The sequence below is a fragment of the Bidens hawaiensis genome, unplaced genomic scaffold (assembly GCF_021521415.1).
Source record: "Bidens hawaiensis isolate Kalapana, Puna unplaced genomic scaffold, B.hawaiensis_p1.1 tig00017340_1, whole genome shotgun sequence".
NCBI lineage: Eukaryota > Viridiplantae > Streptophyta > Magnoliopsida > Asterales > Asteraceae > Bidens > Bidens hawaiensis.
In genome coordinates, this window is record NW_027492621.1 from 17,626 (window position 1) to 89,714 (window position 72,089).

Below are 72,089 nucleotides of genomic sequence, written 5' to 3' on the forward strand. Positions count from 1 at the left end.
ACTCTTACAATAAACAGATGAAACAAAAACAGTCCAGAAAAATATAACTTGTTATCCTCCAAAATATACACGTGCAACTAGTCGTAATAAACTTTATCTGGCCCTTCTTGTGTGAGTTATGTGTTACCGGGTTATCGTTTTTTGGCGAGAGCAACAAGTCAATCACTCAAACTAGCTTAGCAATGTTAAAATTATATATCAATGTACTCATCTTAGTGTTTGATTATTTATTTTGATATGTACTAATTTACTTAAGGGCTATTTGTTTACATCTGAATGGAACAATTCAGATGGAAACATCTAATTCATTCAGACTTTAAACTGTTTGGTTCCAAACGGAATAGCATCTGACTAGTTAAAATTGGGTCTGAACTCTGAATCATTCAGACTTATGTTGTTGCTGAATGGGACAGAGGCTAATGCAGATCTGGCTCATTCAGATTTGAATGAACCAAACAGCCCCTTAGATTGCTTATTTTTTTGTTACTTCTTGTAATATAAAATAAAAAGTGGAACATGCAAATTAAGTTTAATAAATAAATATATAAATATCATTTTCAAAGTAAGGATATAATTATGCTTTTACACTGCTGAATATTCATGATAAAATTGCTTAAACTAGTACTTTGCAACTGTTTATAAGGACCCAAAAAACCTAAGTCCCAACATATGACTCCAGATAGCCAAAAACTAACCAAACAAAATCTCATAAAGATGGGTCTCACAAGTCACAACTAAATAATTACCAAGAGCACAATCCCAAAATCATGCTCTTTCAATTGTTGGCTTATCATCAAAATTAACAAAAAATAATAATAATAATAATATAAACCAACCATAAAGCCCAATAAACATTCCAACAGCCCAAGCCCCAAAAACCTCTACATCACTAATCACTAATCACAATAAGCCCAAAATATAAAAGGCCCAAATATGGATCTGATTCAACCGTAAGCCCACAAAACAAGAAGCACACCAATTGACAACTCCATATTATTTCTATTGCTATGATCAACATCCATAATTAAAATAGTAGCAGATGGAATTGAACCTTCAATCGCCCGATTAGAAGCCGTTTCTAGTTCGGTAGCGTGTGCCATAGAAACACCGATACTATCACCATCCGATTCGACCTCCTAAATAAGCATATTATGAATGTCACATTGCTTATAATAGACAACTTTAGCTTATCTTTACAACTATCAATGACATTTTGCTAGACGAATTCTCGAAAATCAATTTACTCAAGAACTTCATCTTTCCCATCTTTTACAAGACTCGTCTTCATCAAAATCAGCCGAAGATCCTACACATCATCATCATACATTTGCCCACCCAATTTGAATATCTTGCCAGACCGGGACCAAGATCGTTAACTTGACTGGACTGGACTGGGAGAGAAGGGGGTTGGCAGTGGCGGATCTAGAACATAATTCTAGGGGTAGCACAAAATTTTTTTTGATCATACATTACCAGAAATCTTTTTACTCTTTTGCGCTTATTGGTAGCCGGTTTCGCGTTTTGCGTGTATAGGGCCCGGTAATGCGTTTCGCACTTCCCCAGCCTGGTTACGCGCTGCATGTACCGGCGTTAAATTACCTGTTTCGTGTGTACTGGCGCCCAGCTACCAGTTTCGGGGGTTTGGTAATGCATTTCGAGTGTACTGGCGCCCGGTAACGTGTTTCACTCATACAACCACCTTGTTATGCGTTTTTCATACATCCCGGGCCTAGTTTAGCAGTACGCGCGTCTCCACGCCCGGTCACCCGTTTCATGCCTACCTTCACCCGATTATTTAAGTTAGGCTTTTAAGTTTTAATTAAATGGTAGGCTTTTAATCATCTTGCGCTTTTAAAACTTTAAAAGGTAAAGTTTTGGGCTTTTCAAAATTTTTGAGGGGTAGCGTAATATAATTTTCAGGGGTAACGAATGCATAAAACGTAAAAATTTCCACTTCGCCGGAAAAGTTGAGGGGTAGCGGGTGCTACCCCTCCTTATAAGCTAGGTCCGCCTTTGGGGGTTGGTCTCGAGTCTAATGTGGGTTTGGTCGGACTGTTTTATGATCAACTTGATTTTATGCTGGATTCATATAAACTTAATGCCAACTTATGCCACTTTGAGACGGCTTTAGCAAAAAATGCATAACTAATATTAATATTTTTCACCAAAGTTCATTAGTTTTGCAAGTAAACCTCGGGTTATGATCCAAAATCAATTTCAATGATATTTATAACCATTTTTGTCAACCGGTGATGACTATAATACAACTCAAAATTTTGTCAACCGGTGTTGATGGGTTGACCCAACCCGTCTTGATCCTCACACAAGATAACCTGTTTCAATCCAAAAACTTATTTGACCCATTACTCAACCTGACCATTTTCAACTACTAACACGGTTTCGAGTTATGAATTTAACCAATAAAATTAACTGTTTTCATTTGTTCCTTTTTTCAGGGGAGGTTTGGAAGCCAATCAAATCTTGCGTGCACGGTATTCAGCTGCCGTGTCATCTGCACTCGACGACACAAGCGTTGCAAGCAAAAACTTACTTTCATCAATCGACCGTAAGTATTTCTTATTTAACTTTGCATGCGAATTGAGTAGATTTAACCTTATCGCTTTAATAAACTAACCGACTCTTTTGTTCATGTTCGTTCCTATGAAAACATCTAATAAATTAAGTGACCATATTTGAAAAACTATACATACTTATTAAGAAAGCCTATTATAAAAAATATTGAGTTGCTTCATGTTTGTTTGTTTAAGTATAAATAGTACTAAAACTGTTTCATGCATAAAGAAAACATGAGTAGTAAACGAACTTAAATAGTGTTTGTTTGTTTATTTGATAGATGAACAAATTTCCCGGCAAACGATTATTCAAAAGCACAAAAAAGGAACTAAAAAATTACTTCGACCACAATTTAGGTTTGGGATGACATATTTAACTAGTTTAATAAGCGGGTTGTGTTCGGGTTGACCTGCGTTCAATTAAACAAGTCAACTCGCCAAGCTGTTTATGGCCAGTTTAACCCATTTTATACAACCCGTTTGACACATTTAGATATATTGGTTAAACGATAAATGTTCAAAGCGTGAGTGTGTGGGATAAGGTTGATGTTTCTGATACGAATTAAGCTGTGGAATGTTTTGGGGTTGAAGAATTCAACCCGGTTGACACTGCATGATTATAAAATGAATATATTTAAAAGTACTCTAGCATTTCTTTTTTCTAATTTTTTAATATTATTTTTATTGTGCTAATAAAAGGTTGATGAACCTTCATGTTCAACACCTAAAAAAGAGGGCATTTAATCTATTAACAAAATTTCCTAGTTGGGTAGGGGATTCTTCATTTGATTGTTTAACCCGGCTAGCATTACGTGGTTGTAGAAGATGTACATGTTTACCAACACTTGGACATCTACCTTCACTTCAAAAGTTGTTTGTTAAAAGCATGGATGGGATAAAGAGTCTGGGTTGCCATAAGGACTTGGTGGGTTGACGGGTCTACAAACTCTATCCAAAGTCATTATTGGAGGATCTGGTGAGTGTAGATTATCCGACCTGAAGGACCTAGTGCATCTTCGGGGTCTGCTTTCCATTGAAGGGCTGCACAATGTGAAAGATGCATTCCACGCAAAGGAGGCGAACTTACAACTAAAGAAGGGAATTTGTGATTTGAAGATGGAATGGAGTGATGTCTTTGATGATTCTCGGAGTGGAAAAAATGAATATGAAGTGCTTGAAGGCTTAAGGCCTTTCGAAAAGTTGAGAAGCCTCAAGATTAAGTACTATATGGGAACAAAATTTCCTAGTTGGTAGAAACACTAGGTGAACCCGGCCGATTACGGATAATCTGGGGGTTAACTAGCTGTTTCCCACGAGGGTTATGTCCGGCAAAGATGGTTCTTCTGATGACCTGCAAAACAGACACCGTGAGCTTGTCACTGAGAAGGGGGGGGGGGTTCCTCCTTGTGACCACCATCCGGCGTGAGAATCAGACTAGATTGCTCTTGAATATAAGTGTATATTAAGAGAATGACTAGAGCAGATATCAGGTAATATAAGATAAGATAGGATAAGATAAGATAATACCATTTGGGGTATTTATAGCCGAATGTAGGTTTCCAAGCAGGTACAGCCAGCTGTCCTTTTCTACCAACCGTGGGCTACGTGCCATGCTGGTTGGTGGGTAGGTAGCGGCTGATAGTGACAAGGCCGGCTATGTACTATTCCTTTTCCACCAACTGCAGGCTATGCACGTGCCACGATGAGAGTTGGCAGCGGCTGATAGTGACATTTCGTACTAGAGGGTGCTCCTCCTAGTACTATTGTCAGTGAGCTGTCACCCTGTGATTGGTTCATGGGCTGCTTTGGTCAGATCTTGTCTATTTTGTCCATACCTTGGCAGGTATAGACAAAATAGACAAGATCTTCCAGAAGTATACAGACTGACTCATTTTGGGCGGGAGTATTCCCCCTCCCGCCTTGCTCATTCCTTCTTCAGGTGACAACTGAATTATTAAAGAGTTAGTGCCTTGTGCGTGTAGCCTTGCTGTTAGTGCGGGTAGCCTTCCCTGATGGCTAGTATCCGCAGCTGCGGGAACAGGCGGAGTACTTCGACCATTGGGAGGCTTTTCCTGCGGGAACAGCTTGCGTACTGCGCGTAAGGACGTCATCTCTCTGAGCGTGGTGGGTCCTGCGGATCCAGTTGGTCTTTGCGCAGACGTCCCTGTAAGGAGTCTTGCGCGTACAACTGCGCAGACGTTCCTCTTCGAGGTGAGTCTTGCGGGTCCAACTGGGCTCTGCTGGGACCTACCTCTTCAGTCTTCAAGGTAACCAAGAATGCTTAGTAATATTTTGCTGATAAGTGACATTATAGCGGGCGGTGATGATTAGAAATAACCAATGGATATGATGAATTGTAAATGCAATTCGGTCTGGTTTTGGGATAAAACCGAACTAAAGACCAAAGCTTTGATTTTTGAATTCTTGAAGGTTTTTCCGTTTTCGGTTTTCGGTTTTGGTGCTTGAGTTTGAAATTTTTGGGCCGAAAAAGAACTTGGCTCAAAATAATGAGTATAGGCCTAAATCATTTTGTTTATTAATAACTAATTAATTACTATACATTTGGTTAAAACTAATACCAAACCGTAAGTTCAGTTTTTACAAAAACCTAAATTGTCGGTTTATGTTTTAGCTTGTTTTTTTCGGTTTCATGCAACCCCTAATTCTTGCATACATGTTAGAAATCACTCAGAGGAACCATTAAATAATTCTCAGTTTGCATGAAAGTGACAGCAAAAGACATATCTGAAAATATGACAATTAATAGATTCTATAGTTTGTATTAAATAATTCTCATTTCTGTATGGACGCTTAGATCCATGCTTGTTTGGCTTTTGTCGGTGCTTTTGTTTGCGTATAGACTTTAGGTGTCTTCTTGTATAATAAACAACAAATTAGTTAAGTGTTGTAAACCATGTATTAAATCCGAAATAACTATGATCAAAGCTTCCAGTCATAGGTTCCAACACCACAAAAGCAGGTATGTTTTCATTCCATCCGCTTTTTGTTACGCATACTCTTTTTATCCTTTAACTATGTTATCTGTATAGTTCTACTACTTCATACATGTTATCCTCTTGCTTACTATAAGACTTGAATCCAATTGTTTGTCAACATATCACAACTGCTGCTAACAAAATATAATCAAATTCCACCACAAATTCAAATATAGAGCCAAATTACACACCAAAATATGTAATTGATTAATATGATTAGAACACCTAATACTAAAAGCTTAAACAAATACTAAATTCAAAACTCTAAAACGACTATAAACGAAAAATAAACAAAACGCAAAAAAACCACTAGGGGTGCAAATGAATTGGGGTGCTCATGAATTACTCCAGATCGTAGAAATAAAAAGCTCTAAATTAGTGATAAATCTTGCATTCCATAACACATATGCTAGTTAACTTCAAGTCACTGCTACATGTTCCGTAATTTAATAAATAGAATGATTTGAATACTGGTGACTTAGTTTCAATTCATTTTCTACTTGTAAATGTATTATAATTGTAACATCACGGATTGAACTATATTTATCCATAATCTTGTATCAAGTGTCCGGTATCTATTTTGTCTATTAATAAGGAGTACATAATGCACTGGCTATATGATGTCAATTGCTTTCTATGAATAATGTACGCAGTTACCTAAACTAACCATTTTTACTATTTCACACTTACTACCTGTTTCTACAATAAATTAAACTTATTACTTGATGATTCGTATATTTGTTTTGATGGTTGATTATTGCTATCTTACTACCTTTAATAGGTCAAAATTAAAAACTAACTTTCTTCTCTCTCTATTTATTTCTTTTTTTTCCCCTTGCTTCACCCGACTTAAACCAACATCGTAAAAGAACCATTTTAAGTGTCTTACCCTTACTACCGCCTTTTAAAATAAATGTAACTTACCAGTTCGTGATTCAGCAATGCAGCATCTTAAGGTAGCTCATAGTGTAAGCCATAATGTAAGCAAATTTGGTGCAAGATAATAGACAATTGCATATTAAGTTTAATACTTTTGCCTTTTTGATGGATTGTAATTGGGTTTTTTTAATAGAGATTTCGATTAATATTTTTAAAGGATAAAGATTTGGATGCGTAGGTGAAAGCTTAACTTGAACGAAGCTGCAGCAACGCGCGGGCATGCGATTATTGGCTCAAGGCACTTTATGATAACTAAAGACGATAACAAAAGGTTCCTAGAACAAAATTCTTATAAATTCATACTTAATACAAAAAACTAAAGAGCTAAATAACCATGTAACCCTATTGATACTAGACAAATGAAAATAAACGTATATATAACATAATAAAAGATATAAACTATTAAAATAAAAGATTCCAATTAAATGTAATGCTTTTGTATCAATTTATATAAATGATTTAATGAAGGTAGGTCTTCTATCAAGAACACACCATTGAAACATAGTGAAATTTTATTGATTTTGTCAAGAACAAGGGAGTGATATCCTTGTTTACGAGTTCATTCACAACGAAAATCTCAAAGAACTATGGTAGCCTTTTGATAGTATTATCTATATAAAGTTGAATTATTGTTTTATATCTTTTAATGAGAAAAGGGTGGTACATTTAGAAAATTGAACATAGACTCAATTGGATTAAACGAAACGGTTTGATATCGCTGAAGAGTTTGCCATAGGTACGTGCAACCATTTTCTTACAAATTTCCACCATCATGCTTCATATCTAATATTAAATATTATAATTATAATGGGATTGTGATTGTTTTAGGAATCGAGTACCTAAAACTTGTTGTCTCCCTTCTATTATTCGCAAACTTCAAAACAGACAACATTGTTATCAACAACATGAAAGCCAGAGTTTCATATTTTGGCCTCTCAATACTCGTGGTTGATGGAGTTTTGCACATGCCATGTATAGTTTAAGGGCATTGTCGACTAGATTGATCACAACTAAGTCATTGTTTGACACCTTTTTTTCTCATATTAACAACTAATGTGAAGCTAATTTTGCAAATATTATATATCCAATCATTTGAACAAAAAAAAAGATATCTAGAGTTTTGGATCATCTTATTCAATTGATATCTGGTAAAGAAGCAATTTCAAACGATTTGGTATAAATTGTGTAACATCGACCTATGGGTACGTCTGGTTAGGCCGGGCGGGCCTAATGTGTTTCCTTTTTAAGGGCGACAAGTTTTGATCGTTGGGCGTGTGCCTGTTTTTTTTTTTTTTGTTTTTTTTTCGAAATTGCATATAAAGAGTGGAGGCATTCAAGGGATAATTGATCTGGCTTTATGAGACAAGTAACATATTTGGTCAAATGGTAAATGTGGAATTTGTTACCAGCATCATAAAATAATCAGAAAAGTTTATTTAGTGTTAAATTTCTTTGGAATTGAATTTGACATGCACAAGGAAATTATGAATACATGTACTAATTATGAATAATAGTAACTATTTATCGGTCGCAGCAAGTTTGCCATCAAGACTCTAAACTAAAAACCACATTTATAGATCTAAGCCCTGCTCCCGGATTGAAGGTATGTCATTTTGCTTACTTGAAGGTAACCCATATACCTACTTTGTTAACAAATATTTCACAAAACACGATGTATACAATATATATGCTACGTTAATATTTTTGTGCCCAAACCCCCTCGCCCCCCAAAAAAACATCCAACAAGCCATATCCACATAAATCGGCGCGCTGACACTGATAAACCATTACACATCACACCAAATGCTACAAATTAATACGAGGAGATAACGTGCGCGTACCCGCAGCAACGCACGGACACTTTTCCTAGTTAGAATAAATGTGGGAGATTTACAAGTTACAACTTTCTTTTTAGCTACTCTTTGCAAAATGGAGACAATTCTATATACAGTAGTCCCTAATCAAAATGGTCAATTAGTATCTATTTACAGCAAACATTATGACCACTCCTCTTTTTTTAGTTTGTACAAAGTTCTAAGGTATTCCAAAAAGGTTTCCATATATTCCAAGAAGCTCTCTATAATCTTTAGTCTTTCTCAAAGAATCCTTAATCTTTAAAAATTTTGTTGAATGTGTAATCCGGATTAACTTGATGAAAATTATGGTCCATCTATAGTGTATCCTTTCTAATACCACGTCCATCACATAATCACGGAATATTTTAAAACCAAATTTTGTACCCAAATACTAGCCCTGAATGCTTCGACTTGAGAGTCCGCCCACTAAGTTTAGGTTCATTTGACATTCCAATTAAAAGTTAAGAGTATACATAATATATATGAACTTGGAAACTATACCTGATAATCATGATCCAGTTGTCCATAAATGAATTGATTTGGTCAAAAAAAAATGTATATGAGCTATTTTAATTTACTTAAATTACGCAATTAGTCATTTACATCAACTCAATTAAGTTAAATAACGAGTCATTTGTATCCCAGTGTTAATTTAAAACGTGTCCATACAGTGAGCAACACACGTGACCATTGGTTGTCATCACCACCTATCGATTGTCATCGCCAAATCTCTTCCGCCGCCGCCGCCACAACCATCGATGGTAGGGATTCTCATGGTTGGTTTTAACTGAAAAAAAATTAATATTTTACGTAGGGATGCTCATGGTCAGTTTTAACGGTCATATCATATGTTAAACATGTGGGCCTAGCTGTTAGTACAACATCTTTTTGACATTGAAAACCAAAAAGTGAAACCAAATACCTGCATAATTGTCACGTGATTACCAGAACATATAAAATTGGTATCTGTGTTCAAATACCCGCCGTATCGCGCAGATAAAATTTGTACTTTGTATATGACAAAACTCACCCCAAACTTTGATTATTAGCACTTTATGGTCACAAAGTCTCAAATAAGCAAAGCAACGAAACACGCAACTAGCACCGTGGATTCCGTTATCTTCCACCTCATCACCGTCGTTAACCGTCATAAACATCGGTCAACTAACACCGTCGATTCGTTAACTCTTCATCGCTCATCTGAAAACGTTAACGGAGATGGCGATGACAGTTGAAGGTTAGCCACTTTTAATTCATTATTATTATTATTATTATTATCATTATTATTATTATTATTATTCTGTTAATTAGACCTACAATTGGTGCCTGTTATTAATAAGCTATTGCTGTTAACTGCTGTAGCTGATCTAGGGCTAGTTTTCAACATGATGTTGGAATTTACTTGTTAGGCTAATTTTGACCTAGAATTTGATGATGCTGTTATCGAGAAGCTATGCGGTTGACTATCCGAAGCTAAGTTTCAGCTCAGTATCATGATGATGCTTGTTAGAGCTTACTTATTTGACTAATTTTGACCTGGCATTTGATGATGATGTTATCAAGAGGCTGTGCCCTCAGTTAATTTGCTAATATGCTTTATTCTATGTGAATGATTAATTAAACAAATATACATATATGATACATAAGTTAAACACATACTTAAGCTAGCTTTTTAGCTCTTATCACTCTTGACTTCAACATAATTTTAACGTCTCTCTATTTTTTGGTGCATGTCTACTACCCTTCTCTTGGATCGTGGCCTACAGTGTAAGCTAAAAATAATAATTATTGCTTTTTCTTAATTTCTTTCCGCTTGACAAAAATTTATAAAAACATCGTTGTTTTCAGGCTTGCTGGACTTGCCCTTATGTTTTCATCCAGTCTCCTCTTACAAATCCTGGTATGTTTGATGTGAATTACATCAATCAATCAATCAATCATGCCCAGTAAAATCCCACCGACAGCAAAGCTATAAGTAGGGTCTGGGGAGGGTGGGATGTAGGCACACCGTACCTCCATCCAAAGGAATGAAGAGGTGGCTTCCAGAGAGACCCTCGGCTCTAAGTACATGTGTATGAAGCAAAATAAAGGAAATCAAAGTTTAACAGTTATATACAAACTACTACTAATTATAATAATATTAATAAAAATATCATTAAAAAACACGAATGTACCCACAGTTTTTGTGTCTTATTTCTGTTACAAACAGGCTTGTGCAATTTACAGCAACTGGTGGCCAATGTTATCAGGTATTATTACAATATAGCAATTTTGCATATTTTATTTAAGTTGATGTGAAAATAAAATAATTAATTACTAAATGATCCCTTTGCAGCACAGCAATTTTGCATATTTTATTTAAGTTGATGTGAAAATAAAATAATAAATTACTAAATGATCCCTTTGCAGCACTCATGTATGTTTTGGTCCCAATGCCTTGCATGTTCTTTGGTGGTGGATCCACTGAATATTTACTCTCTCGGGATGGTGGCGGGTAAGTATTTGTAGTTTTTTTAGTTTTTACCTTAAGTGTTTGTAAATATTTACTCTCCCGCAACCCGTTTAGCCGTCCTAATTTTGATCCGTTTTGTACGACAGATGGATAGATGCTGTCAAATTCTTGACGGGTGCTTCAGCGGTAGGGAGCATAGCAATTCCCATAATCTTAAGGCATGCACATTTAATCAGCACGGGAGCTATGTTAATCGAGTTTATGTCATTCTTCATATTCGTGGGCACGGTTATGTGCTTTCATCTTGCTAATCTTGAAGATGAATGGTGAGTCATCCGTCACAAGTTTAACATGGTGAATTGAAGAAGCGAGAGCTATCAAGTAATTTTTGTTTTATATAAAAGAAACGAGTAAAGCTAAACAAGGTTTGACTTAATTGTGTTGATTTACGTTTGTGATGAAGTTGTATTTTCTCGGGTTGTTCATCCGTATATAAGTAGACAAGGCTCGGTTTTCGTTTTGAAAGATGGTGTTGTGGTTGTGGTTTTGATTGGTTTTGTCACTCTTGTGACCGAATAACTATCGACAAATATAACCATCAACTGCCAAATGAAATGTTGTGATGATTCCCCAATTATAAAAGGACGCTCTTTGGTCTGATAACTGCACACATTGTTATCGTAGCGTAATGCATATTCGCTTTTATACTTCTCTTTGAATTATTTGATTGCGTTTTCGTGAGTACCAACGAAATATTTTTTAATCTAAAAGTGATATTAACACAAATTTAGATAGATTGTAACTCAAGATTGAATCAGTTTTCTTAAGTATCTACGAAATCTCATAATCTAAAAGCTTGTTTATTAAACGATCTTCGATCTTAAACTTGATTCGATTTAAGTCACTCAAGATTACTAACCTCGGGTATTAACCGTCGATGGATGTGATTGATGGTTGGTTATTTGGGACAATAATAAGACTGATATATTTGACAACCAAAAGTACAAAACAACATTGAACTTATACAAGAAAAAAGTATTTAAAAAAAAACAAGTGGTTTCATATTGCAGCCAATTGAACAGACTTTTGAAGGGCCGCTAGAAGACTTTTCATGATTCTAGGTTCTCCAGGAGGTGACTTGTCTTTCATGGGCCCGTCTCTTATAGCCCTAAAAATGGGTGGTGAACCAGCAGTCGCCGGAAAAACCAAACAGTCAATGTACACTGGAGTCTCCGTCACTCCGTCCCCGATTGTAATGAAGCCTAGCCTTACTCCTCCTTTAACTTTGTCCACCTGTTTCATGTTAAAGTTGAAAGTCATTCACCTCAAAGTTGTAAATCAGTAGGTGATAATTAAATAAAACGTCAGTAAACTGTTCAACAAGAAGTTCGTTTAATTATTGAAAGGAAAGTTTCATCTAATACTAATCAAGTTTATTAATTGTTCCACTAAAGTTCAATATGTTCGGTTAAGTTTGATGAACGAACATCAGGGCCGGCTGGGGGGTGGTGCTGGTCGGACCGTCAGCTGGGACAAGTAATTTTTGGGGGCCATAATTTTTTTAAGGGAAAACTCCCCCAAAATAGACCATTTGAAGAGAGAGAGAAAATGAAAAATGACCCACTAATCTTCAATAATCCCAAAATTGACCAAGAAATGTGGGCCGGGGCGACACTTTGGGTAACGTTTCGACGAGATTTCTCGGCAAATTAAAATCTGACACGTGTATAGAATCTAACAACTCCGGCCAAAAAGTTTAAAAAGTTGAGGGAGCCGTTCATATTATTTCTTTAATCTTCTTATCAAAAGCAGTCTTTCCAGACAGTATTATTATGTTTTCTACCTGGTCCATACAAATTCTTAAGATTTTGAAAAATGTGCCTTTTGAATTCCATCTGCCAAGACGCATTTAAGAAACATTTGTTCCAAGGAGACGGGATTGTTAGTTCGGTTAAGTTCAATTACATTACATCACTAACCTTTAGAGGCATAGGAAGTGGTATTTGTGCACCTTGATTCATACTATTTGCCCACTGCCAACAAACACATTTCCAATATCACAACTTTATTTTTTTAATCCACAAAATCAATATTAATTCAAGACACAAATATTCTCAACACATTACCTGAAACAATAACGTTTCAAACCGATCAAGATCAGTATTAACCGGAAGTTTCATCGTCCCCAACGACACTCCTTCGTCATCATCTCCAGCCGGAGTAATGCTGCTGTTCCCTGAAGTTGCTTTAACAACAACACTGCCAATAAACTGACCATTAGAAACTAGTTTTGAACCCGGTTTTTTTAAACTTTTAGATGAATGAATTTGATGAGTGACTGGATTAGATGAAACTTGCGGTTTCGGACCGGCGGATTCTCGTGTATGTGGGAAGAGTTGCCTACTACATAGAGTAGCCATGGCTTGTGAATTGGATATGGTTTTTGGGGTGGTTGTGTGTTTTCAAAAGGTTGTTGATAATATATGTTGTTTAAAACAAAAATAGCTATCAACTATATACTATTTCAACCCCTTGTTTTCATTTTCTTTTTTTTAGTATTATTAATTTTTCACTAACGCTTAAATTACATTATTATCACCACTAGGCCAAAGACACTTTGATGTAGTGATCACAATAAAACCTGAACCCGATGGGAAGACCTAAAACCCGACATAATTTGGACGGGTAATACCCGATCCATTAGGGTTTGGGGCGGGTTTGAAATTTTTCATGGGTTTGGGACGGGTTTGGGAATTGCAACATACCTGATTACCCGATAGTATTGACCCATTTACCCGATTATATACTCGATGTACCCGACATAACTTTTTCTATATTTATATATAGTATACTTAAAATATTGTAAATATATAATTTATTGAAATTTGTTTGTGACAATTATTTGGGACATTTTATTTTTATGGTAATCATTATTTGTAATCGATTAGTTATATTATGTCAAAACCGATAGAAACCCGACGGGTTTTGGTTTTGGGATACCCAATGGGTTTGACAAAACCTTATTAGAAACCCGAAACCCGATGGAAAAACCCTAAACCCGACGAGTAATTACCTGATTAAAACCCGACGGTTTGGAACAAACTTTCATAATCAGTTATGGGTTTGAGAATATCTAAACCCAACCCATTGACATCCCTACGTTGATGTGTATTGATACCCAATATTAATTTTTGAGCGTTGAATCTAGGGGTGTAAACGAGCGAAGCCACTTGTGGGCTACTCGAGAGCAGATTGATAAAAAAAAGTCAAAACGAGTCGAGCTTTTTTGAGCTCGAGCCGAGCCCAAGCCTCAAATAAAGGCCGTTTAGTTATCGAGTTCGAGCCTTGTATGGGAAGCTTGTTTAGGGTCGTCGAGCCTTAACGAGCCTGGTATGTTTGTAAGGTTTACCCCCCTTTGGACTTCTATGTATTAATTTCACATTGCACAACCAAGCTCGAGATAAGCTTTGGCTCATTTAGGGTACTACATAAGCTTGAGATGAGCTTAGGCTCGTTTAAGGTTTTCTCAAAACGGTAAAAATAATTAAAACATATATAAAATAACTACTATTACTAATAATAACAAATGTGAACTTTGGTGTCTCAAAGCCGCCATTAGGCCACTTTGCAGCACCATATTGGTTCTTGAAATTTGCTTCTTCTTTTTTTATTTTATTTTTTTGCTTTTTTAGTCTCAGTATCGTAACGAGCGTAACAAAAACCAACCGGATGTCAATTTTTTTTGTTTTAGTTCGCGTAGACTTTTTGCCCTTCGTTTTAATATGGTTACCGTAACGAAGGTAACGAAAACCGACTGAATGCCAATTTTGTGTTTGATTCTTTTCTTTTTAGTTCCGGCACCGTAACAAAAGTGTCTCAATCCAACCGAATTTGCATAGTTTCACTGCCTCAATGGTGGGGATTGACAAAGCTCAGGTTTTACCAACGTTCGAGTTTTACCGACGAATGTTACCTCATTAGTCCACTCAATTTTACTATTTTTTTTGTTTTATTTATGGTTTTAGTTCCGACACCATAACGCTTGTAACCGATACCAACCAAATTCGCGTCGACTTACCGCCTCAATGCGCAAGACTGACAATGTTTGGGTTTTACCATCCACAAGTTTACCAACTAGCCCCCACACAACACGCCGGGTAAAACTCTAGTTAATATATAATAAACAAGCCGAGCCCGGGTTTGAAAAAACGTCTCGCGAGCCAAGCTTGGGTCAGCTTCTTGACACCCCTAAATGAAACACTTGTTACTTAAGATGGGTAACTTCAGTCCTTGAAACGTGCAATCAATTCTCATTATTTTCTTTTGAAAACCATTTGTTTTTATGGTTCTCGTAGCATGCAGTGGATCAACAAGAACTCGTGTATTGTTTCGTAAGACTGAATCCATCTCTCGACGATCGCCTTCAACAGCATATGCTTGAAAACAAAGTCCAAAGGTTCTTTACCTTCGCTAATGCTTGTTAGATAGACACACAATATACACACTTGCACGTCTTAAAACGTGTTGGATACTAAACAGAACGAAAATACATGAAATGAAACATGTTATGAGACAGAGAGCGAGTCAAGTTTAGGAATAAGACTTCGCCAAGCATCCGCAATAGCATGGGCTAAACGGGCTTGGCCCTTTGCAAATTCATGAAAAGCCCGCCTCATATCTTGTGTTTTTTGATCTTGGAACCGCACAATTTCTTCGTTCATTAACTGTGCGATTGCCTCAAATCTTCTGGTTGCTTCTTGACCTTCAGCTTTCAACTGCATTCCAGTTACAAAAGAACGAAAAAAGGTTATGCATATAGACATGTCTTCGGGTGGAAAATGGGTAGGGGTGTGCACGAAAACCAAATAACCGACTCCCTACCGAAATAACTGCGTGACCGAACCCAACCCAACCCAAAACAGATCATTTGGTATTTTGGTTTATGTTTTTTTCAAAAACCGAATTTCTGGTTGGGTCGGTTTTGCTTGTACTGAAAACTTAAAAAAAACCCTGTAAAAACCGAAAAACCCAACTTTCGTCACTAAATTTTGTGAATTAAAATTTTTATTTTTGATTGTCAAGTGATTTGTAAAAAATTAATAAACGCCGTAGCTCAAAAATTTTAGGCCCAAAGTTTCAGGTCCAAATTCATTATATTGGGACACTTTTCAGACCAAAAATATCAAGCCCGGTTGGCAAACCGACAAAAACCCAAAACCAAACCCATTGTGAAAACCGAAAACCAAAAAAAATGAAACCAGAAGACAAAAAGAAGCTTGAATTGGTGGGTTCTGCTGGCAAAATCTAGTCTTTTTTCAGATTTTTTTTTGGGCAAAATTTGCTTACATATTGTTTATGGTATAAATCAATAAAAAAGAAAAGAAAATAATATCCATATTATGGGAGTATTAATTCAGGAGTTTGCACTCCTATTATATACTCTTTAAATTATAGAAATTGTTGTAGAGAAAATATAAATAAGAATACACACCTCCTCATATTCATGCTCTGCATCTAACATCCTCTCTGAACGAAGGATCCTTAATTTGTTGCTGAAATAAACAAAATATAAAACAATTATGTTACATTAATACGAAAAAATATTATATCTATTGCATAAAACCTCCTAAATTATATTATTCATGATACTAGATAATAATTAAAGTTATACAGACTTTGTTTTCATAATTAACACATGAATTATTTAACAAAAACTGATAATAAAAACATAAAATAATGCAAATATATTATATAAACATGGAAATCATACAGATCAATTTCCTTCAGTTTTATTTGTTCAGCCAGTTCACACTGATGTCTGAACGCATTGGCCCGCTCCGCTATTGTACCCTGTTTTACAAATCAGAAGTGAGAAAATGATGGCTTTTATAAAATTATGTCGGGTCACCATATTGTTCAATGTCGGTTTACGGGAGTTAAAAGATTGATTACCTTGATGGATTGTACTGCACGCACGTAATCTTTCAAAGGTTCCTCAAAATTCATCAGGAGATGGTGAGCCTTCACAATACAAAACATAAAAACAAAACATGAGATACAAAAACTACAAAATAAAAATAAAATAGGTAAAATTAAGAAACGGGTCAAATAGGTCAAAGGTAAAATTACAATCAATAAATAAACAGCTTAAGAAACGGGTCAAATGGATTTAAGGTTCAACATATACTTTTAATGTATAGAATTTCTAAATCATTTAATTCAAAATGTAGAATGTCATGGAGATAATACAAATTTACAATATTTGTAATCTTATCTGAGACACTAATTACTATATACAAAATTAAAGTGTTTCACGTCCATCCACTCGGACTCTACAAAGTTGTAATTTTGACAAGTTCAAATTTCTGTTTCAGAATTTAAAAATTGATGCATGTTGGGATAATCCTAATTGAGATAAACAAGAGGAAAAGATAAATCAAGTCAGTTGAAGTTGTTTAACTGATTGAGGGGTGCCTGGTGGTTTTACGTTATTAATAAAAATAGTGTCGAACTTGTTTGTTCAATCAATATAAACATAAAACATCTAAAAGATTAAAAAAATAAATATAAACAGAAACTAACTTCTCTTTGCAGCTTAACTGAGAGCATCTCTGATTTAGCTCCAAGCTCAGTAAATGCAGTCCCGAGATCATCTTTTTCACAAGCACCAAGAAGTTTAATTGCCTTACCAAAATCAGCAAGAGATTGCCCCAATTCTGCAACAATAATTAAACAAACTGTGATTACAAAAGATCTATTATTTAAGCAATAATCTTATTTTTTAATAAGACCTATCTGGCCTGTTTCCTTTAAAGATAGGACATAAGCTAATACCTCTGTGTCTCTTTACTAGACGATATGCGTGTTTTTGGGCTTCGGCTACGTGGTCTTCAAGCTCAAATATATAACGTTTTAATTTCTCGTATTCAGGATTTGATTCTTCAGCTGGCTTTTCTTTCCCCATAACTACATCGGTCACTTTAGATTGAACATCCTGTCACATTCATAACATTATTATATTAAAATATTAAGTTAGCTCAAAAACACCAATTTTTCCAAGACTTGTATATTTTACCCTGAAAATCTGCATCAAATCAGACGGTTTCTTCTTGAAGATTCCAGTATCTTGTGACCTAGCTCTTTCCATTGTCTGCAAAATACAAAAGAATGTAGAATAAAATTAATTATTTAACTACTGGAACGAACAATTGGCATGTTTGGCATCCAACAAAACTGTAAATTACTGACTAGATTGTGCATAAAAAGAAAACAGAACAAGAAAAGTGAGTGAATCTTTTAATATAAATTGCATAAAAAGGTAACTGAATCTAGTCCAATTTCTGTTTAAAATAATCAAGTTTACTTGCATCATAAAAGTCTTAACATGTCAAAGGTAGTCACGCATCATCATTTTGACCTGCTAACCGGTACAAATCACCTTAAACAAAAATGTTGAAAGTTTAAGGGTTCATATCAATATATTTTAGCATTTAAAATACTTTGGATCAGCTAGCTGAAAGCTTGAATCGAGTGGAGCTTAAACAAGCTCGAGCCCGAGCTCTTTTAAAGAAGTGAGTTCAAGCTTCACATATCAAGCTTTGACTAGGCTTGTGAGCTTAAATGAGCCTACACAAGCTTATTATTTATATAACTTTTATTTAATATATTAAATGCACATTTGCATAATAGTTAATAGTTAATATTATACTTAAAATTACAATAAAAATAATTAAGTTGTATATATTATGTTATATATAAAAATTACAATTATATACCAAAATAATTATAGATATGTAGACAAAACAAAATAATTAAGTAAATAATAAACGATCCGAGCCCAAGTCGAGCTTGAAAAACTACTCATGAGCCGAGCTCGAGCTCTCTTAAGTTAAACGAATCGAACTCAAGCTTAGAAGAGGTCAGCGTGAACATGATCCAATAACTTAATCATGTCAAAAGATTGAAGCCCAACTCAGACCTGTGTAACCAGATTATTTAAATGGGTTGACAGGTTAAATGCGTTGTAAACGGGTTGATCAGGCCAATGAATTGTAATCAGATTGAATTAATACTCCACAAATCTTTAGTTCTAGTTTTAACTTTTAAGGCGTGTTGGAAACAGGCTGGTCAGGTCAACCAAATCTGACCCCTTAACCAAATAGGTTAGTCGGGTCAACTCATTTACAAAACGCCTGTAACCTGTTTACCCTCAACCGTAAAGGTTACCTGTTCATCAGCCTCTAAAAAGATTCTAAGGTCATCACTTTGTTGTAGTTGATGATGTGATGCAACCCTATTAACAAATGTATCCAATGCTTGGCGCCGCATTTCAATAAACTCAGCACTGAATCTAAACTTTTCTGCATTAATGATGTCATAATCAGTCATAAAAGGCGATCTAAATAAAAAATAAACATTAAAAAAACAAACAGAGTGATTAATAAATTGATATCATACCTACAGTGTTCTTCTCTGGAAGTGGAGGAATGAAGATACCCTTGTATTTCTCAAACAGACGATCGTACAACCAAACGAAATCAGAATACCGTCGTATCACAATCTTCTCCGGGCCCTGATATTCTGGGAAATTTGTCTGCAAAACAAGCATTTTAATGAAATTCAAGTGGTATTTACGGCTGATCAAAAAGCTCACGACTCGCTCAAAAAAAGCACGTTTGTAAAGAGCAAAGTTAGCTCGGTTTGGTCTATAAACAAACCAAGCCTGAGCAAAAAGCCGGCTAATTTAAATTAAAGCACACAATCACACACACACAAAGTGATTTAACCTGCGAGGCGAAGAGCGAAAACGACATGGTGGCAGTTTGGCAATTACACGCATAGCGTAATTACACTACAACACAATACATAATTAGCGTAATAAAATTACGCTATAGTATTTACAACTAGCGTAATTTTATAACGCTGCAGTTTAATAAGTAGCATACTAATATTACGACATTTTTTAATAAAAAATATTGAAAGTTCTCTTGATATAAATAATAAATTATGAATTCTGTAGTATATAAACTAGAGTGTATGTATATTACAAACACATTTCATGTTTTTGCGTACATAACAAAATACAACATTTTAAAACCGAGCCAGCTCAACAAGCCACGAGTTGGCTCGACCTTCTGACGATCCGATCCAATCCGATCCTAAGCATAACATTTCAGCTCGTTAAACTTACCAGACGCATTAAATAATTTAAATCCGAACACGAAAATACGAAAGCATCACTTACCTAAACACTAACATGTTTAATAAACAAGTTACACGACACAACGTCATGACCTACATTGCATCTAGGTTTTATTTAATTTCAGGAGCTTAATCAGTTTATAAAATCATAATACATTTAATTAAATTATCATTATTATTATTACCTTCTAGCTAATCGATCAATAATAACATTATCGAAACATGAGTTCATGAATTGTGAAATTAATCAATTATTAATATTAATATGAATATACCTTGGTGATGACCTTATATGAGATGTAAGCTTGCACACCGTTGCCCATTTTAGCTGGATCCGTAACCGAAACCGATAGAAACAACGGAGATCCATCGTTAGGGTTTACTGGCTGCATGTTATAGTTATTGCAAGTTAGTTAGGTTTTAATTAATCGAATTGGATAGCAATAATAATAATAGTTAGAGATTGGCGTGATTACCGTTGTCGTCATGAGATTGATTGTTGCTGGAATTGGATCGATTTGATTCAAGCTTCGGGATGATCGATCAACATTTGGTGGTGTTTAACTGTTTACTCCCGAACTAAACTAACGGAACTTAACTTCCTTTGATTAAAACGGTTTGAGTTGAAACGAGTTCGGTTTGATCATGATCGGTTTCGGTTTGGATTTGGTTGGTTTCGGTTCAGTTAACTGGTTTTGGTGGATAATATTACAAATTGGTTTCAAAGTTCAAACCTACTGTTTCAATCGGTTTCCAAACGGGTTTCTACATAATCGGTTCCAAAGCGGTTCATTTACCGGGTTAAGATCAGTTCTGGTTCGGGTTTTGATTGGTTTTGATTCGGGTTTTGTCTAGTTTTGGTTCGATTAATGGTCTGGAACCGGTGTTGGTGGAGAAACTGCAAACCGATTCCAAACATACGGTTTTAATCGGTTTCGGTTTCTACATATTTGCCCTCCTGTAGTTAGTAATAGTATATTGTGGACATAGCATTTAATTTTAGTATGATTTGAAAAATAAAAATTGTAGGTCCGACACCACCACTTCATCTTTCTTTTCAAAAAAAAAGCTAGCCATGTTACCATTATCATCACCCTCAAACCTCTCCCCCGTGTTTTTCTAATCACCATCACACCGCCAAACAAGCAATCTTATACATACAGTTACTCCTTTTCATTTATTTCACTCCCCTTTCAACTTCTCAATTAGCAAGTATTATCTTTTCATGCCAAAAGACAACACAAAATGCATTCGTTTTGACAACTTTAGGAAGAGAATACGATAGAAATTTAATACAAGGAATACATAAATTACATTGCAAAACATATGAGTAAGTTTAATATGATATATACCAAAATGGTATGAAGTTATAAAAATGACCAATAAAATAGTATGCAAATCATAGCCCAGTGGGCCCCAAATCATACCACCGTCTAGGCGTCCACTTGCCACACTATTCGTTATTGATATCATATATTAATCTATTAAACAAATTTAAACGGTCATAAATGACGCGTGGTATCAGAAAAGATTTTGACAAAACATGCATCCATATGCTTGTTACACGTTGAGGACGTATAAATATATAAAGTGTACACTGCGCAATAGGTGATCACCACTAAATCTTGTACAAACTAGAAAGAATAAAACGGTTACGAAAGAGGACCATTTAGCTGACGTGCCCGAAAAGAGGGAATAAGAAGAAATCACCACCAATAGAAGAAGAGAGATCGTTATCAAAGCTGTTGAAAGGGGTTCCACCAAATATTCTTTCCCGTATTATATACCCATTAGATTATATGGGTGTATAGAATATGTATACGAATGTCTAACATGGTTTGAAAAGTAAAGTGAACTAGTCTAATATAAAGAGTACATTCAATAGGAGGTTTGAAAGATAAAACAACTAGCAAGTTCCTTTTACCTCACCACTCCCTTTTTTATTGGTTGCACCCTTTCGTTCTTTAATACAAAAAGAAAAAACTAAAATGCCCTTGCTTTATATGTTCAAGAATGCTTCTTTTTCCTTTGCTTTGAAATTTAATACTTTTAACAGTAAGTCCTTTTCAATAGGGTAGAGAAGATAGGGTAGAGAAGGGACGAGTAAATTCAGTATTAGTATCGATTGATACAGGTATCGATTCGATACCGAATCGGTATCAAAGTTTTGAGTTTTGGGATCGGTATGGTACTGGTACGGTACCGGTATTTCTTAATTTTTTGCCTTCAATACCGATACCTTACCGTACCGGTACCAAGAATTTGTGATTTTCGGGTTTTGGATTTTCAGTACCGGTACGGTACCGAGCTTATCTCTAATGTGTAGTAGTAGCAAAAACTAGAAAGGCCGGGTTCTTTAATGGAGACCTAGGTTTAATTCCAATAGACAACACTTCGGCAAGGACATGAGTGACTCAATGAAAGAAAACCAGGATCTTTGTAATATCGGGTTCGATCCCAAGAGCGTCCGGATTTTACCACAGTGAGTTTTCGAACGAAGTGTTTTACCCAGTGTTTTGAAACCCGGCCCGGCCTGACCGGGACCCGGTCCCTATACCGCCCGGACCCGTCGATCCGGCAGGTAAACCGATAAAACCCACTTTTTTCATTAAATGCAAGCGCATACCGGGATTCGAACTTGGGTCATTTCCAAGATAGAAGCTTTAATAATTAGCTATGAGCTAACTAACCAAACTTCATTAATATCTTTATTAATCAAACATAAATCATATATATTTAAATAACAATGTATAAAACATAAATAAAAATTAAAGTTTGTTATTATTATTATTGGTTATCATTTTTTATATGTATATGAATTATATATATATATAAAAATATAAATTTAAATTATTTATGATGTCATCCGGGTTAAATATTGGTCCGTCCTCCCAAATCGGTTTGACTTTTGACCCGATAAAAGCGTCCAGATCGACGTTTGGATTGGGTCTAAAAACCCGTCCTCCCAATCAGTCCGACTTTTGACCCGATAAAAACAATGGTTTTACCATCATCCTTTGCCATTAAACCAACTTGAACGAATTACCTTAAAAAAACATTTTAATGAAAAACAATTATGCATTAAACATATCCAAAGTGGGCCCCAACACTCTGATAACTCCACCGTCTCGGCGTCTACACGCCACGTCATCTCATAACGATAATCACAACCCACCGAAAAACCAATACATCACCACGGTCCCACCAAACCCCAATCTCAACCGTCCATCAAAACAACCATACCGAAATCACCGATAGTCTGTTCGCACCGGATAATTACCCCTCACCAACAATAAATCTCATACACACCATCACAGTAATAAATAAATAATAATAATATTAATAATAACAATCCAGTGTAGACAGTACACCAATCTCCGATGGACTCTAACGCCGTCGCTAGCTACCATCACCGCCGTTCACCATCGTCCGACCGCTTCCTCGCCGTCTTCTCGCCGGCGTCTTCCTCCGGCGTCATTTCCGTCGCCGGCGATGATTTCAGTGAAGATGACGTGTTCTGGACCGGCGATTTCGCCGAACATAAACGGCAGTCGTTAGATCCGGTTAAACATAACGGTAACGGTAACTTAAACGGAAACAGTCAGTTCCGGCAGCAGGACAAGTACGGCTACGGCATCCTGGCAGCATTACCGGAAGATAACGGCGTTAACGGCGATAACAGCCTAAAACCTAACCGCTCCGTGATGAACCGTCGAATTCCGTCAAACACGCGTTTGATTCCGTCGATTCCACGGCCGAATAAGCACGAGAAGGATGTGTTGATGTCCCCGTTGAAGTTTCAGCAATCGGCGCCGGTGAACGTGCCGGTGTTTGCTCGGAAGATTGTGACCGGACGAGAGCTTGCTGACGTGGACGTGGAGGATGATGATGATGAAGAGGAGATGGCACGAGATTGTGGCCCGAGGCTCGTCGAAGTCGCCGCATACGACGTTTTCGGTTCTCGAAGGCACGGGAAGGACATTGAAAGGGAGAGATCTAAGGCTGGTTCGGAATGCAGTGTGGCGGAAGACAGGTTTTCTCGACTGATCTTTGATTATTGTTATTAATAGAATTAGAATTAGAATTATAATAATGATGATGATAATTATTATTGTTGTTAGTTTTTGGTGAGTTTTGCAGTTTGGACTGAGAAGTTGAGGTTTTTTAGTTGAGCTTTTACAGTCTGGAATATAAGATTAAGATATATATAAGTTAGGGCATGTGTTTGATGTTGAATCTGCTCTGAATTGTGTAACTTTTGCTGGTTTTAAAGTGCATAAAGCTTGAGCAATGATTCTTGCTGTTTTTTAATGTGTTTGGATTATAATATGTGGTTTATACTTTATGTTATAAATTATATATACTCGATTCAGTTTCAGTTTTCGGTTACGTTTTTGTCAAATTTTTACTTAAATTGATGATTTTAGATTCTGAACTTAATGTGCGGGAATACTGATGTTTGCTGCGTGTATGATCTCTTGAACATTTTATCATGAATTTCGATTATTATTATTATTATTATTAGTCTGTTGCGCTTGGCATTTGGACTGAGAGATTGAAGATTCACAGTTAAGCTTTTACCGTCTGCAATATATAAATATGTAAATTAGGGCAGGCATATGTTTTTTTTTTCAGTAATCAATGTAGTTTGATAGTTGTTGATAGCGAGCACTATAGCGCATAGCGTAGCGAAGCCCTAATTCATCGCTATCCGATTTTGGCGTCTCCATAGCGTAAATAGCAGGATTTCAGGTTTTTTTTATTTCTTTTATATTTTTTTTGTTTTGATATGACTAGCGATAAACCTTGGACTGAGAAGTTGAAGATTCACAGTTAAGCTTTTACCGTCTGCAATGTATAATATGTAAATTAGGGCAGGCATGTTTTTTTTTTCAGTAATCAATGGAGTTTGACAGCTGTTAATAGCGAATAGCGTAGCGAAGCCCTGATTCATCGCTCTCTGATTTTGGCATCTCCTAGCGAGTAAATAGCGGGATTTCAGGTTTTTTTTATTTCTTTTATTTTTTTGTTTTGATATAAATATAACTAGCGATAAATATTATGTATGTAAACACTATGTTGGGATATAATATGCATATAAGTATTTTTAAAATTTCCTTTGTGTATTGCTAAACATAAAATAGCGCCCGCTATTTACGTAGTGTATAGGTAGCTTGTCGCTATCGTCTGCTATTCGCTATTAATGAATCTGCTTCAGTACTCAGTAGTAAGGATTTATAGTTCTCACTTCTCAGTTGTGTAATTTATGCTGGTTTAATGTGCATAAAGCTTGACTTATAACTTGATCAAGAACTTGAACCTGCGGTTGTGATTGAAGTTACAGTATCTGGACCATATATACTGGATTCACTTTCAGTTTTCGGTTGATGATTTTGGATTCTGAACTTAATGTGCATAGAGTTTGGGCACACTGATGCTTGCCGCACAAAATCTTAATCATCTTATTTATTGATGATTTTAACATGTTATAATTTTCCGTCTTTGGGTCCTGGAGATCTAATGCTTAAATGGGATTGATATGAACTCTGGTCAAGTGTTTTACTTTCATTTGTTGTTCATTTCGAGTGTATAAGCGGCTCTCGTGTGTGTTTGGAAGTTATACAAGTTCAAGGTTGTTCGGTTTGCAAGATTTGTTCCAACTGGAATTGGAGTTAACCCCAATCCACAACGTGTTAGGTTGGTTAAAGATGGAACTTGAATTTAAAAGCGTTGCCCAACCTTTACTTCACGTCAGCTTCCTTGTCCATGAGTACCTGGTTTTAACCTTCTACCCGGTTATCTTCACTCGGTTTCACTTTCTACCAACCACCAAGAGTATTAACGACCATAACATCTACTGCTTCCCAAATCTCCCCACACTCATCTCACCTTCATCATTGCCAGCCACATCCTCGTTTTTTCAGTGAACTCGCATTTTGAGCAGGGTTGTCCAAGTTGGTTTCAGAGTCACGAGAGCATGGTTACGAAACATTGAAGGTTAAATGAGGTGATTGATTCTTGTTTCGTCTAACCTTTATCATCACTGCGTCCTTTTTTCAATGAGTTTACATACTTTGAGCAGGATAGTCTATGTTCGTTTCAAAGTCATGAGATCATAGTTACAAAATGGTGAAGGTTAAACATGGTAATTGATTCTTGTTTTGACAGAAAAAGAAGGTTTTCTAAAAAAGAAAATGTGGTAATTTTATAGTTTGTTCTTAGTTTTGTCATCTAAAACAAAATGTGGCTTATAAGTTGCTTATTAAACTTTGTTTTTCTTTTAAACAAACAGCATGCAGAACTTTGAAATTGCCATAAATATTTTTTTTTCATACATATGCATCAAATGGACCCTTGGAGACTCAGAAATTTTCTTTTAGAGAGGCTTAACTAAATATTTTGTGGGATGCTTAGTTTGATTTATCAATTTCTAGGTTGATGATGTTATCAAGGTAGGCATACAACATAATAATCAAATGATGTTATCTAAAAAGACATAATATTGAAAATGGCCTCTTAACCAAAATTTTGTTGGATGCTTAGTTTGATTTATCAATTTCTAGATTGTAGATGTCATCAAGGTATGCATACAACATAATAATCAAATGACGTTATCTAAAAAGACATAATAATGAAAATGGCTTTTTAAGGGTTAAAAGTAATAACCCATACATTCGATAAAAATGTAGAACTAAAAATAGGTGCGTATTTAGGGGGGAATAAATAGGGATGTTCTTCGGGTTTCGGATTTTTTGGGTCAGGTTCTTCGGGTTTCAAAGTTTAAATCTTAACCCGAAACCCAACCTAAATCTCTCACAGGTTTTTCAGGTTCGGGTTTTTTTGGGTTGGATTAATCAGGTTTCAAGTTTCCTAGAAAATAAAACAAAAAATAATAAAAAAATAACTTCAATGCTAAAATTAAAACACGTTCCTCTATACATGTAACGCAAATAATGAAATAACAAACAGGGTTAGAAAAAAGTACTAAAATTACATGATTTAAAAAAGTAAGGTAGTCATTGGAAATAAATTCAAAATCAGTACTAAAGGTGGGTAATCAAACTAACCGCATATGCTAAAATGACTAATAACTCTAATTTTATTGTGTTATATTTGGATTTAATTCTGGTGCAATGACACATGTCACCAAAACCGATGGAATTAGCGCCGAATTATTCGCTCAACACTTGGATTTTACCATCGTACAAGCTTTACTGACCCGCCGGGTAAAAATTAGTTATGTAATAATTAAAAGATGGCTTCACGCTTTCTAGTTTCTACCACAGCGCCTGAAGAGGTAGGTCCCAGCAGAGCCCAGTTGGACCCGTAAGACTCACCTCAAAGAGACGTCTGCGCAGTTGGACCCGCAAGACTCACCTCAAAGAGGGACGTCTGCGCAAAGGCTAAACTCGCAAGACTCACCTTGAAGAGAGACGTTTGCGCAGAAACCAACTGGATCCGCAGGACCCACCATGCTCAGAGACGTGACGTCCTTACGCGCAGTACGCAAGCTGTTCCCGCAGGAAACGCCTCCCAATGGTTTCCAAGTACTCCGCCTGTTCCCGCAGTTACGGATACCAGCCATCAGAGAAGGCTACCCGCGCAGCAAGGCTACACGCACAAGGCTTAACACATAATAATTCAGTAGTCACCTGAAGGAATGAGCAAAGCCGGGAACAATCCCGCACAAAGGCGGGAGGGGGAATACTCCCGCCCAAATGAGCCAGTTCGTACGATACTGGAAGATCTTTTGTACTGTACCTGACGAGGTATGGGCAAAAGATCTGACCAAAGATACGACAGCTCATTGACAACAGTATGGCGAGCAGCATGCTCTTGTACTGTATGTCACTATTAGCCGCTGCCTACTCACCAACTCCTGTCATACCACGTGCATAGCCGGCAGTTGGTGGAAAAGGAATAGTACACAGCAGGCCTGGTCACTGTCAGCCGCTGCCTACCCACCAACTACCAGCATGGCACGTGCGTAGGCCACAGTTGGTAGAACAGGAATACTATTCAGCCGGCTACACCTTCTTGGAAACCTACCTTCGGCTATAAATACCCCAAATGGTATGATCATCATATACTATCTCGTATTACATATTATACCTGATATCCGCTCTAGCAATCTCTTAATATACATTTATATTTAAGAGCAATCTAGTCTGATTCTCACGCCGGAGGGTGGTCACAAGGAGGAACCCCCCCCCCATTCTCAGTGACGAGCTCACGGTGTCTGTTTTGCAGGTTATCAGAAGAACCATCTTTGCCGGGTCTAACCCCTCGTGGGAAACATCTATCTAACCCCCAGGTTACCCGTAATCTGACTGGGGTCGGTTAGTGTTTCTTCATTGGCGCCATCCGTGCATAGAAGCTAGAACTTCATTTCTTTTCAGTTTTTTCAAACTTCTGGAAAGATGGTTAAAGAAACTCCGGTAACCACAACCCCAGCTACTGGGGGGAATACCGGCGACTACACAGTATTTACGAACACTACCTCGGTTACCCAAACCGGGGCAAGTGCAGTAAATTTTACGAACACTACCCCAGTTACCCAAGCTGGGGCAAGTGCAGTAAACAACCATCCCCTGGGATTCAGTAATACCCAGGCGGAAGGACAACATACGAGACTCCCCCGCCAAACACTTGAACAAGTTAAAGCGTGGGCGGAGGCACGTCAGAAGGAATTCCAAGCTGAGTTTGACGAACGCTTGCGTTCCGTCCAACAGGCTGACGAATTTGGAAGCACTCGACAACAGCTCAACATGAGCAGTGAGTGCGAGTCCTCGGACGATGATCGGGAGGAATCCGACACCGACGCAAACCCTCGCCTTAGGGCGAAAGGGAAGCGTAAGGAAACGGACTTCCAAACGAGAAGGAATTTCGGAGAAACCTTCAAACAAAGGAACGCGGGGGGAAACCCACGTGACTTCTCCAAAACCTTCAGACCAACTGCTGCAAACGAGGGAACATCCAAGTTTGCAAGGGACATTGCGAAAGCAATCGCCCCGAAAAGTGCCAAGCAGATGCCCAACATCGGCACTTATGATGGTATATCTGACCCAGATGATCACCTGAACAGATTCATAGCGGGGGCAACCGTCAGCAACTGGACGGAACCCACGTGGTGTTATATGTTCCAGATGACACTGGTTGGAGCGGCTAGAGCGTGGTTTGACCGTTTACCGGTCCACCACATCTATGATTGGGCGGACTTCCAACACAAGTTCAGCCAACACTTCAGTCAACAGAGGAAATATATTGAAGAACAGTGGACGATCCTCAACTGCGTTAGAGATAAGGATGAACCTTTACTAGACTTCATCACTCGCTTTAACTCGAAAAAGCTGAGTCTGGGCGTTATAAGCGAAGACCTTGTTCGCGCCGCTTTCATCCAGGGCGCCGAATACCCAGAGCTTATCCGCACGTTGACGGGTAAAGATGGCATGCCATCCACATGGGATGCCATCATGACGGCAGCCAAGCGCTTTGCCGAAACAGAGAAGCAACTAGGTGGGAATCTGCCCCAGACTACAAACTTCTACACGCAGAGGACTAGAGAAAACAACGTCCAGACCGCCCGGCAAAACAAAAGAAGGAAGCTAAGCATGTGGCAGTCAAGGGTAAACTTTGACACCTCATCCAGCTCTCGCTCCCTAGTAGGCGAAAGGGGTAATACACACCCATCAAGCCGACACCCCAGGTGGACGCCGCTCACCAAAAGCCGACACCCCAGGCGGAAGGGGTAATACAAATCCCGTTATTACTTACTGAAACACCACGGTTATGCAACCCACTTCCATGCTTAGTTACCACTACACACGAAGTTTCAATAACATATAAAAACAATAAGATTATTTAAAAATAATTAAGTTAACGGCAAGTCAGTATATCAATAAGCGTTTATGGTTGTAACTCATCAAGGAGTAGTAACTCCTTTCCCATATCAAAATTTTCACATCATTCTTGCCTTCAAAAAAAAAAATAAAAATAAAAAATAATAATAATATAATTAAATAATGTTTACTGTAAGAACAACCAAGACATACAAACCCACCTAAAACCCAAACCCTCATAACAATCTGCAACACCAAAGGCATTAACAGACCATTACAAAAGCAATAGATTCATCAAACAGTGAGTAATCACCTCCACAATCATATTCCTACAGTACAATAAAGCTTCTCGTAAGGATAACCCTAACGAAAAGCCCTAAAATTGGTTTAATTTAGCTCGAAACGCTTCCATTTGGACAATTGGAAGGCGATCTTAAGGGCCACGCGTGAACAGATTTAAATTGGACAGTAATTGATTGATTAATGAAACCCTAGGGTTTGAGTGAAAGAGATGAAGTGACGGGTTTATTGTTATCGTAATGAGTTAGGGTTTTATAGAGAGGTTTGGGTTAGGTTCATTAGAGGCCCATGGGAATAAGTGGGCTTTGAAGGGTTATTGTAATGGGTTGAATGGATTGAACCGCTTGAAGTTGGAATAATAGTTTCGGGCCTAAAGTTATCTGGGCCCAGCTAAGAAGAATTACTATTTACTATTATTACTAACACAGGGTTAGGTTATAATAAGAAGTATAGTTTTTGTAGGAAGTAATCTTGTCCATTGATTTTGGACATGGAGGGTTGAGATTAGTTTAGGGGAAAATCAAATGTGAACATAAGGGAAAGAGTATAAAAGGAATAACACATTTGTTGACTTTCTCTCTCCACATGCAAGGCATATGTCAAATTCTCCCATCATTTTTAAATGTCCATAACTTTTTTTTACTACGTTTTTATTGAAAAACAAATTCACTATAATAACGAGTGTCTTTTTATCTTTTATATGAGTACCATATTGTTATATAAAAATTGAAAAAAAATAAGTGGGTTTTTACAAATTGTGTTTTACCAAAATTGTGTTTTATAAAATTATGTTATACAGTAGTATTTTTCATTATGTTTTTTCCATTGTGTTTTTTATATTGTGTCATACAATTGTGTTTTTTATTGTGTTTTTATCATTGTGTTTTTTATAGTGTTTTTTTCCATTGTGTTTTTTATAGTGTTTTCCATTGTGTTTTTTCGAACTTTTCCGGCCAGGTGGTGGCGGTGGGTGACGGTTGTGGTGGCGGTGGGCGGTGGAGTGGTGGTGGTTGTAGGAAATAAGTGAAGATGTAATTGGGTTTTTGAAATTAATGTAAGTGGGTTTTGAGATTAAAGTAAGTGGGTTTTTATATTAAAGTGTTAGACTAAAATACACTCCTTCCTAGCCTTCTTAGGAAAATCAAACTTCTTATTTGAACCTAACCCTACTAATATATAGTAATAATATATACAAATTAGAACTTTTATTGGGTTACTTGGTGACACCTTAGTGGTTGAATGCATTTTATTTTTTTCTTTATTTTTGGTACCGTTACGAACATAACGAAAGCTGGCGGAATGCAAATTGTGTTTTTTTTTGTTTTAGTTCTGATACTGTAACAAACGTGATGTAAACCGACAGAATTTGCGTAGACTCACTGCATTTTGATTTAGTTATGGTAACGTAACGAACGGTAAATGAACGAATGACGAATTTGCTTTTGTTTTTGTTTTAGTTCCCGTAAAGTAACAAATGTAACGGAGACCGACTGAATTTGTCTATATTAACCGCCTCAACTCCCGGAATCGACAACGCTCAGGTTTCACCAACACCCGAATTTTACCGACCGACACCACCCCATCGGTCCACCTCAATTTTTATATTTTTTTTCGTTTTATATTTTGTTTTAGTTCAAATACCATTAACCTAAAAACCCGAATTCACATCAACTTACAGTCTCAACACCCAGGATCGACGACGCTCGAGATTTACTGCCAGCCGGGTTTTAGCAGTATGCCTCGGCGCAATGCGCCAAGTGAAAAACTAGTTATAAGTAAATGTTGAGGTGAAAAAGGGCCTGAACTCGAGAAAAAAAAACCCGGAATCAGGTTTTTTATACCCGGGTTTTTACTTATCAAACCAGTACCTAACCCTACCCTAGGGTACGGATAGGGTATGCATTTAAGTATCAAAACCGTACCCATAACTGGACCCGATTTGATCCTGGTAACACCCGAAAACCGAAACCGGTTCCATACCTGGAACTAGGTTTTTCCAATACTCGAAATCGGGTTTTTCAAATATCTGATCTATACCTGAAATTGTCCGACAAATAACCCAAAAAAGAGCATTCTCTTAAAAAACCCAGTCTATACTCAAAAAAACCCAAAAATAGGGAAAATTTTCAATGCCCGGTTTTTAATACCCGATTCTATACCCAACCTAAACCCCATGCATAGCGTATGTTTTCTAGAGACAATACTCAGACCCAAACCCGACTCAGGTATGACCACTATCCGATTTTTAAATATCCGAGTATTAGAAAAACTTGATTTGTATACCTTATAAGTAAATGTAGTGTCATGCTCCAATGGTATATTTAAATTTGTGATGAAAATGACAGTTCTTGAGATGTCATACTGAGCACGTTTGCTATTTTCATTTCTTGAAATGTAATATAAGTTAAATATTGAATCCTACTACCAACGCAGTTTGTTAGAGCATGTTTGGGATTGAGTTTGAAAAATGCTTATTGGCTTTTTTAAAAGCGATTTTGAAAAGCCAGGATTTGTGGCTTTTAAAAAACTCTTGTAACCCTTTAATAAGAAAGATTTTTGTGTTTGTCAAACACATTTTAATTTATTGGCTTTTTGAAAACACCAATAAGCCAATAAACATTTTTCAAACTCAATCCAAAACATGCTCTTAATGTCGCATTTCACATCGACTCGCATATATATTGAATCATATTTTGACAGATAAACGTCTAACATGTTTGATGAATCTTGTTACTCTTGCATTTGTTGCAAAGCGAATGTCTTTTTATTGCAAATCCAGACAATAAGTTACTTTTTTCCAGTAAGGTTCGGCTCCACCAACATTTATGTGCTGCCCAATGCATTCGCACAAGTATTAAAAGAGGTGCGCCTTTTTGTTTTCATCAGTACTGTTTTCAAAAACACTATGATATTCATTTCATACTTGGATGATCTGTTTGACATTATCTATATTTGGTTAGTTGCTAAAAAAATCACAAGATAACAAACTCGTAATAAATAAGTAGTTACAGTTTTAAAAACCATAAATATAGTTGTAATTGTTCGACATGTAACCAACTCGATATCTAAAGTCATCACATATATAAAACAGTCTGCTTGGAGGTCATGAAACATTTATAATGCTTTCTCACACTATTTTTAGTATTGTCGCATGTCATCTTATCGTAAATATATTTTTAAACGTATTTTAGACGTATCAGCATTCACATTAAATGTTGAATTCCCACCAAACATAAATGGACAACATGGTTTTCTTTTGTGGTCCCTCGGGGGCAAGACGACATCTAACACTAAACCTTCTAGTTGGCTCATGTACGATCGTTTTTATTTTTTTTATTAACTTTTATCGGAATAAGAAATTATTATAATTGTAAACATCATCAACATTATTATTATTATTATATAATAATAATACTATTGTTATTGATTCTTTTGACGACATGTCACTCTCTACCCTTAACACCAAATTACACATTTTATGATGAGCATATAATGTGTTAATTTATAATTTGTAATGATTTTTTTTATAGGATAGACCGACGACGGAGAATATGTAGAGGAGAGAACTTAAATTAAGGTTTGATAATAAAAGAGTTTCACAAATAAATAAGATGGTATAACTCGTTTATGGGCTATCCGGGTTTGATAAGACCCATGATCCATGAAAATTATTGTTTGGTGATTAATGGGTTATTTCACAAATAAATTAGATGTTATAACTCGTTTAAGGGATATCCGGGTTTTGTGAGATCTATGACCCGCAAAAATTATTGTTTGATTATCAAAAGGTTTCACAAGTAAATGAGATTTTATAACCCATTTAAGGACTATCCGGGTTTGTTGAGACCCATACATATGAATTTGGGTCAAACATGAGAAGTCTTAAATAAAAAATCAAGCAATCTGATAGCTTGAGAAGGGTGAGGAGCAACCAGAGAGAGAAACATAAGATTTTTTGGTAGACAATTATATAGATATACTTGTTTTATCCCCCGTATTATAAGGGTTGTTTTATATTTTTTGTTTATAATATTACGAATGTATTTTTTTGAATTTTAATTTTATTTATTGTAAATAAATTAATAATATACTTGAACATATTTTGATATATTTATGTTTGGTCTTCACTTTTGTATGAAACATTGAATGAATCGTTACTTAATTTTTTTATTTGTTCGTTCATGTTTATTTGTTATAATTTGAATATTATTTTGTGAAACGTTTCATTAAAGTTATATTAAAAGAAAAAGAATCACTACTTTAATAAATCCATATTGAGAAATTATACTAGGGTTTGATGATTAAAAGGTTTCACAAATAAATGAGATGTTATAACCCGTTTAAAAGTTATCTGGGTTTGATGAGACCTATGACCCGCTTATTATTTTGCTATAAATTATTTCTTAATTATAAATAATATACATTTAAAAAAAATGGATATTAATTTTAGTTGGGACTAATCTATAGAATAATAACTAAGTTTTAAAATTGTTCCAATTAGGTCACTTATAAAATATTTGTTCCAATCAGGTCACTAAAGTTTCATTTTTGTTCCAGTCCTAAATATTTTTAACTAGATAACAGGATATCTAGGTTTTTTTTAAATAGTTTGACATTGCAATTTAAAAAAAAATAGTAAAAATTGAGAAAAATAATTTTTAAATTGCGAAAAATGGCAAAAAAAAGAAGAAAATTTAAGTTACTTTTTCTATAAGAAACCACTATTGTTTAGAAAAATTTCAAAAAGATAGTTAGGTGATATTAAAATATTTAATAATAGAATTATTACTGCTTTCGATACAAAAAAAAATTGTATTTTTCGCAATTTTTCAGAACACTTTTTGGCATATGTTCAGTTTGTTTTTCGCAATTTAAAAATTATATTTCTCAATTTTTATTCTAATTTTTTAGTTTTTAAAAAAATATTATGCAATGTCAAACTATTAAAAAAAAACTAGATAACATGCTATACAGGTAAAATATATAGAATTGAAACAAAAAGAAAACTTTAATTAATGACCTGATTGGAGCAATTTCAAAACTTGTTACTATTCTATAGAGTAATCATTGAATTTTAATATATCCAAACCCTATTTTATAGGATTTGCATATCAAATCTTTATTAAGATTAATTTTTAATTTAATTTGATGTTATAACTTGTTTAAGGCTATTTAGGTTTTGTGAGACACGTACCCATGATTTCGATTCAAACGTATGAGAGAACACCATTTACAAATGAAACAATCTCATGACTTGAGGGGGGGGGGCAGAGAGTTTTTTGAGATTTTGTTTATAAATGATGGTGATGATGATGATGACACCTCAAATCTAAAAGAAATTATTTAAATAAATTATATAATATACTACACGAAAGAACTGGTAAACGGATGTGATGGTTTCTGGTAAACGGGGGGTCAAATTTTTGGTCAAAAACAAATAAATTTACACTACATATAAAATTTTTGGGACGAAAACGAAAATTTACACTTCCGCGTAAAAAACAAAGGGAGGTCAGGGCTACCCCTGACCCTCATTATACTTCGCTCCAGGTCAAACTTAAGGCCCTTTTAGCCAAACTTTTCTTTCCTTTTTTTTATTTACCCTAAGCCTAGGCACCATGGTTGTTTCGGCACAAATAGAAAAGTAAAATGCTTATGAAATACTTTAAAATAATGTGCCCACAAATCAACAGATAACTTACTGGTGCTCGAAGGCACGGAAATTACGCTCTCTTTCTCTCTCACATGCATATATACATATATAATTATAATATTTTTTAAAAGGATTTGTACGTGAAGGTTTATTGTTTTAGAAAAAGTACAGGTTTTAAGAAAAGTTTATAATATGAGTACCTTTTTTTTTTCTTTTTTCAAATTCCCCCACTTTATTATTATTATTATTATTATTTTTAATTTCTTTTAACTGTTTCATACATTAGTAACTTTTTTGAAAAAGAAATTACATCATAAGATCAAACACTTGTTTCTATTTTAATTTGAATAGTAATTAATGCTATGTTATATTTATTTATTTGTAATAACTTATACGAAATTATGATGTTTTAGCTTATAATTTGAGAGCTTCGGAAAGTAAGGGTCTAAAGCACCCATTGGATAAACAACATAACCTAATTGAAGCGGGGCTCATCTACAAATTAATAGTAATTAAATTTTGAAGGGAGAACACAAATTCATTAAGTTAAAATGGTATATTAAAAATGAAAATTTCAAATTAGGGTTAGGGTTCCTAAATTTGTATCTACAAATTAAGGAAATGGTCACATAACCATGCATGCTGACTTCTTCCATGACACTGGTCACTAGAAACGTGTTGAGAAGATCGGAGGTGTTCACACGCAGCCCGTATCGTACTTTCATGCAACTACAAACGACACTTCACGTTCCAAGTCTTTTTTAGTAAACAAGGAATATTGCAGACTATTTAAATCAACTCACGTGGGCACCAACAAGAATGTGCCATATATAATGTTCGGAGGAATATAATTTAAACCAAAAAAGACTAATTTTAGCTATGGGATAATATTATAAACACTGACAAATCTTCTATTTTTTTTTATTATAAATAAATAAAATTAACATCTTTATTTTGTGGATCACAATACAATATAATATAATAGCGTTTGCGTTTGCACAATCAAGTATAATAGTACATAAAATGCATATCATAGCCATTTAAAGAAAGTATAACGGTACATATATTACACGTAAAAATCACATATAGTCGTTACTCATGGATTTACTATTTGAATGTTGCAATGTTGCATACATGGACGGAAATTTATAGGGGAGAGAGGGGTTCCTTGTTTTTGGATTCCGAAATTCTAAATAGAACACCTATATTTTCAGTAAATATAACCTATATATTTTCGGTAATGTTTTTGGACTCTTAAGTGGTAATATGTGGTTTTTGATAGCCTAAACCAAACCAACTAAAAGAACTTGTTATTTTTTGTTTAGGATTTATGGTCGGTGAATTTTATTTACTTATTTTATTTTGCAAGGACTTAATAGTATTTTTTAATATTTTGACCCCTCCAATTTTAAGCTTAAGTCCCGTAACTGATTGCGTGCGTAACAACTGTATTAAAAGAAACACCATTTTTGTGCTTTGGAAGTGACAAAATGTCAACTATTTGATCATAATCAATGTTCTTTTGCAGTGATTTCAATCCAAAAGTCTAATTCTCGAAGGTTTTAGAGAGGGACATAATTTGACTTATGGTTTTTAAAAGAGAAAAGTTTTGCAGGTTTCATAGAATTCTTGTCCTTGGATAAAGTTGTTTTCCATTTATTTTTTTATTTACTTATTTATTATTTAACTTTTGTATATATATAACCTCATTAATTAAGTTTAATACATAAATTAAAATAAAAAAAGTAAAACAATCAAGAAATCATTAGCACTAATGTATGAATTAATATCTTCATCTTGTCTCGAGCTATGTTCTTTTCTTGGTTCTTGATCTTCGTGTCTACTCTTGTTTTTTATTACAATTTGAGAATCCTAACAACTATAAAAAGGTTTTCAAAACAGCCTAAGAATACGACATACAAAACCAAAAATAAAAACAACCACGGGTCTAGGTTTTGGCAATGAGCAACACAACCATTTCAAAATGAAAAGGTAAAAATATTTTGCCAAACAAAAGTTTTGACGAAGTAAAAACAAAATGCTTTAATCATTGTATAGCAAATTTGCTTTTAGAGATTTGTAAAAGCGGCTCTGGTATCATTATTGGGTTCCGTACACATATACGCATGCGCCGCATATGTTATGCGGCGTGTAAACTTACACGGCGTATAAATTTACACGGCGTATATATTTGTTCTATATATATATATTTTGTTTTGTTTCTTGTATGTAATTTTCATTATGAGATAATAAAATTTTCTTCCATTCTTCATTTCTTCTTTTATTCATGTGTTATCGGTTTTCAACGATTACACACATTCTTGATCCAATCAAGAATGCTGTTCAAAAGTCTATATACGAATACAATAACAACATACGCATAGCAATGTTGTAAAAGTCGTTAGGCGGTCGACTAGGGAGTTGCGAGTACTTGGGAGTAGTTGGGGATTACTCGGAAAATAACTAAGGAGTACTCGGCCGAGGCGGGGAGTACCGAGTACTCGATCTAGGCGGGGAGTAATCGGGAAGTACTCGGCCGCCTACTCGAGAGATTACAACATTGACGCATAGTAAAGATAGGTTACATACATTTCAGATTGCATACGAAATTGAGACATCGCGGCACAATACTTGTTTGCTAGCTAGAATCAAGACACAAACTCACCTCGAAACAAACCCGAAAACCCTTTCGGTCTCCTTGGCTTTGACTTATTATCGCTTAGCGACGACAAGCCACGGTGATATATGCGACGTTCTAGCAGCTGGTGATGGCAGCAAAATGAGATGGCGGCGGTGATGTATGTACAATTGCATAACCCATTTGAATCTTAGCTTAGAGCAGTGTTAGTTGAATATCATTATATGCCTACCTATAAAAAGACTTTTGACTTTTGCTTTCTTCGATTATTTCCATAACTGAAGAGCCAGTTTGCTCTAAGATGTCACAATAAAAACTACTAATGTGATATAAGTATATAACACAGTTTAATTTGTCATAAAAACTATTAATTATAAAATTGATTCATGTTTAGTGTTGTTGACCGGGTATGCATAGTTCGGATTGGATCGGTTTTGAGCAAAAACTGAATCAAAAACCAAAAGCAAAAAGGTTTTTTTTTTTTTTTCAGTTTTAGTTTGGGCTCTGTTCGGTTTCGTTTTTTGTTTCAGTTTCGTCATCTAAGCTGGAAAATGTTGGGCAAAAAGAATCATCAATGAATATCTACTGGTAATCCGTCGTTCCATCGATAATCTGTCAAAACAATGTTTAAGGGTGTCACTAGTAAAATTGTCGTATGTGCCCACATTGATATGTTGGGAATATATACCCGACCGTGGGTAATCTGTCTGAAAACAAATTACCACGACGTGGTTTTCGATGGATGTTCAACGATAAGTTATCTTCTATAACCACCGTCATTGGCGGGTTTAGATTCTACCCAACAGAAGAAGAGTTGATATCGTTCTATCTAAAGCACAAGATAGAACCAGGCACAATAAGATTGCAGCAAAGTATCGAAACAGTCATACCCGAGCTTAACGTTTATGATTTCTATCCATGGGACCTCTTACGTTAGTACTTCATTTACGCCTTTAGTATCTGTCTTTTTATTCTTTTTTATAAGTTGGTGTAAATGCCATTACGTGAATATTACCGGTGTCGGTTTGTCCTAATTAATTTATTCTGTCGTTTAGAATCCTAACACGTGAGAATATGATATATATAACATATAACTTTTATATAAGATTTATAAAAAGTGCAAACTCATGCAATTCAAAGCAGAAAATTCAAAAGATTGAGTGCTGATAGAGTTGTAATTAAAGAGCTTTTAAAACCTGTTACAAAGTTGAAGATAAACCCTAAATATTTTTTAAATTAGAAAGTTGATGTGATGATGTCCATACCTTAATCTTTATCAGTTAGAGAATTATTCTGTTTTGTACAATCTTAATCTTAAAAGTTGGTGCCCATGGTGATTACGGTATCGGTTCTTACCAAAGTGATGGATAATAAAATCGGAATCGATTTTTGTAAAAAAAAAAATATTTTCTACTGCTTAGAGTTCTAACACGTGAGAATATATATGATAACATGTAATTTTTGTATAAGATTTTTAAAAGGCACAAAATTATACAATTTAAACAGAAAATGCTATAGATGACTTCTGATAGAGTTGTAATTTTAGGAAGTCTAGCCCTTAAGACCTGTTACAACATTAAGAGTATTAATTAAACCCTAAAATAAAGAACTACCACCTTAATATTCAGAATTTTCATCTCATGCATAACATTTATGAACCAGAATATGCGGGAGAGCGATGTCGAGGAGACCCTGAACAGTGGTTCTTTTTCATTCCGCGACAAGAAAAAGAAGCAAGAGGAGGAAGACCATCCCGCCTCACGAGTTCCAGCTACTGGAAAGCCGCTGGCTCACCGAATATTGTTTACTCTTCTAGTAACCGAGCCATTGGGATCAAGAGACCATGGTTTTCTACAATGGTAGAGCTCCCACTGGGACAAAGACCAAATGGAAGATGAATGAATAGAATGCTTTTCAAGATCAATCCTCAAATACTAACAGAAATCCAACGGTATATATTTTCATTCTTGTTTGTTTCTTGTTTAATTTAAAATTTGTGTTATTATTCAAATTGAGTTTGTCAACGAGTACACGACCTCTATTTTGGAAGAGAGAATAACATTTTATTTATTTTTTCTTCTTCAGATTTAATTTAACATACAGTTTTATTATTATGAAAATAATTTTTAATATTTTAAAAGGCCCTCTTTTATATTTTGATGTAAATTTTAACTGAAACTGGATTATATTAAAAATAAACCAGTGCCTTCAGACCTTTTAAATAAAACTATGTATTTAGAAGTTTTAAGATAATAGATAACTAGATATTATAAATTATTGGACAAAAACTAAGTTGTAGGCTCAATGAAATTAGAAAAAGAAAAGAAAATTTAAAAACAGTAGGCCTGTAACGATCTGAATATTTACTGAACCATTACTCATTCAACGAAAAGTTTGGACAACATCTTTTGTTCGTTTAGCTAAACGAACAACCATGAACACATATTTGCTCGTTCATTTATGTTGGTTCGTTTAAATTAGTTTATTTATGTTAATTTATGTGCGTTAGGTTAAAGTTTTGTCCGTTCAAATGCTAGTAAACTTTTATATGTGAAATTACAATATAGAGTGTGGAGTTTATTTGTAGTCTATGGACGTAGCCAAAGGTAGCACATACAAAACTTCGTAGCTTGTCAAAGTATGGTTGTTTTTTTAAGTAGACTATAGTATGGAGAAGCGTTTTGGAGGGTTGATGAGAGCTTATGAGATAATTGACGGTTGTGAGGTGGGCATTTTGGCATGTGTAAGGGCTAGGCCGGTTTCGACAATATGCCTATGCTTGGCATACCATTGTGGTAGGGTGTGTGAGGTGAGGTGAGGTGAGGTGAGGTGTGACACAGATAGTCGGATATAAATATGTATTTTGTATTACGGTTTACAAATATATTGTAGTATTTGTATCCGTGAAAAGTAACAATTGGAAAAGCGTAATTGTAGAGGCGCATTATTATAAGATAATGTAGATTGATAAAAGGGTAATTACTGGCTCTTGTTTATTGACAAGAGTTACAATTTTTATCTAAATGGGAAATGCATGGAATACAAGAAGACAAAAATTCAAAGGTTTTATTGTTGGGATGACCCAATATATGATGCCACTGCTTGGTGTTGGTCTTTTGCAATGAGAAGAGTGACTAATGACATGAGTACCGGAGTTCATATATGCCATTTCTAGGGGGAGTTTGGAATTTCGATCCTTGATGACGAAAAGAAAGTCAAAGGAGGGTTCAAGGGGTGTTGAGTGCCGCGATTGTATTGTCATCTTGTTCATGGTTTGCTATTGGCTGTTGTGAATGACAAAATCAGATGTGGGTTGAAGTGTTCCCCTATTGTTTGTGGTGGTTTAGCTAAATAAAGCTCTTGGTTTATGAGTTTTTCATGCAACTCATTGAAGGTGATGGGAGGCATGGATTGCAATGGCTTTCACAGCTTGTAGGTAGTCGGCTACCGGACATGTTAATTGGTGTTATGGGGCAATGTTTCAAGCGATCTTGGAGTTGCTTCATGTGATCTCTTAAAGGCGAGGCATATATATATAGTGGCGAAGATATTCCAAGCTTCAAGGGACAGTTTTGCATTGGTAATGATAGGTATGATTTGGCCGGTTGGATATATACGCTACCGACAAGAGCACCAAATAATAGGCGATCTTGCCAGACCGGTTTAATTGGCGGGTAGTCTTTGTGTGGAGTGTCCGAGCCGCTTGCAGCCATGAAAGTTAACTTAAAGGAGGCAAGGGGACTATGGTGTTGCAAGTTGCAAGTTGCAACTAAGTCATGTCCTTAATATATGATATATGACATAAGTAGCACTTTCTCCGGAACTATTTGGTAGACTACTTTTAATGCCATACGATCATATGTCTTCGACTTTCCACTATGGCACCATCGATCACCCGCACTCATACACAAAGTGGCAACCTGGTGGCTCTAGCTTCTAAGACCACTTGTTGGTTGCGGATGGAGGATGAACGATGAATGATCCGGTTTGTATTCCACATTATGAAATACTCAATTTTAAAGAAAAAGAAAAGAAGAGATCACATATTTGTAAAAACAGCTCATATTATTTTTTGTAATAGAAAATATAAAGGAAAATAGAACAAGTAGACCAGAAAACAAATTATTTTAATAGAATTTCATAATGTGAAAGAATTATGAAAGAATGAAAGATCCATGCAACTTCTAATTTATTTTGTTGTATAACACAAACTATTAAAATGCAGTTGATGAAAGAATTCAGTTTGTGCCGAATTTACGTGAAATCAAGCAATTTGAGATCATTTGACAGAAGGCCGTCGGGTGTGATTATAAACAAGCAACCACCAGCTGATCCGCAACCCCTTCAAAATAACGAGCATCATGCAAGCACATCAACTGGACCTAACCGTCCGGTGATGTTAACGATCTTGCCCGATAGTACTAGTCATGATAACTCCTCGAATGATCATCAAACTGTTAATAATCATTCTCACCCTTTGATGAATATTAGTGATGACCAGCCTTTGTGGGATTGGGAAGAATTATATAAATGATTCTAAGTGACCGATGTAATTAGTTAAGCATAATTTGAATAAGAAGGTGAGTTATAGTTTTTATTATATATGTAACGATGTAAATGAAAATCTTTAGCTGATCGATTAACTGGCCTGTATAGCTTGTCAACTTTCTTTTGTTGGGTTAATCGGTTTGCTCGTGGGTCAGCCAGTCAGCGGGCCAGACGGTTCATTGTAGCGGGTTAGAAGCCGGTTAACGGGTTTACCGATCACGAGTCACGTTTGAGGGTCAACGGACTGGATCATCATCCATCAGTTAAGGGTCACATGTATAGAATTAGTCCAAGTTTGACCAAGTTTCATGGGATTGGAGAACAAGTGGGCGTTGAAGTCTGTTTTTGAAATAGAGGAATACTTGGTCAATTTCAACATCTGTTTTATGTGTCTATCTACTATAAAAAAAAATAGCTGGGACTAATGTCACATCGTGATTTATTTCTAATATAAATTTCCTGATCAATTTTTTTATTTTTAATAAAAACATATTTATATCAGTGTAATTATAATATATCAATCTATCCTTTAGTTAAATAACTAATTACCTAAATCATATGATTAAAATATACGGGTATTTATGTCAATATAATTAAAATATTTATATACATAATAAAATCATATCTACCTTTTTTTTATTAAAATATACAATTTTGAGTGTAGAAGATGAATGTTGTAAAATTCAATAAACGATATCTGAAGGTTTAAAAAACAAGAAAAATTATGAATGGATGCCAATTTATTTTCATATATTCATTCAACCAACCTTCGTGAATCCATGAAGTTTTCTTTATCTCTTTCCAAACTATAATAGAAAATTATGTTTTATTAATGTTAATTTTATATATGATGTTTTCTTTTATGCCGTTCCTAATAAAACATCTTATCATTTTTTGTTAGAATTTGCTATTCTATTAAAAAATACAATTACAACTTATAAAATCTGTAGGTGCATTTTTTTCGTGATTATGAAGATATTACGTGATTACATAATGTATTCGTATGAATATTTCATTAGAAATATAATTTAAACTTATTAAACCATCTATAATATATATAAACGATACCCCTGAAATCCTACGTATCGTGATGTGATCGCTCCCCTCTTTTATGGAAGCCACCAGATTACTTAATTTTTAAATGGAGGCCTCTCATTGATTCAACCCAAATTCATGGGTATGGGTCTTACCAAAACCAGATAGCTCTTAAACGGATTATAACATTTTATTAAATTAAAAATTAATCTTACCAATTATTTGATATAAAAATCCTATAAAATGGGATATACTAAAATTTAATATCCAATTTAAAAAGAAAAAGATATTATTTATAATTAATAAACAATTTTATAGTAAAAAACATAAACGGGTCATGGGTCACCAAATCCAGATAGCTTTTAAATGGGTTATAGCATATCATTTATTTATGAAACTCTTTAATCATCAAACCATAAATATATTATTAATTTTCTTACAATAAAGAAAATTAAAATCCAAAAAATAAATATTAAAAAACGAAAAATGTAAAACAACCATTCCCTCAAGCTATCAGATTGCTTTATTTGTAAATGAAGGTTTCTCAAGCACTTGACCTGAATTCACGTGTAAAGATCTCACCAAACCTAAATAGCTCTTAAACGGGTTATAACATCTCATTATATTAAAAATTAATCTCATAAAATATTTGATATGAAAATCCTATAAAATAGGAATATACTAAAAATTAATTTCCTATTTTATTTAAAAAAAGATATTATTTATAATTAAGAAACAATTTTATAACAAAGAAAATAAACGGGTAATGAGTATCACCAAACCCAGATAGTTTTTAAACCGGATTATAACATATCATTTATTTGTGAAACCATTTTATCATCAAACCTCAAGTATATTAATTATTAACTTTCTTACAATATATAAATATTAAAAACGAATAATGTAAAACAACCCTCGTAATACGGGGGATAAAATCTAGTTTAATTTGATAAAATATAGGTATTTTAAAAAAAATTTAATTATTTAATTTATATAGCTTAATTGTATTTCTTTTAAACATCACGTGCATCACTCGGGTTCTAAAGCTAGTAATCTTATAATCTTGAGTGTTTCAGCATATCCTATAATCTTCGACATGACAGTCGTTTGATTATTGTTTTTTTTTATCTTTTAATTGGTATACTAAAACTTATAGACAAATTTCAAACTAGGGCTAGATTTTCTTAATTATTATATATAATAATTAAAGAGTTTGGTGCTGCTAAGTGCCGAATTGGTTATTGGCGGCACCTTTTTAGTCTTTGCATTTTGTTTTGTTGTTTTTTATTTCCGGTACAATAATATAAAGGAAGCCGACCAAAGTCAATTTAGTGTTCTTTTTGTTGTTTTAATTTCGGCACGATAACGAATGTGACGGAAACCTGAGTTTAATTTCATGTAGACTCGTAGCCTCAATGCCTAGGACCGACAATGCTCGGGTTATACCAACGCTCGAGTTTACCGATCGACGCCATCCCATCGATCCACCTAAATTTTTATATGTTTTTTGTTTTTAGCTCTGATACCGTAACAAAAGTAACGGAAATAGACCGAATTCATATTGAGTTACCGCCTCAATGCCCGAGACCGATAACGCCTGGGCATTATCGCCGCTCGGGTTTGCCGACCAAATAAACGTCGAATATTTTAATTTTTTATATGTTAACTTGACCAACTTATTTTTTTTGGTTTTAACGCTTAGGTTTTACCAACATTGTCTATAATGTTGCGAACCTAACAAATAATGTCGAAATTCGTATCGACTCACAGTTGTAATATTCGAGTTTTACGAACACCCGGGTTTCAACACTGAGAATTTTACTAGCTGCCCCCCCCCGGCATGCGCGCACGCAACGCGACAGGTAAATCACTGGTTAATTTGTATTTACAAATTAATGGGATGGCCTCATAAGTCACGTTAATTGACTTCTTCCATGATATTGAAAACAATGTTGAAGAAGATAGGAGTTCACATGTAGCCCGTACCGTACTTTCAAGTGACTAAAAACACAAGTAACAACGAATGCAGACTATTTTAGAATAAACAATAAAAATTATCTCTTTATTTTATGGAAAACAATACAATATAATACCCTTTGTACATAATCAATTATACAAATACATAAAGTACATATAAAAATTATACATAATCGTTGCTTATGGTATAATCATTTGTATCCCATCTTAATAGTGTTAGTCAAATATCATCACCAGGGCATCTATTTCAACACCTAACACACTAGGAGTTGTAACTTGCGCAGGGCAAGTCGGTAAAACCTGGACGGTGGTAAAACGCAAGTGTTCTCGGCCCCAACCGTTGAGGTGGTTAGTCGACGCGAATGCAGTTGATTTTTGTTACGTGCGTTATTGTACCGGAACTAAAACAAACAAATAAAACAAACAAATTATAAAAAATGAGGTGGACCAATGGGGTGACGTTGGTTCGTAAAAATAGAACGTTGGTAAAACCCGACCGTTGTCGATCTTAGACGTTAAGGGGGCGAGTCTACACAAATTCATTTGGTTTCCGTCACGTTTGTTACGGTACTAGGACTAAAAAGAACAAAATCGGCATTCGGTCGATTTTAGTTACGCTCATTATGGTACTAAAATTAAAACAAAATGTGGTGGGTCTACGCAATTTCAATCGGTTTTAATCACGTTCCTTACGGTACCATAACTAAAACAAAATAAATCCCAAACGTTAGTAAACATGAGCATTGTCGGTCCCGGATGTTACGACACTAGTCGACACTACCACTAATTAGAGGACCCCTATAATAGTTCATGGCAGAAATTAGAGGACACCTCTAATAGTTCATGACACAAATTCATTAATTTAAAATGGTAACTAAAACTATTTACAAATTTCTAATTAGAATTAGGGTTCCCAAATTTGTATCAACGAATTAATGGGATGCATGGTCACATAAGTCATGTTGACTTCTTCCATGACGTTGAAAACGTGCTGAGAAACTAGATAGGGGTTCACACGTACGTAGCCCATATCGCACTTTCATGTGACCAAAAAGGCAAAAACACTTGACATTCCAAGTCTTTTTAGTAAACAACGAATGCAGACAATTTCGTGGGTACCATTGAAGAGGTAGGTCCAAGCAGAGCCCAGTTGGACCCGCAAGACTAACCTTGAAGAGGGACGTCTGCGCAGAAACCAACTGGATCCGCAGGACCAACCAAGCTCAGAGACGTGACGTCCTTACGCGCAGTACGCAAGCTGTTCCCCGCAGGAAATGCCTCCCAATGGTGAAGGACTCCGCCTGTCCCCGCAGCCTCGGATACAAGCCATTAAGGAAGGCCACCCGCGCAGCAAGGCTACACGCACAAGGCACTTAGCTCTCAATCATTCAGTGTCACCTGAAGGAATGAGCAAAGCCGGGAACAATCCCGCACAGGAGCGGGAGGGGGAATACTCCCGCCCAAATAAGCCAGTCCGTACGATACATGATCTTCTGTACTGTACCTGACGAGGTATGGGCAAAAGATCTGACTAAAGATACGACAACTTATTGACAACAGTATGGCGAGCAGCATGCTCCTGCGCTGTATGTCACTATTAGCCGCTGCCTACTCACCAACTCTTGTCATACCACGTGCGTAGCCGGCAGTTGGTGGAAAAAGAATAGTATACAGCAGGCCTGGTCTCTATCAGCCGCTGCCTACCCACCAACTACCAGCAGGGCACGTGCGTAGGCTACTGTTGGTGGAACAGGAATACTGTTGCAGCCGGCCACACCTCCTTGGAAACCTACCTTCGGCTATAAATACCACAAATGGTATGACCATCTCATCTTATCTCGTATCATCATATTATACCTGATATCTGCTCTAGCTATCTCTTAATATACATTTATATTTAAAGAGCAATCTAGTCTGATTCTCACGCCGGAGGGTGGTCACAAGGAGGAACCCCCCCTTCTCAGTGACAAGCTCACGGTGTCTATTTTGCAGGTTATCAGAAGAACCATCTATCTAACCCCCAGGTTACCCGTAGTCTGTCCGGGGTCCGGTTAGTGTTTCTTCAACCATCAAGAATGTGTCTTACATATAATGACAACGTTCATAAGATATTGTAAAAGGAATATAACTGAAAACGGAAAACGACTAATTTTAGCTATGGAGTAATATTATACACACTGACAAATCTTCTATTTTTTAGTATAAATAAATAAAAATAATATTGTTATATCGTAGATAATAATACAATATAATAGCGTTTAAACAATCAAGTTTAATAATGCATAAAATGGAAAATTTTGTGTAATACCAACTTGAAAGATCTGAATGACTAATACAAAAAGTATAAGGGTAGTACGAAAGATCTCAATAAGCAGTTACAGTCGAGATTTAAAGTTAAGGGACCAAGTTGAATAACTTGTTGTTTAAGTTATTTTTTTAATAAAATTTATTTTAATTAGATTTAGAAGTTTTTTAGGTTTCACAATTCGAGTATATCTTGGTCTCTAAGTTTCATAATTCACGAACAAGTAAGGCATATTTTTATTTGTTTCATTAGTATTCCGTTCTCGTTTATTATTAATAAAACGAGTTGCGTAAAGTTTATGCAATATTATGTTCGGTTTTTTGATTCATATGATCGAATAAGTTCAACATAATATACATGTAAAAGTAAAATTATATATGAAGGTTAATTAATTAAAGCTTTAAAATATTAGAGTTTGAGTCGAGTAAGTTATTTAAGTTTATTTAATTGTTTAATGTAATTATGTTTATCTTTTTTATTAGGATAAGTCTGAAAGTACTTGAGTCATAAATGTTTAGGTTTGGTGTCTAGTAATTTCGTGAGTCAAGTTTTCAGTTTTATCATAATAAATAAAATAGTTGAATAAGTTTTTCAAATTATTTGTTTTCATGTTTGATTTCCATGGCCTGATTTCAAACAATATATAGTCGTAGCTCATGGATTAACCATTTGAATCCATCATTTTTTGTGCCTTAGAAGTGACAAAAATGTCAACTATTTGATCATAATGTTCATTTGTAGTGATTTCCATCCAAAAGTCTAATTCTAAAGAGAAAAGTTTGACAGGTTTTATAAAATGGAGTTTTCGCCCTTGAATAAATTTGTTTTCTATTTATTTATTTATACATATATTATTTAAGTATTAACAAATCAAGAAATTGTAAGTACTAATGTATGATTTAAAAAAAAAGTTTTCAGTTCAAAATGTTTTTTTATTATAATTTTATTTTTAGCTTTGCTTTTCAAGTATTCTTCAATGAAATTTTAAAGAGCATGATAAAGAACTTAAAAGTTTAAAAGGAAAAATGAAATAGACCAAGAAATACTAGTCGCCATGTAAGAGCATGATAAACACAAAAGACTATATGTAGTCATACCCAAACTTTAATAAAAAAATTAATTTCTTTCTATTTTACTTACTCAACTCAGCCTTTTATATTCATTCACAATTCCACCTAAACAAACTTTTAATTTATATATATATATATATATGATTTACTAGATTTCACCCCCGTATTACGGGGGTTGTTTTACATTATTCGTTTTTAATATTTGTATATTTATATTTTGATTTTAATTTTATTTATTGTAAGAAAGTTAATAATTAATATACTTGAGGTTTGAGATGAAATGACTTCACAAATAAATGATATGTTATAATCTGGTTTAAAAGCTATCTGGGTTTGGTGGTACCCATTACCCGTTTATTTTCTTTATTATAAAATTGTTTCTTAATTATAAATAATATCTTTTTTTAAAATAAAATAAGATATTAATTTTTAGTATATTTCTATTTTATAGGATTTTCATATCAAATATTTGATGAGATTATTTTTTAATTTAATGAGATGTTATAACCCGTTTAAGAGTTATCTGGGTTTGGTGAGACCCATACCCATGAATTTGGGTTAAATCAATGAGAGGCCTCCATTTAAAAATAAAAAAATCTGGTGGCTTCCATAAAAAGAGGGAGCGACCACATCGCGATACATAGGATTTTTGGGTTTTCTTTTTTATATATATTATAGATGTTTTAATGTATTCTATAAAATTTATTATAAATAATAAATAATTTTATTTTTATAAACAAAATTATTTTAAATATAAAAAATTATTAAAACTAATCAAGACAATTTTTTACTTCTGAGCAAAAAACTGTAATTACCCGAGCCACCCTTGGCCAGAATACAAGAGGTGTAATTATTTTCTTGTAATATAATTATTTTATCTTTAATAAAGGACTAACACTTTGCTTTGTGTTAGTTGACTACAATCTTAAGAGATGAACTAATGGTGACTGGTGAAATCGTGAAATGCGAAGGAAATGGCGCAAAGCACACAACACGTAGATATGGAGAGAGAGCCTTTAAAAAGAGATGGAGACCAGTCGAACGATGAATACTACTTAAATGAACCATAAAAAGTCTATTTAGAAAACATCCTTGATAGAAGCCACTCCTCCCTAGCTCCCTACTCTATCTTTGATAATTAACCTAAATATTTTAATTTTTTGACACATTAATTTGTATTATTTGTACGTTTTTAAAATCTCTAGAAAACTTAGAAATATTTTATTTTAATTCATTTAAATTATCTATTAGTATAATTGAGAAGTTTGGTGTCATAAATAAATTTTTCTAGGCCTTTTACATATAAGATATATTTTTGAAATGAAGTCATAATCTAACTCTTTGATAGTGTGACTTGTGTGAATTTCTTTTAAGTTGGTTTGTGTTGGCAATGCCATAGTTCCGTCCTAATCTAGACATGTATGTTAGTGTTTTTATTTTCTTTTCTTTTTTCCTATTAGAAAATGAAGTGACAAAATTGAAAGTATAGTATACTTTTAAGTTTTTAACAACTTTATGTAGTGCGAATCCTACTCTAGACATGAATTTTTTTATTATTTTGTTTTGTTTCTATTAGAAACTGAAGTGACAAAATTGAATAAAAGTACAGAATATCTTTAACTTTGTAATGGATTTGCGGTTAATACTCATCTAAAAAAATTAAGGAAATTGTTTTATTTCTGGTTTTAGCATCGGTGCAATAACACATATAACTGAAACCGACCGAATTCATGTCGATTTATCGCCTCAACGCTTGGGACCGACAACACTTGGATTTTACCTTCGTCCGGGTTTTACCAACCGGCCCCGACGCAACACTAGTTAATGATAATCACCAATGAATTATCTATGAATGTCTGTCGGTAATCCGTCCGAAAAATAATATGTTAATTAAATGTCTAGGGGTGTTATTAGTAAAGTTGTCGGCAATCCGTTGGTGATCTGTTTAGAATACCCGTCAGTAACTTATACTTATCTGAAAACAAGTTACCCACGTCGTGGTTCTTGATGGATGTTCACCGACAAACTAATGTTGGTAATTTAGGACCGTGCTTACAAGTTGGTAATTATGGAAGGAACTAAGTTGACAAGTTGGTCAAGTTGGTTTAGTTTTCTAATTGTAATATGATTATTATGGTAATGCATTGGTCATCAAGTTATGATTATATTATAAATATAGGGCTTGATTAAAGGCTTTAGATATGTGATCAATTGAGAATTATTGTAACGAGTTTTTGAGACAATTTTCTCTTGCAATAATAAAGTGTCTGATCGATCCTGTGCCTTGAACTGGTATCAGAGCTTGGTGTAATCGCGGTCCAAGCTCGAGGTACCCGAGATTAATATCAAGATCCAGCCGCCGCATGGAAGCCTGTCGCCGTCGTGAAGAGATCTAGGGAAAATCGTTTTTTGTTGGCGACGATGGCTGATCTTTATTGGAGAAGATAATCGGAGATGCAGGCGGCACGATAGAGGCTAACGATGGCTTCCGACGGGGTGGGTGACTGGTGGTGGTCTTCTGAAGATGATAAAAAAGTGTATTGTTTTTAAGGTTTTTTTTTTGGAATTTATTATTATATTATTTATCAAATGTTTATATATGTAATATATATATATATATACACACTATATATATATATATAGATAAGTTTTTAATTTGTTTTTTTGTTTATTTAAAATATTTTTAATTAAATAGGTAAAAAGACTAAATGGCCATCATGTGTAAGGCAAATAACCTGACTTAACGAGAAAAATTAGCTAGGTTATGGTCAAACAACAAGCATTGTTGGATTTGTAAACGTAAAGTATAAAAAATATCAATTTTGAAGATTAACGAATGAAATTAAATGCAAAAATAAAGGGCAATATCTGCAATTCTGTTTATTCAATTCTTAATGCAATGGTTTTGACTTATGAGTTTAAAAGTCAAAATTTTGAATTCAAAAGAAGCAAGAAATTAATGTTAATTTGGAAGCAATTTAAAAAGAAACAAGATTCTTCCCAGCAAATGCATGGAAATTTGGTGTACTTTATTTCTCCTTTCACTCGGTTTAAATATACGTCCCGTCCCACACCCACCTTCAAGCTTGTGCTTCTCTACATATGCATACACTCACCCACAACGACTATTGATCATTTTTGCTGAGAAGAAAACCGAAAGACACACGACTAATTAATATCGCACTGAAGAAATGGTGACACCCGGGTTTAGATTCTACCCAACCGAGGAAGAGTTGATATCATTCTATCTAAAGCACAAGATAGAACCGAGGACAACAAGATTGCAGTAAAGTATTGACACAGTCATACCCGAGCTTAATGTTTACGATTTCTATCCATGGGATCTCCCTCGTTAGTACTTCAATTACGACTTTAGCATATGTCTTTTTATTCATTTTCGTGTACAAAATATTGTTCGCATGCATACAATCATAATCTTATAAGTTGGTATCCATGCCATATAGTTATTAGTGGTGTCAGTTTTTCTTAAAGCAGAATCTGATCTGAACTATTTTCATAAAAAAAAGTTTTGCGTAGAATTCTAACACGTGAGAATACGATAACACATAGTTTTTGTATCAGAATTTTAAAAGGCATAAATCATATAATTTAAGCAGCAAATTCGAGAGCACTCATTATTTTGCTTAGAATTTTAACACTTGAGAATATGATAACTTTTATATCATAATTTTAAAAGGCATAAAATCACATAATTCAAACAGAAAATTCGACAGACCGTACCCATCAAGTGCTAAGAATAAACCCTGAAATAAAGACTTCCACCTTTATGTGTTTATATATATATATATGTGTGTGTGTGTGTATGAACAATTTTCATCTCATGTATAATATTTATGAACCAGAATATGTCAGAGAATGTTGTCAAGGAGACCCTGAACAGTGGTTCTTTTTCATTCCGAGACAAGAAAAAGAAGCGCAAGGAGGAAGACCATCTCGCCTCACGAGTTCTGGCTACTGGAAAGCCACTGGCTCGCCAAGCATTGTTTACTCTTCTAGTAACCGAGCCATCGGGATCAGGAGAACCATGGTTTTCTACAATGGTAGAGCTCCCACCGGAACGAAGACCAAATGGAAGATGAATGAATACAATGCTTTTCAAGATCAATCCTCAAATAATATCAGGAAACCCACGGTATATATATATATTTTCATTTGATCTTGTTCGTTTCTTATTTAATTAATTTAAAAATAGTGTAATTCAAATTGAGTTTGTCTACGACTTCTATTTTGGAAGATAGAATAAAATTATGTATTTAGAAGTTTTAAAAATAACAAATATTATAATCTACAAGAGAAAAACTAAATTGTATGCTCAATGAAATTAGAAAAGGCAAATAAAATTTTAAAACATGCGTTTGTGTTTTTAAATAACGACAGGTCTATAAACGATTCAAACAATATTCAGTAAACCATTTGTGATTCATTTGGCGGAAAGTTGGTTTATGAGACAACTAGACAAGAACATCTTTTTGTCGTTTATGTTTTGTTCGTTTACAAAAGTAAAAGGATGAAATACTTCCATGTTACATCATGAAGTGACATAAGAGTTATTGGACCACATATTGTTTATAATATAAATCAATACACGAATATAAAACGCATAGTCTATGAAACAAATATTCTAGAGGAATTTGAATCCTGCAAAGAATTTTTTAAAACAATACACGAATATAATTTTTATACCATTTTCTTACTTTTATATTCGGTATTTATGCTCATATATGTTGTTAAATCCCGTCTAATTCATGCAACTTCTAACTTTATTTGTTGTATGACACAAACTATTAAAACGCAGTTGATGAAAGAATTAAGTTTGTGCCGAGTTTACCTAAAATCAAATAGTTTGAGGGCATTTGATAGAAGGCCGTCGAGAGTGATGATACACGAGCCACCAATGAATCTGCAACCCTTTCAAAATAACGAGCGTCAGGCAACCACATCAACTTGTCCTAGCCACCCTTCTTCGATGATATCAGGGACTACAAGCTTGCCTGATCATAGTCATGATCACTCCTTGAATGATCAAAATGTTAATGATTATTCTTACTCTATGATGGAAAGAGATGAATTTGATAAATGGTTCTGAGTGACTGAAGTTAGTTAAAGCATAGCTTGAATAAGAAAATGATTTATAGTTTTGAATATGTATGTAACTATATGTAGATGAAAACCTTATTAGCTAAGTTGTCTAGCCAACTTTCTTTATATATATTGTAATTAGTTTTGCTTATATCATTATATTTTAACTTTTAAATAAGCAAAAGTTTTCAAAAATCGTAAAAAATAAATAAAAACGTATTTGAATAAAAAGAAAGAAAAAACCGTTGTAGAAAAGATAAAATAAAGGTTTTTAATCGTCAAAATCAAAAAGGCCATCATGGGCCAAGATCCGAAGGGATCAATCTTATTGATTGGCTCGGCCCAAGGAAAGGAAAATATGACTTACAGGTTAGAGATAATAAATAAAATATAACCAAGATAGAATCGTATATCAAAATGACAAATGGAGAAAGAAATGAAAGGTTTTAATCTTTATTTTTTAAGAACTTTAAAGAGGGTGCAAGATTAAAAAATTGAAGTAAGATATATTGAGGTTATGGCCTATGGGTTTAAGTCCTGAAAAGAGAGAATTTTGTTAATACTCCTATAAAAATAGGGGTGTTGGCCGGTTATCAAGCTTGCTTTAGGAAAACCCAGGTGGACTCTGGTTTCGAAATGACAACATTTGCACAAGACATAGCTCAAATCCTTCATTACAAATATTCATCTAAAAGTGACTCAAATGGTATTCGAACTTGAGTCTTCACTAAAAAACCCAAACTTCTTACCATTATGTCACAAGTGGGATATCGAATTTGCTTTCTTAATTGATGTATTAGAGTTATTTTATTATTATTTTTTTTAGTTTTTACCGGCTCATTAAGTTTCTTTTCCTTTTTATTTATTTTAATCAAATCATATCGATCAAATCTAAACTACAAGAATCATTCCAAATAATTTAAATTCAAATTACAAAGAAGGAAACATAAAAAAGCTATTCAAACATTAAAACTTAACTCACTACCGATCTCATTATCAAATACAAATGAAAAACAACTTGTCAAAAAAATCATGTCGCTTGCTACTTGTATCAATAATAAATACAACTGAATTTAAAAATGTCGAATAAAACTGTGTTAAATCTCAAAAAACAATAAAAGAAAACATGTCAAGAAATTTGATGATCCACTTAATGATCACTATTCATTCTTCTGAGCTTAAAAGAGATTTGAGACATCTTCATTATGGCCACAATGTCCACAAATTCCACACACCAAAGTCTTCTCCCCCTTTTCTTATCTAAAGCATTTTGTAGTTTCATTGAGTGATTATGGCCTTTTTCTCTCATTTTAGATCTAAATTTTAAAACAATTAATAGATGGAAATTGTGTTTTCCAAAATCTGAAAAGATGACAAATGGTTTCTAGAAGAGAGGATTATTGTTTTTGGTTTCTAAGTGAAATCGTGGATTCTAAAAGTTGTACAGATATTGTCAGCTATAGTTTGGTAACATGAAAGTTTCAAAGGCATCCTGCCATTCCAAATGACGGAATTAGTTTGAATTTTCAAAGTTCCGCCATTTAAAATGACAGATCTTGAATAGTGTTTGTTAGACAAGCACATATCTGATCTGGTGCAACATTTTTTTTCATTGGATACGGATCCTAAAATATTCAAACCAGTTCCGTTCTTTGGAATGACGAAACACATTCTAAACCTCCATTAACTAACAACATTTGTAAATTTTTAGGGTCCATATTTCAAATGGCAAATCACGTATAAACCACAAACAAAATTCCAACGATATTGAATTTTTAGGGTCCATTAATTCAAATCAGTACCGGCTCTGATAATAAGGATGACATGCCTATGTTGCTCTATAGTTAACAATACTTTTACCAAAACGTAAATTAAATAAATGTGCCGCAACGGTATATTCTGAATTGTATAACGTGTTATGCTGTGATATTAAAAAACTAGGTAAGGAAAAGCGGTGCCACGTAATCAAAACCAACTAAAGATAACCGAAGACAATTTTTATGGTATGTATATTAGTTCTACATTGTTATTCACAACTCAAATTGGAACAAATTGGAACAAATTAAATTAATGTCGAAGCGTAGATAAATATAAACATAAAATTTTATAAAACATGATGTGTTAAAACTTATAAGAGAAAAATAAGATATGCTATATAAATAAAATAATAAATTTATTAAAACAAAACCTTGTTACTAAAATAGAAAGAAAAAACTTTTTTTTTCCGAAATTTAGAATCTAATTATTATTATCTGTCCTCAGATCCTAGGAATGTTGGCCGTTGGACTACGTCCCAGATATATATGTGGGCGTAGGAAAGTGTTGGTTTGCTGCGAACAGGATCAGTCTCTTTTCCAAATGTGGTATACGATTAATATGGTTTTCAACTATGGATTTTGAGCAAATGGTTTTTCAGCCACTGGTTTTTGAAGATTGTGGGCCTCGACTGGTTTTCCGGTTCGCACATTCCTAGGCCGGCTTGACTTTGAATTTCTACGGGGTGTGAATTTAAGTCTTGTGGCTATCCATACAAGTGTTGAGAGCATTCTTAACCTTTCCCTCATCTCAAAATCCAAATTACATTAAAAGACATTAATTTTTTCTCTTATTTTCAATTGAATAATATATTTTCATGCATTTATAATTACATTTTCTTTTTCTTCTACTCATAATCACTTTAAAAAATATTAAAAAATTATAGAAAGTGAACAATAACTTTTCAAATATACTATAAAATCATTATATTTTCTCTATCATCTACTCACAACACTCTACACCACCACCAATGTTGTAAGAACCCCAGTCATGTTATTTAATGGAGAGAATGTAAATGCTCTAACGTATTAGAAGGTTATAAAGTGCTTGAGTTTACGTTAAAGATGATGATCCTTACATAAATAATTACACACAAGATAGGTTAATTCAAAACATTTTCTCAAAATTTAAAATCAGAAACAACCACTTTAATTTGACATTTTCGTGTAACCTTCACGCGTAGCATTGTTTAATGATTAGTTTTAATTATTTAATTATAATCATTTTTGGTTTATATTGCAACAACGTAAAGAAGGTGCAAAGACCTTTTTCGTTTCTTGACTCTTTTTTCTTTCACATGTTTCAAATAAAATTGGAATTAATAACCATTTGAGTATAAGACATACATATTTTCTTTTCTTGACTATATATGTATTCTTTTAATTAAAAACATCTGGTTTGCACAAAAATATATAAAGAATTTTGAGTGGCTAATGTATTAAACAAGAACACAAAATTAGAGCATCAGAGTAGATTCTTTATTCTTTTTTCTAAATCTCAACCAAAAATCATAATTTAACTAAATGTGTTTATCACTTTTGACTTGGTAAGAATGGAAAAACCTTTAACAAAGAGATCTAATCATCTAATTAAGAACATATAAAAACGGATACCTTAAATTCAAACTGGAATTAAATTAAAATTTATGAACATATAAACAGCTATGAGAGTTGTTAACTAAGTTATGAAAGTGAAACTGCAATTAAAGTTAAATTTCAAGCGATATTTCTATAAAATCAAAATTTCACGAAACTTAATGCAAATTGGCTAGTTAAGCACCATAAGTTTATTTATCAACTTATCTAAATGTTAGTGATGCCTAGGGTGGCCGTGAATTTGAAATCCTAGTAAGTGTTGGAAGTAATTTCCAACTTGATAGGCCCGTCACGTGTAGGTGATCAGGTTAGACCTATTGGGCCCATGGAATTAAGGTTTTATTATATTTGGTAATGTCTTAGCTAACATGTTAGGTTAGTCTATATAAACAAAGATAGGTTAAACATTATAGAATGTGATCAGGTGCGAGATACAACCAAGTTAGGGTTTATCTAAAGACACACAAGATGCAACCGAGTTAGGGTTCATCTAGATGCAACCAAGTTAGGGTTCATCAAGAGTCAAACCGAGTTAGGGTTTGAGATATTGTAATCAGTTTTTTGAGTTAGATTTCTGATTAATATAAACAAGAGTTATTTGTTTATTCGTATTTGATTATCGATCTAGGACTTGAATTGGTATCAGAGCCAAGTTTAAGAAATCAATAATTGGTTGGCGGCGAGCGGTGGCTTGAGGAGGAGCTATTAATCGGCGAATATTGGAACCAAGTTTGGTGCGTATTGATACGTCGGAGTAGCGGCGTGGGTACGGAGGTGTAACAAGGGTTGTTAGCGTTCAGTTCTGGTTTTGCAACGGCTAAAGTGTCGACGCCATAGGATTTTGATCACCAAGTTGGGTTCCGTGTTGAAGTCACTTTTCACAAGCAGGTCAGTCAGAGTCGGATCTGTAACGTCGATTTGTTGTTCGACGGCAACAATAGGGAGAACCAACGGAAAGCTCAGTAACGTTGGTTGGGTTCTAATTGCATTCTTTTGTTGAAGTGAGGTTTCTTGTTTTGCCATTAATTAACCCAAGGAGGCTGCTAAAAAGTCAAGGTGGTGTTACAAAAGCCAAAAGTTCAAAAAGGATTAAAAGCTTGGCTTAGTGGCTTACAAAGGAAGCTAGAAGGGTTACGAAGAAAAAACATAATATTTTAAGCAATTTATTTTGTTTGAAGTTCAAGTGGTTTACAAGCAAACGGATTCAGTTTTGAAAAGTTGTTCAGATTGATTTGTTCATATTCTTTCAACGGGCTAAAGCAAGGGATTGGACAAACGGGTTTAATTTAGAGTTTGTTTTTATACGAGTTGAACGAGTTATGTTTTGACCAAGGGTTTGATATTTTGGACCGATTTGGGAACTTAAGAAGATCAAGAAGACTAATGTTCGCTCGATTAGGTGACAAGGAGCACAACCAAAGGAGTGGTTATGCGAGTTCATACGACTGAGTGAATGGTCAGGGACGGGGTCACGGAAGATGTCGAGTTCGGGAAAGCCGAAAGAGCACAGTCATGGATCAAGAGAAGTTCCGGGAGATCAAGACCAAGATGGTTGTGAAAGCCAAGAAGGTCAAGATCATGGTTCGAATCAAACATGTGGAGAAGACAAGTTTGGAGACAAAGATTCACCTATTTCAAGTCGGAAATTAGGGGGGTGATTGTTGGAAGTAATTTCCAACTTGATAGGCCCGTCACGTGTAGGTGATCAGGTTGGACCTATTGGGCCCATGGAATTAGGGTTTTATTATATTTGACAATGTCTTAGCTAACAAGTTAGGCTAGTCTATATAAACAAAGATAGGTTAGACATTATAGAATGTGATCAGGTGCGAGATACAACCAAGTTAGGGTTTATCTAGAGACACACAAGATGCAACCGAGTTAGGGTTCATCTAGATGTAACCAAGTTAGGGTTCATCAAGAGTCAAACCGAGTTAGGTTTGAGATATTGTAATCAGCGTTTTAAGTTAGATTTTCTAATTAATATAAACAAGAGTTATTTGTTTATTCGTATTTGATTATTGATCTGGGACTTGAGTAAGTTGTTGCTAGAATTTGCTAAAGAACGAATATGGTGGATTCGGTTTCCATTGTGCAGAAATGTGTAAAGAGAAAACATAAATGGTAAAGAAGATGAGCATGAACCAAAGAGTTCTAGTAGAGAATAAAGGATGCCGTGTGTACAGCTGAGCTCGTGCAATTTCATAAAATTTGGGGGGTGGAGAGTTGGGATAGAGATGTCGATGTCGGAGTAAACACAAAGAATGTGATGATTTTCATTAAATTATGGGGATGTGGATACGTATAGAAAACCGAAAACCAAATGTGGTTTGGGTGCTCTTATGTCACTGTTTGGTCTCTGCTGCTAATTAGAGGTTTTCCTCTTCTTTTTATTTTAGAACAACATTTTCTAGTCAGTCGTTAGTCATTACAACTTCTAACTAACAATCTTGGGATCACCATTTTCATGATGCAAATGTGGGTAGTGATCTTTAATTGGTGAAGTATAGGATCATCAGTTACTTCTCTCTAGTTGAGATTGTCTTTACAAATTTTATCTCATTTTAGTTAGTCTTTCCTAACCAGCTCCATGTGTTTATGAATTTGTGTCATTTAAAAATAAAAAAAGAGAAAAGGATCATCACTTACATGTGCGTTAATGTTGCAATATCAGTACTGAAAAAACACCAGTTCAACCATCAATCTAATTGCTTATCCTTTAGGTTGAGGTCTAGTCTTTCCCATGAGCGGTTAAACGTAATCCAGTCAATCTGAGTGTAAGTACCTGCAAAATAGAACACTGTGAGCTCGTTACTAAAAGGAGAAGGAGGGTCTTCTCGTAACTACTATCTGACGTGAGAATCAGTGTTAGCAATTAAGTAAATAAGTATTGACTATCACGAAACATTCGTGAGTGTTCCACAATAGTCAATACTTATTTACTTAATCACCTTATTTATAACAAGGTGTTTGAAAAAATATTACAATAAGAAGTTAAGAACACAAAACCACTTTATCTTTTTGCTAATAAATTATCTCTTTTCTAAACGGAACGTGTTTAGAAAGTTATAGATCACTTAAAAATTAAATTTAAAAACAACTTCAAAAGTCGTGAGTTTACTTCGCCAAGAAAATTCGTTAATTTGAAATTTGTTTTTGTTTAAATGGAATGGAAATCAAACTTAGAAAGTGAGCGGAACCACCACAAACGATATCATAAATCGGCCACATTTTTTGAGTTTTTTTGGGTATATAATAATTGTCTTCTTAAAATAACAAAGTGACTTAATCATGCTTTCGTGATTCTATAATATATAAATATAGAGTGTTCATATTTATGTACGTTTTAATAAAAGTATTGTTCTAAGTTTGAACGGGTTAAATATAAGTTTTTTTTCTTTACACATGAAAGTTTTGTTCAAGATCGAACGGTCAAATATAAGTTTCAATAAAAGTTTCTTTTTTCTTTTTTTATCAATTTTAATAGCAGCTATAATTTTTGTATTACGTCATGGAACTTTTATGTAATGAAACCGTAAAAAAATAGTATTGTAAACAATATGAAGTTTCGCTACCTGTAAGAAACCAAATTGTACATGTTCAATAATGTATTTTGTGTCATAAAGTATACTAATTCATGGTACCATACTGGTAACGAGACGAACATAACCGATTTTTACCGAATAAATTCGCACCAACATCAGTATCAAACCATGATAATAATCGTTTTTATGGTTTTAGTAGATTTATTTTCATATATTTTATTTTAAAAGTCTTAATATACTATTGCGTGACACTTAACGTTATCGATGTATTTTTTTAACCAAATCTCTCTTAACGTGTGAAAAATCCCATTAGTTTGATCATCCTCAAATTACGTAACAAAATTTATGCCCAAAATTATTTGAACCTACGTTATACCGCCACCGACAAATATTTAGAAGAAAACTAAAAGCAATTGGTCACGCCGTAATATTAACAGTTGAGTCCTTAGACTGCTTTAATCTTGGAAAATTTCTAAAATAGCCTCTTTTAGTGAGAGAAGTCCTAATGATGTATATATGTGTGAACCCTTGGGTGGGCAAAAGTGAAATTGCACTAATTTTGACGTTATTTTACTAATCTCGTGAAAATAACGTTAAAAGTGACGGACGGTTAATCAGGCATCATGTAGTGGCGTTGATAGCCGAAAGACAATGTTACATGCACCGATCAGCCGGTGTCCCGATGATTGAGTGCTATGTGCCTTATGTCCAAGGCTTGATGCAAAACTACTATCGAGCCGGGGGTCTCACCGAAAGCAGCCTCTCTATCCTTATGGGGTAGAGGTAAGGCTGTCTACATCTTACCCTCCTCAGACCCTACCATAGCTTTGCTATTGGTGGGATATACTGAGTACGATGATGATGATGATGAGTGAGAGAAGTCCTAAAATAGCCTTTTTTTTCTTCAAAATCTTTTATAATTTGAACTGTCAAGACGTATTGGGAAAAAATAAAAATAAAGACGAGATTTCGAAAGAAAGTTAGGTAAAAGACGAGATTTGGGGAAATAATGTCGGTAAAGTCCAAATTATTTGTAATCTTGGAACAAAAGTTCAAATTTTTCAAAAAATTTTTTACTCAAAAAAACCGTTCCTTTCCCGTCCAAATTTTCAAATTCTTGGAAAATTATATTTTTTATAATTATACCCCATCACCACCATCACCACCTTGAACCACCACCACCACCATCACCGACGCCGTCGGCCCCACCCAATCACCACCACCTTCACTATCACCGTCACTCATCATTTTCCACCATTTTTAAAAACTCATCTTTGTTTACAAAATAATAATCTTTACCATGAACCTCACCGGGTCTCATGGCCCGACTCGTTGCAATCACAACAAAGTGAATATTATTCCTGACTTCTCTCAGGCATTTTATCAAATAGTCTTTGCCCACACCACTTGGGCCACCAATAACAATAACCAAAGGGCAATGGCTCTGAACTGAACGATGAGCCCATGGTGGTTTCCAGTGACCGGTAAAGGGCTATTTTAAAATTCACTCACTAAAAAGGATTATTTTAGAAATTTTCCCTTTAATCTTCAACACGAAACCAATAAATTAATTAGAAGATGTCACGCCCTTCAAAGAAGAGGAAAAAAACACGTATGAAGATGTCACATCTACGTTGCACACTTGCATGGTTTCAAGTCATTTCATATAGTATAAACTTTTTGATAAATAATAAATATATTTACTTATATAATAATTCATATTTTAAAATTTCCTTATTCTTTTCAAACTTTAAACAAATATAAATTTTACGCATTAAACAACTATAAATTTTAAAGTCTTCGAAAATTTATATAAAAGAAACCAAATTTTCCATATAAACCCACGTGGTTATAGAAATGACATTGATAATACTTTAAAGCTTATGTAAAAAAAGCAGGCGCGTTGTGGTGTGATAACTAAACCGAACAAAAATTAGACATGAAAGGTTTAACAACACACGAACGTTGCATTATGTTAACTCGCAATTCAGTTGGGTTTGAATTAATATGTCGTTGTCATAGGTCTAATGAAAAATAACTTTAAACCCTATTACGATGACATGTCGTATTTAAGCTAAGTTTTCTTTTCTTTAAAAAAATGTATTTAACGATTGCGATGACATGTTACCAACAATGGGGACAAAACTTTGGCTACAATCTATATGGCGACAACATATCATCAGGAGTCCATGCAACGACCACATTTGGGGTCTATGTGACGAAATTTGTTGTCGAAAACTCGACATAGCCACAATGTCTTGTAGCGAAGAAGCATGATCTTACTTTTAAGCAACATATATTTGTTTATTTTTAAATTTGAATTTGGAAAGCAGATAACATATATGGCCAGGGGGTGGAGTTAGAGTGATGAAGCTTCCCGTGATGTCAAGCGTTTGAGCCTTGTCTATGACGGGTTCGTGCAATGGTGTGAAATATACGGTCTAGATATGTACTGTAACATCTAACCGTTAAAAAACTAAACTAACATGGCCTACACAACAATTAATATGTTTTGAATTTGGAAGGCCATTTGAATTGAACAAGAGACAGCAAACTGACTGATTGGATATGTAAACGCAAAAACACTTTTAGGAAAATGCCTGGAAATTTAATTAGTGTGCTGATCATTTTTCTCGTTTCACTCGGCTTGAATGAGATTCCCACACCTACATTCTCTATATATACAATAATATACCCACAGTAACCCACAACTATTTCCAACTATCTATGCTTAGTCCGATTATTGATTGTCTTTGCTGATTAGAAAACCAAACTACACGTAATAAGACCGCGGGGGAGGAAATGGCAATTCCAGGGTTTAGATTCTATCCAACGGAAGAAGAGTTAATATCTTTCTACTTAAAGCACAAGATAGAACCAGGCACCAATAGATTGAAGCAAAGTATTGATAGAGTCATACCCGAGCTTAATGTTTACGATTCGGACCTCCCTCGTTAGTGCCCCCCTTAGTTCCTATCTTTTGATTTGTTTTCGTGTTAAAAACACCCGTTATGATAATCGGAATCTTGTTAGTAACTGTTTATGTTTTAGCAATAACTTGACTTCACACAAAAAACAGTTACAAAATTTGAGAATAAACCATAAAATGAAGAAATATCATTATGCATAGTTAGGGTTTGTTATAATTCTCTCTCTTTTTTTTTTGTTTATGATTTTATTAGTTTTCATGTAATCTAATCACCCCCTACATTCTAATTGATAATTTTCATGATTCTAGTGATTTAAATATTTTATGTATATTTTGATTGATAGTCGTTGAGAATAAACCCTAAAATAAAGATATATGTACCACTTTTTTATGTATCTATCATTGTATATTTGGTCTCATGTATTATATTTTGGAACCAGAATATGCCGGGGAGCTTTGCCAAGGAGACACTGATGAGTGGTACTTCTTTATTCCAAGGCAGGAAAACGAAGCACGAGGCGGAAAACAATCCCGCCTCACAAGTACCGGCTACTGGAAAGCCACCGGGTCCTTGAGCACCGTTTACTCTTCTAGTAGTCAAGCCATTGGAATAAAAATAACCATGGTGTTCCACATTGGTAGAGCTCCCACTGGGACAAAGACCAAATGGATGATGAATGAATACAATGCTTTTCAAGATCAATCCTCAAATACTAACAGAAAACCTACGGTACATATTTTCATTATTTTTATATTTCTTGTTTAAGGTTCAAAATAGTATAATTCAATTTGAGTTTGTCCATGACTTCTGTGTTGGAAGATTAAAAACCAGTTCACAAAGCTTTAAGACGGTCATTTGTTATAGAATATAAATTTTAATTTGTAGGTTTACATAGTTCATATAATCGTTTCATAAATAAAAAGAAAACATGTTAAATTATTTTACTTATAAAGTTGATATTATTATTATTATTATATATAATAATTAGGATTATTATTATTATATATAATAATTAGGAACTTTGGTGCCGCTAAGTGCCGATTCGGCCACTTGGCGGCACCGTATTCATCCTAGATTTTGTTTTTTTAGTTCTAGTATCGCGACAAATATAACGGAAACCGAACGAATTCGCGTAGACTTGCTGCATTTTGTTTTAATTTCGATACTATAACCAATGTGACGGAAATTAGCCGAATTTGCGTAGATTCACCGCCTCAACTTCCAGGATCGGAAATGCTCGGATCTTCCCAACGCCTGAGTGTTACCGACTGACGCCGCTCAATTGATCCAACTCAAATTTTATATGTTTTTGTTTTATTTTTGGTTTTTAGTTCCGGTATTATACACACTTAACCGAAACCGACCGAATAGCGTCGACTTACCGCCTCAACACCCAGGACCGACAAGTTTGGAATTGTCACCGCCCGAGTTTTACCAACTTGCCCGGTGCAACGCGCCGGGTATCACACTAGTTTCAATACTAAATACCATTGATCTCTTCAACACCATTGCGATCTCTTGGTAACCGGAGTGTCATTTGCCTTCAGATTAAGAAAAAATGACAAAAATGACATTCAGGTTACGAAGGGGTCACAATAATGTTTATATTTAAAAGAATAAACGAACATAAAACACATTGTCTCATCCTTGGTATATAAATTAACTTATGCAACTTGTAACATATTTTGTTGTATGGCATATAAACTAATAAATTGCAGGTGATGAAAGAATTCAGTGTGTGCCGAGTTTATGTGAAATCAAACAGTATGAGGTCATTTGACTGAAGGCCGATGGGGGTGATGATAAACGAGCAACCTCCGGTTCCTCAACCCCTTCAAAATAACGAACAACATGCGACCACATCAACTGGTCCGAGCCAGCTTCCATCGATCACGACGAGTTTATCTGATCGGAGTCTGGACTCCTTGGTTATTTATCATCCTCACTCTAGGTCTATGATGGATTGTGATGATCAACCTTTTTGGGATTGGGATGAACTTGATAGATGGCTCTAAGTGTTCACCTTTGGCAAGAAGAACGGTTGGTGATTAAAACCTTTTAATTATACTTATTTAGGCATAATAACCTTTAATTTAATTATACTTATTTAGGCATAATTTGATTAGGGTGAAGACATACCTTAGGGGTTCAAGTTTAAGGAAAATCTGAGCTAATTGAGTGTTCTAGTTTCAATAGCTCATGTTTTTATAAGTTTATTTTGTTAGTATTGTGTGTGGTTGTTTGAGAAAGAAACGGAAACAATTTGCTTATCTTCGTTTTACATAAATATTTGTTAGCATCCTATTCATTTCGACGTCTTAGCATGTGTCATGCATGCGCGTTTTATGTTGGAAATCAAAGGTACTAAACATAACGTGGCACTTAATCCAACTCAAACTCATAATACCTAGAACTAGATAAACATATTAAACAAACCAAGCAGTTATCTTGACCCATACCCATGTGACACAAGTCAATAAACTAAACGTATGATCTTTCAAACTTCTGTCGGTTCGTCCCTTTAACTTTCTTGATTCTTTCACGTGTGAACTCATTAGGATTTACACATTAATGGTACTTAAGTCTAGCTTCTCGTCTAAATTTGTATTCAGTATCGTTTGTGTTGTATAAGGTAATGCAATGTATTATGTCTTATGAATAACAACAGTATCGTTATTGTTATTTTATGATTTATTTTAATAACAATGACTCGCTTCCTACAAATTGATAAGACGTACAATTATATTCCAACCTTTGTATACAACTTCTACCATATTTTGTTGTATGACATACAAACTAACAAAATGCAGTTGATGACAATGAAGTTTGTGCCAAATTTATAAGAAACCAAGCATTTATGCTACCACATCAACTCCTCCAAGCTTTCCATCGATGACGATGAGCTTATGTTATCGTAGTCATAATCCTCCATTTAGTTACTTGTGAGGAAGATCAAGTTAATGTTATTTTTCTTTTTTGCGTTCTAACATGATTCGTGGATAGTGACATCCGACAGACACTTTCTATCGTCAAATTTAGTTTCCTAATTGTGTGAAAAAAATGGAAACATCAAATTATAAGAAAAAGTCATTTTCCTTTTAAACAATAGTGATCAATTTTTCTTCCTCCAAGCAGACCACTTTGTCGTGTGTATAATTCAAGGGACCCTCACTATTTCGTCTATGGCTTTATTTTATTTTATTTTTATTTATTTATCTTTTTTTCTTTAAAGACAATTTCTTTTACTTTTCACGACCTGAATCCATGTCCCAAGGACGTGAAACGCCCAAAAGCGGGGACGTCTCATTAGTTGGTTTTACACATGTAAACTAGTTCTTAAACTTAAATTTAAACACAGCTACGGAAGACTTTACATCATTGAAATGAATAAAACTTGTTAAATACCCAATACTTAGCAATAACTAAAGACTATGGATGCCATAACTGCTAGGATAAATCTTCAATCCATGCACAACAATCTTTTTTCCTTGCCACTTACTAGTCTGATATGCATAAAAAACTTAGCTACATGCTGAGTGAGTTTTAGCTTAACCATCTGACAGTTACTATAGACAATTATAATAACAATTGACATGCCGAAGCACAAACACAACATAACTGAACATGCATAAAGCATAACAGACAAACTGGTTAACTACACATATCTGAACAGGTGTAATTGCAATTACCTACACATGCCACAATAGCGGTGCCCATACTTGGGGCCTATCTCGTGCCCATACAACAGGGTCTAAATATATGGTACCTACACAATGGGGTCTAACTGATCGAAAGTTAACTTATCATTAACTTAGCTGACACACGACACATGCATAACGGCCTAAAACATGTTTAAACAAATATATAGAATGGTCTAAAAACCCACCTTATCCGATTTATGTTTTGAATTGATAGTGATTCCCTTCTTAACTGAGCCCTGCTAACTATTTTAACAATCAAGTGTTAGTAAATTGAACTGAGTGAGACAAAGTGAACCCCTATGTCGCATTTGGCTTAGATCTTTCTTTGAATGTTACAAACAGGGTTGTCTGGATCATGGTTCACTCTAATTGATTTGCATTGACTCCATGAATTGAGGGGTTCACGCAAAAAAGCGGTGGACCCGCATTTAAGAGTTCACGCAAAATATAGGTTCACGCCATGGGAGTTTTCGCATTTCGTGAGATCACGCAAAAATCGTGCTTCTCGCAAAACAGCTACCTAAGGAGAACTAGCAGGCCCACTTGTGTATTTATCTAGGCCCACTTATTTGATTTACATTACATCTACTAGAGGTGTACAAAAAAACCGTTTGGGACCGGTTTTAGGCAAACCGAACCGAACCGGTTTGGGTTTATAATCGGTTTCACCCAAACCGGTTCCCAAGCCGACCCAAACCGCCAGTTTCAGGACCGGTTCCCTTAAGATCTACCAAACCGGTTTTAAAACCGAACCGGTTTGAGAAAAACCGGTTTAAAACCGGCTAAAATCGGTTAAAACCGGTTAAACCGGTTTATAAACCGAACCGAACCGACGTGATCAGGTTTGAGTCAAACCGGTTTTGACCGGTTTTGACCAGCCGTTGACTAAACCGGTTCGGTTATAAACCGGTTCGGTTATAAACCGGTTCGGTTTGGGTTTAAAACCGGTGTTGTACACCTCTACATCCTACCTGCCCCAACGGTGTCAAGCCCAAAGCTAAGGGAATGTGATGAGTAATGAGCCTAAGAGCATTCTCATCCAACCCCTTGTATCATGTGAGTGGTGTTTTTATAATTTAGAGAGTGATTCAGGGTGTTGTAAGTGAAGAGTTTTTATATTTTAGAAAAAGTAGTGATTTTTCTGTATATTTGAAAAGTTACTATTCATCCCCTATAATTTTTTAATATATTTTGAAAGTGGTTGTGAGTGAAGGAAAGAAAAAATGTAATGATAAAAGGTATAAAAAGTATTATTTAATTGAAATAGAGAGGTAAAATAAAGTGAGTTTTAGTGTAATTTTTGGTTTGGAGATAGAGGGTAGGATGAGAATACTCTGGTGGCTCAGCAGGCTTTTATTATTATTATTATTATTATTATTATTATTATTATTATTTGTTTATTTATTGTTTTCGAAATCCACTAAACCATTTCCTTTGCGTGATCCAAAACCATTTCCAAGTTCCATTTTTTTTAATAAACTCGTGAAGCTAGGCCTGTTAGCTAGCTAAGCTCTGCATGTTTCTTGAATTTTGCTTTGAAGAACTTGTTCCATGTCTAATTCTAGTCCAGGTTCATTTGGTGCCTAATGAGGCCATTGGAGTTATGGATGATATTGAGTTTGGGCTTCTCCTGATTAATGGTTTTCACTTTTGGTAAAAAATTAATATCACATTTGTGACTTTTTTTCTTCTTCTTTTTAACGACTTTTTTTTAGTATGAACGCATGACCTTCTATTTCACACCTTAACCACTTTATTACCCATCAAAATGGGAATAACGTTTGTGACTCTATCTGATGGCTGTTTTTAATATTATTCTGATGAATAAAAACGAAAAATAACAAATCCAACATTAATTTCGGGATGGAGTAGGAGACAAGTCATTACCCTAATTAATAAGGATTAACGGGCTGCTAAAGTGATCAATTACCTTAACTAATACGGGAACGAATTTTAAAGAACTTCACATGAATTGATAATTACAGTGTGTGTGCAGTAGATAATGTTAAATATATGCAATATGGCATTCACTTGGAGATCTACATATTAATAACAATTAGTAATATGTTTCTAGTTATTGATGATTAATTTATACGAGTAATCTTAATATATTTTATAGTACCAAAAACAAACAAAACGACCATGGCTCTTTCATACGTTTTTATTGATACAAGAACGGAAGCAATTCAGAAACAACTAACAAACTTGAATCAAGGGCAGATCTAGTGTTGGGCCTGGGGGAGCGTATGCATCCCCTCAAATCTCTAGTTTATGTTATAAACTTATAATATATTAAACACAATGACCCATGCGTCACATCCTTATTTTTTTCAGTGCCCCAAACCCAACTTTTGAGCTCAAGTTTCCAAGCTTAAATTTAATTTTGTTTTGAAAAATAACAATTAAGCCTAAATTGCTTAATTGTCTAACATCATAAATTGAAAATTTGGAATCCGCAAGTTATACGGGAGTGAGAGACGAAAAGGTTTTCACATCTGATCGGGTATATGCCATCGTTTAGATTTTTTTTTGTGATCTCGGTTTCTTGTTTTCATTTTAAAATGTGAGATACGCTCATCAATTGTTTACACTTTTTATTTTGATTTTTGTTGGTTTTGTTTTGATTTAATTGTTTATGTTTTTCTTGAAATTCAAAAGGCATGAGATTTTTGTTGTCATTTGAGGAACGATGAATCAGTTTCTAGGTTTCTGAAACATTCTAGCCAATTTAGAGTCTAATATGACTGTTATAATAATTAGACTGGAATATGAATTTATTCGAAGTATCATTTTTAATAGTCAATAATTCCACACTATTTAAATGATGAAAAAAAACACTTCTTGTAGGTGTTACGAATAAAGCTATAATTGACCATTTTTAAAAGATAAAATCTTGTAAAAGTCAATTGCAGTGGCGGATTTTGAACGTCTAGTATGGATGGGCCAAAATTCACGAGAGACAAAAAAAATTTTGTTTCCCCATACTCCTATATTTCGGGTCGACAATCCGGTTCGTGTCGTCAAACATTAGAAAACAATCAACCCAAATACCAATTCAATAATGTAAATTTAAATTCAATCATTCAAATTACCGTTCTTACACAAATAATATGGATAGATCGCACTCAAATTTCAAGGACGAATTGATATAACTTACCAAAACATAAACACATAATAAATAATATTGAATAACTCTCAATATTATATAGAGGATTTATAACTCAAAACCCCTATTACACATAACTCATGTTTCTCTATATGAACCCTAATTCGGTTGCATCTAGTGTGTGTTTCTAATATATAACCATAACTCGGTTTATATATACCAACATAACTTCCTAACCAAGACATTACCAAATATAATAAAACCCTAACTGCAACCTCATAAACCCATTACATATTAATGAATCTCATAGGCCCAATAGGCCCGACTCAGTCATCTACACGTGATAGGCCTATTAAGATGAAAATTACATCCAACAAAATATGGGTTGACCTACACAAAGTTTATTTAATGTAATCCCCCCCTCCCCTTCCATTTTGGTTCGACCCGACCCATCTTGGGTTGACCTACTTTAGTTTGACTAAATCCGTTCTAGGTTAACCTTTTTTGGTACCCACTGGCTAAAATTTCTGGATTCACCAATGACTTGAATAATAACTTTACCACCCAAAATCAAACACAATGTCTTGGGTTCATTCCAATGTGTATGCTTTTTCTGACATCAAATTATATTTATTAATTTTGGCAAAACGAAAGAAGTTTCTTATCATTCTGAAATCTTTCCATGTCTTGTGTATCTTAACTCACCCATGCTTCAATACCATCTTAATTGGAAGCATCCATCAGCACGGAACCAATTTGGTTTGTGAATTGAAACGTCATAGTTACAGCTGCTGGATTTCCCCATCTGAAATCGAATGTGTTGTAAGGGATCCCACAAAAGTTTGAAAGCAGAAAGGATATGTTGACAATAATATCTAAAAAATCTTCTTTAGTCCCTAAACTTGATATAATCGA

The 72,089-nt window shown here is 34.6% G+C and overlaps 3 protein-coding genes and 4 pseudogenes across 3 annotated transcripts; 5 read left to right on the forward strand and 2 right to left on the reverse strand.

The window, feature by feature from the left end:
- Positions 1-10,184: 10,184 nt before the first annotated feature.
- LOC143553561 (vacuolar protein sorting-associated protein 55 homolog) lies at positions 10,185-11,192 on the forward strand. The gene is made up of 4 exons (XM_077043540.1): positions 10,185-10,264; positions 10,574-10,613; positions 10,774-10,858; positions 10,963-11,192. Exons 1-4 carry the CDS (start codon positions 10,232-10,234, stop codon positions 11,144-11,146), a joined length of 342 nt encoding a protein of 113 aa, XP_076899655.1. The 5' UTR covers positions 10,185-10,231; the 3' UTR covers positions 11,147-11,192.
- A 600-nt stretch (positions 11,193-11,792) lies between these two features.
- Positions 11,793-13,249, reverse strand: LOC143553562 (uncharacterized). Its single transcript, XM_077043541.1, has 3 exons — positions 12,943-13,249; positions 12,796-12,849; positions 11,793-12,109 (listed from the first exon to the last, which is right to left on the reverse strand). The coding sequence occupies exons 1-3, from the start codon at positions 13,234-13,236 to the stop codon at positions 11,876-11,878; spliced, it is 582 nt and encodes a 193-aa protein (XP_076899656.1). The 5' UTR covers positions 13,237-13,249; the 3' UTR covers positions 11,793-11,875.
- A 2,132-nt stretch (positions 13,250-15,381) lies between these two features.
- Positions 15,382-20,401, reverse strand: LOC143553565 (sorting nexin 1-like). Its single transcript, XM_077043542.1, has 10 exons — positions 20,293-20,401; positions 19,274-19,409; positions 19,043-19,176; positions 17,892-17,966; positions 17,651-17,810; positions 17,399-17,532; positions 16,769-16,837; positions 16,587-16,666; positions 16,308-16,368; positions 15,382-15,591 (listed from the first exon to the last, which is right to left on the reverse strand). Exons 1-10 carry the CDS (start codon positions 20,338-20,340, stop codon positions 15,382-15,384), a joined length of 1,107 nt encoding a protein of 368 aa, XP_076899657.1. The 5' UTR covers positions 20,341-20,401.
- A 2,948-nt stretch (positions 20,402-23,349) lies between these two features.
- On the forward strand, positions 23,350-24,221 carry LOC143553566 (uncharacterized; annotated as a pseudogene).
- A 14,968-nt stretch (positions 24,222-39,189) lies between these two features.
- LOC143553579 (NAC domain-containing protein 90 pseudogene) lies at positions 39,190-42,981 on the forward strand (annotated as a pseudogene).
- A 9,592-nt stretch (positions 42,982-52,573) lies between these two features.
- On the forward strand, positions 52,574-59,295 carry LOC143553580 (NAC domain-containing protein 90-like; annotated as a pseudogene).
- Positions 59,296-64,233: 4,938 nt separating this feature from the next.
- On the forward strand, positions 64,234-66,382 carry LOC143553581 (NAC domain-containing protein 90 pseudogene; annotated as a pseudogene).
- Positions 66,383-72,089: the final 5,707 nt, after the last annotated feature.

What these genes read in the sequence shown, in the direction of transcription:
- LOC143553561 (XM_077043540.1), top strand. Translation starts at nt 10,232, where the DNA reads ATGTTTTCATCCAGTCTCCTCTTACAAATCCTG. An exon ending in GTCTCCTCTTACAAATCCTG is followed by an intron (nt 10,265 to 10,573) that starts GTATGTTTGATG and finishes TGTTACAAACAG; the next exon opens with GCTTGTGCAATTTACAGCAA. An exon ending in CTCTCTCGGGATGGTGGCGG is followed by an intron (nt 10,859 to 10,962) that starts GTAAGTATTTGT and finishes TTTGTACGACAG; the next exon opens with ATGGATAGATGCTGTCAAAT.
- LOC143553562 (XM_077043541.1), bottom strand. Translation starts at nt 13,236, where the DNA reads ATGGCTACTCTATGTAGTAGGCAACTCTTCCCACATACACGAGAATCC. An exon ending in TTGAAACGTTATTGTTTCAG is followed by an intron (nt 12,850 to 12,942) that starts GTAATGTGTTGA and finishes GTTTGTTGGCAG; the next exon opens with TGGGCAAATAGTATGAATCA. An exon ending in CACTTCCTATGCCTCTAAAG is followed by an intron (nt 12,110 to 12,795) that starts GTTAGTGATGTA and finishes AACATGAAACAG; the next exon opens with GTGGACAAAGTTAAAGGAGG.
- LOC143553565 (XM_077043542.1), bottom strand. Translation starts at nt 20,340, where the DNA reads ATGGGCAACGGTGTGCAAGCTTACATCTCATATAAGGTCATCACCAAG. An exon ending in TCCAGAGAAGAACACTGTAG is followed by an intron (nt 19,177 to 19,273) that starts GTATGATATCAA and finishes TCATTAATGCAG; the next exon opens with AAAAGTTTAGATTCAGTGCT. An exon ending in AAACTGAAGGAAATTGATCT is followed by an intron (nt 16,369 to 16,586) that starts GTATGATTTCCA and finishes TGTTTATTTCAG; the next exon opens with CAACAAATTAAGGATCCTTC.